Below are 65,690 nucleotides of genomic sequence, written 5' to 3'. Positions count from 1 at the left end.
TATCTTTCATTATTTATTTTTTTCGGTTACTATTTTCACCAACTCTCATCTCTTGCGGCGCGTAAATCCCACCACTACTGAATAAATCACAAAATTGACTTGGTATTGATTTTCACAGAATAAAATACTATAATGTAGATTTTGAGTTATTGCGATAGAGAATTTTGGGAGAAACTTATCATGGATTTTTAAATCTATTTTTCGATGATTATTAAGTTAATGAAATTGAAGTTTGAGTTACTTTTCAGTTTAACTTTTGCATTTATTAATTTACTTAAATCGAATCTCCCTTCAATTCAAAGATTTTAATACTATAATCTTAATGAACATTATACTAGTACACTTTCTCTTTCATGTTATGGAAGGGAAAAAAAATCAAGAGTATTAAAAAATTAATTAATTATATTAAATTTTATTAACCTCTTAATATTTTCATAACTATTCTCAGTTATAAATATTTAAAAGACTAGTGCTATAAAAAGTTATATATTATAAAAAAATTTAGAAAAAATATTATTAAATAAAGTTGAAAAGTTAAAATTTATTTATATTTAAAAAAATAGTGTTTTTTTTAATTTAAAAAGAGAATGAGGGTGTATTTTCTTTTCTCCAATGGAAATACTTTTATGAGTTATTTAAATAAATTTAGTGGAGTAATGATTTCATATACACTTATATATTTACAAGCTTTGTAAAATGGTTGTCAAGTTGATTCTCTTTTTCAACCAGACATGGTCTTTTGGCTGCTAAGGTATATTTTTTTCTTTTTTCTTTTTAAAGTTTTCACACTTTTTTTTCATATAGATTATATTAATAAGATTATAAAATTAATCACAATAACGATTGCATAAGTTAATATTTCTGTGAAACTTTCTACTTGGTATATTCTTCCTTATATTGCAATTAAACAAAACCTATTGTTAAAAAAGTTAGTTAATATACCAAACTAATTTATTTCCTATTTGTATCAATAGACTATTTCTTTATACAGTGAGATATACGTAAAATGTGTCTCATAAAAGGCAAGATATATGTGCACATCCATACACGTTATCTCAATGATTTACTTGTATGTATATGAACATATATCTCGTTATAATTGTCAATACAATTATACTATTAGTGATTTTAATTAATGAACTTTAGATATATAAAAGAAGATCAGAAAAATATAAAGAGTGGGAAAAATTATTGAAATAATGCAAATGTGATGGAGTGTTATAGTTATGGTATAGTTTGTTTGATTAAATTTCTTTTATTAAATTTCATATTTAAAAGGGATAACCATGATTTCATGGTGTTAATTTAATCAAGTTCAATACAACGGCTTTTTTTTTTCAAAACAAGCATTGAGAAGAAGAAAAAATATATATATGTTTTTGCATGTCTAAAATCCTAAACTAAGTTTAATATACATTTATTGTTATAAAAGATTTGTATATAATTGGAATAGAGGTGTTGAAATCAAATTTATGAAAGAGAATATAGAATCAGAAATTTCAAGGGTAGATATAATAATAGCGAAATTCACATCCTTATCACACAATATCCTAAAAAAATATATAAATAGGATTTCATTGAAACAATTGTGTCGCACAAATTCTATTCATGCACATAATGGATGGATAGTAAAATAAAAATTAATACATTTTAATTTTTTGATGATTGTAATGAAATATGAGAGTTAGATAATAGAAGAATGAAAAGTTGATCGAATATAATGCATAAAAAAGATGTAATATAAAAGATAAAGAGAAAATATAATAGAAGACAAAAATTAAAGAAAAAATAGTATATTATATTTTTGATAAAGATTATAGTGTGAAATAATAATTAAACAATAGAAAGTGAAAGGTGAAATTGATGGAGTATGAGAAGATGTAATATAGAGAGTGAAAGGAAGATGTAATAATAGATCCATAGAACTGCAAAGAAATTGATAATAGAAGAAAATAATATCTTTTAATTTTGTTGATGATTTTAATGAGATGAGAGTTGGATAATAATAGAGTGAGAGATGAATTAAATAAAATGATAAAAAATATGTAATATAAAGAATAGAAAAATATAATAGAAGATAGAAATATAAAAACAATAAAAAAGTGAGAGATGAATTGAATAAAATATATAGAAAAATATGTAATATAAAAAATAAATAAAAAAATATAATAAAACATAAAAATACAAATAAATTACAATAATATATGAATATAACTCGACGTATATATTATAAATTGAAATATGCATTATCCTCATGTTTATGATATAAACATCCAAATACAAGTGTGTTCGTTGCATTTTGTAACATGAATGGAGTTAATATAATGATCGGCAACTTTGTGTGGTGTTTAGTTAATTTCTATAAAACTTTGTGACTTTACTTTGTTAATTGAACTTAAGAAATTAAACTTGTGCAAAGAAGTTATAGGAGAAATTCAAAAGAGAAAACATGTATAATATTATATTGGGTGAAATTTTGAAACTTTTATTTTTATTCATTCCTATGGGTTCTCATGTACAATAATACAATGGTAGTTAAGTATTATGATAAATATAAAATAAAGAATTTTTTACTCAAATAATATTATTGTAAAAAAAATTTACCCAAATAGTAATCATACAAATTTATTTTCCCAACTAGCACTATTTACTGTTCACGTTCAGAACGGGTCATTCTGATTTCAGAACGGGCTGTTCCAGATTAAAAAATAATACATGGCGAATGAATCAGAACGGGCCGTTCCAAATTCAAAATTAGCACATGAAAAGTGGAATAAGAACGAGCCATTCTGAATCTGGAACGGGCCGTTCTGGCCTACAGATTCAAACCATTTTTTTTATTTTCATTTATCAAATACCAAAACTCATATACTATTATCAAGTGATTAAATTTATTGAATGTTAACATTATAAATATAAAATAAATTTATTAAAATTCATTACAATAATAATGATCAATGGTGGCGAAAACTGAATTCATCACCAATATTTAGATATGTCTTTCTAGTGTGACCAGGGGTGTGACAATAGGAACAATTTTTTACACGATTATATTGTTCTCTAATGTCCATATCTGTTCTAATCCTGCTGGACTTTGGCCGACCCTTGAAAGTTCTCTTGAGTTCTGAATTTATGTAAGGCTAAATGAAATATGGTATGATTGCGGCAAGTTCCAAAAAGATCATATCTCTTGCTCGCATGACCCGCTGGGAGATTTACAGTAAGGCTAAATGAAATGTGGTATTATTGGCCTACTTACATTGGTCTAACTTTGTGGCCAAATTTAGAACTCAAAAGAACTTTCAAGGGCCGATCAAAGTCCAGCAGGATTAAAACAAAGATGGACATTAGAGAACAACATAATCAGTTTTCACCACCATTGATCTTTATTGTTGTATTGAATTTTAATAAATTTATTTAGTTATATTTATAATGTTAATATTCAATAAATTTAATTATTTGATGTTAGTTTCTGAATTTTGGTATTTGATAAGTGAAAATCAAACCAATTTTTTTTTTTATTTATAGGTCAGAATGGCCCGTTCCGGATTCAGAAAAGCCTGTTTTGGTTCCACTTTTTATGTGCTAATTTTGAATCCGGAACGGCCCGTTCTGATTCATTCGTCATGTGTTATTTTTTAATCTGGAACGATCCGTTCTGAAATCAGAACGGCCTGTTCTGAACGTAAACAGTAAATGGTGCTAGTTGGAGAAATGAATTTGCACAGTTGCTATTTAGGTAAAAAAAAATTAAAATAGTATTATTTGAGTAAAAAACTCACCTCTTGTCATATAATTTTAAATTTCACAATAAAAAGAAGAATTTGATGAAGTTCTTCAAGTTAACTTTTTCTTCTTTTTTTTTTCTTTTGTTCTTTCTCGTAATTTTTTCTTACTATCTCATTCTATTTCTTCTCTCTATTAAAAAAAAATCATGTCAATACCTAAAGGTTTGAACACTAATTATGACATTTTCTATCTCGTATATACATATAAATGATAATTTGGAACAAAAGATATAAAAAATATCAAATATGTGCATAAATAATAAAAATATAGTCTTCAATATGAGATGAAAAGTCTTACATAATAGTCTCCCAAAATAAAACTCCATAATAAAGTCAAAATATGTATTTAAACATAAGTTTCATCATAAGAATAAGAAGAACAATCATGGTCCAAACTCCAATGTTACGTATTCTATTAGAGCACTCCTACAAGGTTTAAGCTTCGTCACTAGCATCATTAATATCCTGATGAGTTTCATGTGCAACAATAACATAAAAACAAGGGGAGTGAGAAATATTTCATTCTAGCCATAGTATGAAACCAAATATGGATAGTCACACACACTCAACATATCCTTTGTAACAATAACATCAATATTGAACACATAATTAACATTATCAAATTACAATAACTCATTCACGATATATCATATCATTAATATCAAGAGACAAATATTATCACATGCAAATATAAGATGTAATAAACAACAACTTCAATTTGCAAACATGTGGTATCAATCACAAATATGTGTAGTGCATATATAACAATTTATCGATTTACGTGCATATGATACATGTTACACAAACTTAATTTCATATTATAATTCAATGTACATACCCAATAGTTTGTCTTACATACAATTTTTCAATCACATTTCATTTGCATCATTCATGTCTTGTCAACACCAATATCGATTCACAAACTTTGTATCAATCATGTCTCACATTAACATAAAATACATGCTCAACGTATCATACTCAGTTATTCACGTTAATTAGTACAAGAGTCACATTTTTCAAGTTCAAGCACAATAATTACTTAACATCATCTGATACACTTTAAGATAGGATGTTTCAGTCTAAATTTGACAACTTGACTTTTGTTTACTAGTTTGATCATAACATGAGTTCTAAATCTTTTTTTTAAGTGATTCTAACGACATTTAAAAGCTAATATCTATGACTACAACTTTCATGAATATTACAAAACTTAATTTTGTCATTTAAGTCTAATTGAAAAGCTTACAGCATACGCATGTTATGTTTCATACATAAAATACGAGGTTTATCTTTTAACTCATAACTCGGTCATTCCTTAACATTTTTATGTGATTATTTAATATAAATTGTAATCCCAAATGTTCACTTTTTAACCCAACAATTAGAATTTCATTTCATTAATCACACATGGATAAATCACTTAAATATCAAAGTATATTCATATCATTATTTTTTAAAACCAACTACAACTCATACCTAAACTCTTCTCTCAATCCAAACAGTAAAAATATATATTAATGTCTAATATTACTCAAATTCAACATCAAATTCACATATTCATGTAATTAACATCAATATTCACTTCATTCTATAAACAAGTGTTTTCTATAGGTACTTATATATTCTCAAACAATTTAAATTATACAAAATTAATTAATTATATATATAATTCAAACATCACACATAACACACATAATTATATACTCATATTAACTTCTCATACAATCACCAAAAATTCATTCCCTTAAGGTTACCATATATAAGAACCCACAAATAATTCAAGATCCACAAGATTAATTCAATACATAAAATTAAGCATATATGGCACTCAATATCATCAATTAGAGTAATGAAAAATCATGTAGAATACAAAAAAGTTAAGAAATAGATACAAATTGTGTTTTTCCTTCATACAATACATACAACAAAAAGGAGGTTGATGGCAATCTCACTGCCCACAATTATTCCATGTCTAAAGCGAGACTATTCACCCCCTTTACCTCGATAAGTACTAAAAGATGGACGTAGATATTTAAGATATTCTCTTACGATCTATGGTTCTCCCAAACCTTCAAAGCTTGTAAAGGAAAATAAAAGAATGTAAAATAAAAAATTGATTGAATAACTCACTTTTGTAAAAACTTAACCACATCTCAACCTAACGATTAAAAACAATTAATTTTAAATACAAAACTTTTCCCTCATCTAATGAAATAATTAAATCATTTAATTATAAAACTTTATAATATATTCATATACATATAATAAAATTAAAATAATTATTAAAACCAACTCAAATAGTTATAACAAAATATAATAATAATAATTAATAATATATATTAAAATATCATAAAACACATATTTTTCAAAATATAATTAATTACATGAATAATTAAATTATTTACTTTCTCTAAATACTTTATATGACAAAATATTATAAAAATACATGTTTGTATAATAAATATTATACAAAATAATTTTGTAAATACTTATTAAAAACACTCACAATTATTAAAAGTCTTTAAAATAATTTATAAAATCAATTTAATTAATCAAAATATTTTTTTAATAATTTTAAAAAACTTGACATATTATACCTATCTATTACATGGTTAGAACACCGAGAAACATACATGCATTTTGAATCCTTATCGGTAATTTGAAACCGAAATGAACTTCCATCATAGTTTATACATATGACGTGCTATAACTAAATTTCAGACATTCAAAAATGAACTTATGAATTTTCGAAAGATGTATAGTACAGAAAAATTCCAAGAATTTAGTCAAAGATTAGTATAAGAAGGTCACACTCTAATCCCTCGATACCACTTGACACTAGTACTGTCCCATATAATTCAACCTCCAGGTTCCTTATTTATCATGAGATGTCTAATCCTAAATATCTGATAGGAAATGCAACCGTTGAGATTTGTATCAATTTAATCTTTTTTTTTAATTATATTATTTTTATAAATGTTCACTAATTTATTTTTCTTTTTTTATTAATTTTTAACAAGAAACTTATTAATCACTTTGGTGAAGTCTTTACAAGAATTAGACATAAAACCTTTTTTTTTGTTTTTTTTATAAAGAAATTGAATTTAATTTCACTTAAACTAATTACATGTTATTATTCTATATTTAAAATAACTTATTAATAATCCATTATAATGTATTTGACCCAACTATTTTTAAATTTTTTTATAAGTAAAATTTAGGCCAAACATTTTTTTTATATATATTTTAGTGAAAGCAACAAAGTTCAAACTTAGAGTAATATTATCTTAATCTCCATCATTAAGCAAATCCTAATAATTTAAACATCCTTTGTATAAAAATACTTAAATAAATAAGTAGCTTAATTTTAAGAACAAATTTAAACTGTATGCATCATGCATCCACTGCATTATTGATAAGCACACAAATATAAACCTAGCTAAAGCCATCAGTCATGGAGGTATATTCTTATCCTAACAATGTTAAGTGAGCATCATGAAATTCACTTCAAACAATTTCAACCAACTCCCACCATGACAACAGAGATTAACAAAAAACATAAATCTAAATTAGAAAGGCAAAAAGCACTTTTCATGTCCACGTGCATGTGGGTGGAAGAGCAAGAGAAAGTGATAGATTAGGTTTTCGAAAAAACATTTACTTCATATTGAAGAAGTCGCTGATCATATCAATGTGATGGTCAACCACACTGGTGGAGATCTCGAGGTCATTGAGCCTCTCCTTGAGAGCCTCCAAGTGACGCTCAAGAAGGCCCTTCTGTGACTTGAAGGTGGAAGGAAAATCCATTAACATGAGAATAAGAGTCTAAGGAAGAGACACAGAAACATGTGGTAGAAGGCCTGAACTGGAGTGACAAACAAACCCAGAGTCTGCATCTACGTCTGGGTGGTATTTTGACACAACATCCAATGTCAGAGGAATCTTTGTTATGACACAAACACAAACGCAAACGCGCACACTTACACACCCACACGATGATTCCAATCCAATGCCCGAGAGAAAATTTGAAAATAACTATGGATTGTTATTGGGAATGAGAAAAAGAAAGATTAGGCATTGGTTGGGTGTTGACCTTATAAGGATAAATTTCATCACTCTTGCAAGCAGAGTATCGTAGTTATGAAGGAAACAAGATGAAGACAGGTGGGAGCATCGCTTATGCTATAGTACTTTACACCATATTTTTATGAGAAATTTTATGTACCCACGTTGTTTGAAAGGGTACCGGTACAATTGTAATTATAATTTTATTTTATATTTTATATTAATAATTTATTTAAATAATATTTATGATATTTTATTTTTTTAATTTTTAAATTATTTAGTCATTTTATTTTTATTTTATATATTCTAATTTTATTTGTAATAATATTATTATATATTTAAATAGTTTAATTTTAATAATTTTTTAAGTATATTTTTGTCTTTTTACTTAAAATATTTGAATTTCTATATTTTAATTTGAATTATTTTTTAAGTATATTTTTGTCTTTTTGTTTTAAATTTTTGAATTTCTATATTGTAATTTTAATAATTTTTTATTTCTACTATTTATTAATTTTTTTTAATGTTTTATAACATTGTTGAAATTTTATAATTTTAGTCTCTATAATTTTATCTTACTTTTTATTTTATAAATAAATAATTTAGATTATTTATTTTATAATTAAATTAATTTTTTTTAGGTCTTTTTATGAATTTACATAAGAAAATGTATTAAAATTCCTCAATCTTTGAGGGTACCGTAACTATTCCCTATTTTTATATAATCATTTCTATAAAGTAATAAAATCAAATTAATAAATTGTTTTTAATTATTTTTGTCTCAAAGGTATTACACTGTTTTCTAATATAAATTACATTCCATAAATAATAAAATTATAAAATCAGCCAAAAAAACTACTGCATAAGTTAATATTCGTCTTTGTAAGCTATTATAAGCATAAAAAAAATATTTTTGTGCATAAGTTAATATTATTGTATAGTTATATATTTTACTTCTTTTTTAATGAATAAATTTTGGGTTGTATTACTTTTTTATTTATAATAAAGATAATTTTAAAAATATATTATAAAATTAATAAAATTTAATACTTTTCTAATATATGTAAAATTATTTTTAATTCTTATAATAGAAAATAAATTGTTGAAGAAATTAGTCAATAATCAAACTAATCTATTTATTTTTATTGATAGACTAATTTTTTTTATACATTAAAATATACATAATATATGTCTCATAAAATGAGAGATATTGGATACAATTTACTCTTATGTCTATACACACAATTTACTTGTATGCCTATGCACATATATCTCTTCTCATTGTCATTGTAAATCCAATTATATCATTAGAAAATTTAATTAATTAATGAGGATATGATGTGAGATTGATTTTTTTATATTTGATTTTATGATTAAATTAAAAAAAAAATTTGATCTACAATTTTTATCATTCAATTTTAAAATAGAATTTTTTTAATCGTCCAACTTCTACAAATATAGAATTTTGATTATACTATCAGTTTAATGCTTATTAATCATTTAATATTGATATTTTTATTTATTTTAATGAGTGATTAGTATTTATTTTATTAAAATAAATTTTTTATATAATTTTTTATTTATTTTTATTTATTTTTAAATATCATATTATTAAATGTCACATCATTTAAATATATTTACATGTTAAAATTTAATAGTTAATAAAATAAAAAAGACTAAAATGTAATTTCCACCTAGGCTACCTAATTTTAATTAAATAGTTTGAAAAGGACAAGCATGAATCAATGTTTTTAATCTAATCAAGTTTTACAAAACAACATAGGAGAAAAACTATGTCTTCCAATGCTTAATAAACTAAGTGAAAGAGAAATTTGTCATTGAAAGATTTGTGATTGAATATATAAACTTATGACAATATGAATGGAGATGTAATCAAACTCATGAAATGAAAAGATAGGACAAGAAATCTTAAAAGGAAGGACACTAGTAACAGATATTATGAGTGTGACAAAGTTAGATATAATAATGGTGTAAGAGTGAATAGATATATTAAATTTACAAAATTTGAAAACTATACATACTTTATTATATAAAAATAAATCTATGTATATTCTTAAAAATATATTACATGTTAATGTGAATCTATATAATAAAATATTATATAATTTTTAAATTTTATTAAAATTTAAATTAATAAATATTTATAAAAATATTATACATTAATTTAAATTAATATAATAAAATATAGAATAATTTCTAAGTTTTGTAAAAAATTATAAGCTTAATTTATTTATTAAAACTTTTTAATTCAATGATTAGTTCATTGAATTTTATTTTTGTTTTATATAACTTTTGTATTTAAATTATTAAAATTTAATATAAAATATAAATTATTGAATAAAATAATTTTATTAAAATATAAGTTAATTATATATATATATATATATATATATTCCTTTCTTAATTAATTCAGAACTGTTTCAAAGATTAATTGGAATATGTCATTCTGGACAGGCGGATTTTATGTGGTTTGTCCTCACATTTGTGTCAGTCATGAAATGAAGCAGACACATAATTAAAGAAGACCAGAATGTCAATGTTATATGTTATGTTTTTATGATATAATAATAATAATTAACCATGAGTCGTGATTGACCCATGTCTGAGTATATGTCCTTACTCGTTACTTAATTTTTGGGTCACTATTTCTCAGTTCTTACTTATTAAGTTGCATAATTTTGTAGTGTATTTTTTTTTGTAAGCTTCTATGACGTGAGCCCATTTTGAAAACAAATATAATACTGTACACGAATATTTTGAACACACCTTTTTAATTGATTAAAAATTTTAAAAATTAGCAAGTTTTATATTCTATTTAAAAAAAATTCTAATTTTAATGTTTTTGATAAATTTGGTGTGAAAAATAAAATTTAATTAATAAAAAATATGTTAAGAAGAATACATGGATTACCTCCTTTTGTCTTTTAATAAATAGAAATAATGTTAAGTTTGAACAGATCAGAGGTGGTGTATTAAAAAATTGAAAGTCTCTGGAAACAAAAATAACTTGATGGGAGTCATTGTCTCTTGTGGTTGTGGAGGATTGTGATGGGTTGCTATGTCCTTTTCAACAAAGCAATGATGATTCTTTATGTGTTATTTTTTTTAATTGATTTTTTTTATAAATAATTAACTATTTTAAAAAAACAAATAAGTTCTAAAATGATTTGGATAAAATAAACATTAAAAAAAGTGCTTTGAACTCTGAAACCTTACATCATGATATTTTGAAATTATATGGGATTCTCATGAATTTGATTTGAGTTAAGTACTCAAATCTCATTTAAAATTTTGAATTTTATATTTGGTGATTAAATATGATTATCGTAGAGCTTTATGTGAAATCAATAATAATTACTTCCTGCCGTTCTCGATATAAGAAATATATATGTAGGTAGTATATCTTTTTTCTTCTTAATTATAAAAAATAAATATTTCCTTTAAGATGTATTAATTCTTATTTTTTTTAATATTTTTATATAAGTAAATATATTTATTAATATATTAATAATATATATTGCACTTATTTGTAGAAAAAGTTAACATTTAAATTAGGTGTAGTATAGTTTAATGGTATCACTATTTAAACTAATTAATTCAAATAATATTTTTAAAATAAAATTTAATTCTATAATAATATTAATAAAAACTAATCATTTTAATTACTTTTTTTTTATTGATTTTAATAAAAGATATGATTTCTTCTCTCTTGTTTCACTGCATAGAAAATGAGAAGAAAGAAAAATACATATTTAGAAGAAAAAATTATTAATATTCTTATATTTACAAATTTAAAATAATGAATTAAAAATATTATTTCCCAAATAAAATAAAACAAAATTAACAACATAAATTAAAAAGTAAATTATTTGAAAAAATAATTTATAAATAAAATAATAATAAAAATTTAACCTAATCTCAGTATTATGTATTTAATTGTACCAATATTCATATGAATAGTGCTTCTATTTGGCATTGAATGTTGCAATACTTGTACACTTGTGTGATCAGCCAACGAATAATAAGGTAAGTGGCATTTTCGTCTTTTTAAAAATAATTTACTGTCTCTTTTGTTTGTCTTCCTAAAACTAGCGGAAAGATAATATGGGCATGGACCACAGAAAAATTATTTCCTCTCATACTTTCACTGAAACCAAACAAAGTAAGCAAATTATAATCATCCCTTTCTTTCCATTATGTTTATTTTCGTTTTGTTTTCATTCCAACCAAACATAGTAAGTGACTAAGTGAGTGTTTGGAGGCGCCTACTCAAATCAACTTTTGAGAAAAAAAATTGGAAAATTTTGTTTTGTATTTTTTGCAAGAGAAAGTGTGATTTTTTTTTTAAAAAAAATTTATGTTGCTACAAACGGTCCCAAACATAGTGGAAGTGTGTTTCTTTTATATTTTGTTACATTCTCCAACACAGTTCAAGAACAAAAAGGTTGAATTGGGGTTGAATACAACTTTAAATTGAAAAAACAAATACAATTTATATTAGCAAGAATTTTAGTGAAGTGATGCTGACTTAACATTGATGATCGTCTATTTATAATTAAGAATATCTTGAGATGGAATGGAGTAGAGGGTGACGGCCCCAACGACGAGTAGGAAACTTTTACTTGTTTGAGAGTAATATTTTATGGGTTAATCATTCATATATTATTTGGCAACCAATTATATCTTTTAAATTATTTTATTTTATTTTTATTTTATTAAATGAGTAATTGATATGACATTATTAAAAATATGATTGGTTGTTAGTATAAAAAATATTTTACATTGATAATGTATAGGTAATTAACTCATATTTTATTGGATTAAATATTTTACTAAACATATTTAAATCTGTTTTAGTACTTTACTTCAGATTTAGGTAAGTTTTATTGTTCTGTTTCAGAACATATCAAACTCATGCAATGAACTTAGCTAGTTCATAAATAAATAAATAAGAAGAAGAAGCCTGTGAATCTAAAATCTTACATTAGTCCTCTGACACAGACATTTTATAAAATGCCACGTAAAGATGACATCGAACGAATGGAACCTTATTGTTGCTTGTTTCCTTTAGAATTTCTACTATAGGAACAAAATCATGATGACCATAGAGAAGTGGGATGAATATGGGGGCAGCCAAGGTGCAATGAATGCGAATCAAATTTATATATATGGATGCCAGATTCAAACAGTGTCGAGGTGGTATATAATATATACTCTGAAATTTTGAAAATCTATGCAATATTTTCAAAGCTACCACTAACTTTATGAACATGAGGATTTGACCTTGCTTTGAAAGCTTTAATTATGTTCGGTTCAGAGCATTATTTATATATTATAGAGAGAGAGAACCTTTTACTTTGTGCTGAATGTGGCTTGCACTAGTCGAATGTTGCATATTTTGACGTGGCTACTTTCATCTATTAAATTAATTAAATCATAAAGATATTGGGTAGTATATATTATTTGTTTCCAAATGTAAGAGTTAGAGTTCCCTAGTTAGAATACCAATTAAGAACAGGCTTAATTATGTAGAAGTTCAGGCTCTCGAGGTATAAACTAAAAAAACCAAAACAAATTTACAATTTTGCTTTTCACCATTCCAATACTCGTCCCATCCATATATATATATATATATATATATATATATATATATATATATATATATATATATATATATATATATGCCTAGATTATTTTGATAGGTTAAAGGAGATATGTAGTAGGAGACCATCAAATAGATGAAAATATAATTGGTTATTTTGATGTTACTTTTATAAAACTTTCATATAAGTATGATTTGACTGACAACTTAAGTTGTATATTTAACATTAATTTACTATTTATATTGTATTATATTATATAGTTATTTTACTCTTATATGTATGTTATATAACATGCATATATATTTAAGTATTTGTAGTAGTTTTATGGCTAGTTAGTAATTTCAAATACTGTAATAACTATTATGAGTTGTTACATTCTAAAATAGTAAAAATATATTGTAAAATAAACATAATATTAAAATTATAAAATAAAAAACTAAAATTTATATCTATACATGTATGTATGGGTGTTGCTTCTAGTTTTTAATATATATATTTTATGTTATTTAATTAAAATTTAAGAAATTATAATAATTTTTATAGATTTATATTTTGATAATATTTTTAAATTAAAAAATAGTTTTTTTAAAAAAATCAGTTGTGAAATTTTTTTATTTAATTGTTGCATGCATTCAATTTAAAAGAAGGAAAACTTTTGAATAACAAAAAAAAGTATAGATAAAAATTAAAAGAAATCATTAATAAGTTATAGAATTATTTCTAATGTAACAAAATGATTTTCACGACGAATTAAATTTTGTGTCAAGTGAATACATGCATCTACATACTATTAAACAATATTAGGATGGACACCAAAATATGTTATTACTTATAGTCAATTAAATTTGCCTATTTAATGTTAACATTTTCAAAATACCTCTTTATTTTATTAATATTGTATTTTCAAGGTTTAATTAATATATCATATAATGTTTAAATTTTTTTAAAATTTTCAATCAGATTCCTAAATTAAAAAAAAATATATAATTAGATCCTTCATCATTTAATACTTTTGTAATTTGTCTATAGTTAGAATTTTTGTCATAATTTTTTTTTTAAAATTTAAAAGATAACTTTATTTTCTATTTAATCCGTGTATTACACTAGTAATCCACCCTAGTTCATTTATAATCATGAAATTTTACTAAATATTTTTAATATTTACATATTTGGATAACCATATTAGATTATTATTCAATGTCATCATTCATATATAGAAATGTTCACAATGCAGTTTGATTTGATTTTTACTTTAAAAGCCACTCAAACCAAACAAAATAATTAAGTGTGATTGACTTAATTTAGTTTAATTTAAATGGATTATAAAATTTGAGCCAAACCAAATCAATCTTTTGTGATTTGATTTGGTTCAATTTTTACAATTTTTAAATTTTTTTATTTAAAAAAATAACTAAAAATATGTAATATTGTATTATTTGTTTAAGACTATACGTTAAAAAAATATAACTAAAAGTATACAAATTAATGCTAAAATACTTCATTCACTTAATATATTTAACACCAGTTTTTATATTATTATTTTAGTAAAAATATTTCTTTGATGCAATTTTAGTTATTATGCTAAACTTTTTTTTCATATACATAGTTTGTCAATTAAAAAAATTACTTTCGAACCTTATCAATAATTCATGATTTTTCATTATAAAATTTAGTTTAGTAACTTATAATTTTATAAAAATATTTTATTGGGAAAATTCAAGTCTCGTATCGATTAAAGATGAGACAATTAAAGAGTATATAAGTAGAAGATAAATCTTACCTTATAAGTCAATTTTGTAGACTTGAGTTATCTAGATATACTCTAAAAGGACCTACAACCATTAATACATGCACCAAATCCAATAATGTTGGATGTGAGGGGATGTATTATAAAAAAATCCAAATCTTACCTATCCTAGATTATTAAAAAAGTCACTTATCATTTATCCATGTGCCAACTCTAACAGTACTAAATGTATGTATTGAAAAAAATCTAAGTTTTATATTGATTAAAAATAAAATAATTAAAAAGTATATAAATGAAAAATAACCCTCATTTTATAATCTAAATTAATTTGTAGGAGTTAAGTTAGGTCTAAACTTATTTTATAATTTAAACATCTTTTATGTTATTATTAATTTTATATACATGTGTACTATGCATTTGAAAATAAATTTTACAATAAGTACGGTTTTATTTTTGAAATGGTTTCATATTTTAATCTAAAAATAGAACCAAATCGTAAGCTTTTGAAAATTTAAAAACTAAAATAAATCATTAATTTGTGATTTTCTATGAATTTTTATCGATTTTTTTGGCTTGGTTTGTGATTTTTAGTTTGGATTAGTTTGATTTTAAACACTCTATCCATATATATCAAGAATATCTTGTAAATTTCATGAATTATAGACAAATTTCTATCCGCAGAGATTATATTACAAAAAAATAAACTTATACAAGTCCTAAATGAAAATTCTTAAAAAAGTTCATTGAGCAACTGATATATTAAATCTATTTTTAATGATGATTTTTATTTTTAATATCCAGTTTTAAAGAAAGTATAATTTAAGAATTAAATTACTTTCTTAGATAAAATTAGTGTAATTAAATGATACCGTTATTATTAACTAACTTTGTGAATTAGTTTTTTTATTGCTTCCAACAGGAATAACCATAAGTTAATATCTATAGAGTATAACACCTTTGCTCCACTATCTCTCACTCTAGCATTAAATAAAATCAATTTCTTCTTTTCACGTGTAAAGTTGATCCAGCTTTGTGATCCTTTAAATACATATCAATCCAACACTAGTTGTGTGCCTCCACACACCCTAAACCCACAACAATTTGAAGTCACCAAGATGGTTAACAGAGGGTTGATCTCTATTAGTATTCTCTATGCTCTCATCTTTAGCTTTGGTTCCTCAAAGGCTCAGATGGTTCCAGCTGTTTACGTGTTTGGAGACTCACTTGTTGATGTTGGAAACAACAACTACTTGCCACTTTCCGTTGCAAAGGCAAATCATCGTCACTATGGCATTGATTTTCCTACCCACAAACCAACTGGAAGATTTAGCAACGGCAAGAATGCTGCAGATCTTGTTGGTAAGTATTGCCAATTCATATATATGTTCATACAATATTTTTTATATATTTCCTTTGAAAATATATATTGGTCTTACACTACTTTTATACAGTCTCATCTTTAGCCTCAGTATATTTCAACTGTGAAGACAATTAATTAATTAATTCGATAAAATTTTAATTAATGAATTCCTAGGTTGTATATATCTTGATTTGGTTTCTAGCTAGCTATATGTTTAATACACGAGTCTTCTTTTAACTAAGTCTCTAAGTTATAACTGGTCAGGATAAGTTGCTGACAAATATTTTTGGTATTAAACCAGATTTGTTTGCTGCAATTGATACTAACTTCTCCTGTAAGAAATTCATATATATAGTTGATAGACTGACACCTGGAAAACATGCATAAAGAAGAAAAACAACATGTGGACTCACACCTCAAAAAGCATAAAAGAGACACTAACATGAGATTCAGAGGTACATGGTTGGCTGAACAAACTTAAGAAAACTTTAAAGTTTCTGATTATAAAAATAGCTTTATTAAAGTTTCCTATATGGTTATTATGAAAAACAACAAAACGATATAGTGGTAGTACAGTTGTAGGAACAATATAGAGACATTTTTTTTTTAATAATAGAATGACTGTGTGGCTTGCAGCTGAAAAATTGGGTTTGGCAACTTCACCACCTTACCTCTCCCTAAAATCAAAGACCAACAAAAATAATGCATCCTTCATGGATGGTGTCAGTTTTGCCTCTTCAGGTGCTGGAATATTTGATGGTAGAGATGAACGTTATGTAAGTGACCAAATATAGTTCCTTTAATTTCCCTTTTTTTTTTCTTTTGTTTTTTAGTCCAGTTTTATTTACTTTAGTTTATTTAACCTGTATTTGGGTACACTTAAAAGTTCTATTTAGCTTAAAAGTCAAAATTAATAATTATTTATAAATATTCTCATCTCTAAATTTGTCTTTTCAAAAATAAAATTATAACGACTCAAAATATACTAAATAACAAAATCCTGTCCAAAATTAATGCGATTGACTTTACAATATAACTCATAATTTCTTAAACATAATTAGAAATTACAGTCTCTCAATTGAGCCATTCCTTATTATTGGTGTCAAATTCTACTTATACTACTACTACTATTATTATTATTATTTCAGGGACAATCAATACCGTTGACAAAACAAGTGGACTACTATTCAATTGTACACGAAGAAATGATACGAGAAGTAGGAGCTGCTGATCTTCAGAATCATCTTTCAAAATCAATTTTCGTTTTGGTGATTGGCAGCAATGATCTCTTTGGGTACTTTGAGTCATCGGATCTTCGCAAGAAAAACACCCCACAGCAGTATGTGGATTCCATGGCTTTCTCACTAAAAGTGCAACTACAGGTAGTATCACATAATAATTAATGCTAATATAATATAATCAATCAAGTTAATTAATACGCGCACAGACAAGTGCATGCATACAAATCTTCACTAATCAATAAATTTAAGAGAATTGTTTTACCTACCCATCACATCACTTTTAACATAAAATTTTGAACCATTGACTTAATAATTTTGCATGTTGCTTTCTCGTAAGTTACTACTTACCGTATATTTTACCCTGGTAAGTGGTAACTTTTTTTTCTTCTCTATTTTTTATTTTTGCAGCGATTATACGACCAGGGGGCCCGTAAATTTGAGATTGCAGGAGTTGGGACACTTGGATGCGTCCCTGTTTACAGGCTAAAGAACAAAACGGAATGCGTTGAAGAAGTGAATTACTGGTCGAAAAAATATAATGAAGGGCTTCGATCCATGTTGAAGGAATGGCAATCGGAGAATGGAAGCATAATCTACTCCTACTTTGACACTTATGCTGCAATCAACGACATCATTCAGAGTCCACCTTCCTATGGTATTATTGTCATTTATCTTACTCTTCTCTATCTTATCATTATCAATTATCATTATCATTATATTATAAAAAGTGTAGATATCATCGGAACTAATAACAGGGCATGTGGACAAATATGAGAAGTGATTACGTATGTCACTTGATTGGTATAATACTGTTTTTAGTCAATGTTCATTAGTCAATTATTCAAGATTTAAAAATAAAAGTGTTAAATAAAATATTTTAAAATTTAATTTATTCAATATTATATTTTTTCAAATAATTTTATTTTTTAAATTTCTTAATTTAGTGACTATAATGAATTTAAACGTGCATAAAAATTTTAATAAGAAGAATATAACTATTGAATTAATACATATGTCTTTTATAATTTTATAAATCAATTGCTTGGAGCGATTTTTTTAATATCAAGTTGATTTTGGAATATTATAAATAATTTGTGTAATTTAACAAATTAAACACGTGTTTAAATTATTTCCATTTAAAACATGAAATAAGATTATCAATAAATAATTATAAATCATAAATTATATATTTAATTTTTTTTACAAGGAAATTATCTATTGAATTAAAAATATGTAAATATTGTAATTTAATTTTCAATAAAATTGAATACTATTTTTTAAACTATATTTACTAAATAAAAATTTATACAAGAACAAAAACGCCCTTATATCAAAATATTGTTTTCTCTTTTCATTTCTTTATTAAGAAACTTTCTTCCTCTTTCATATTTTTTGTTTTCATTCTTTGAATTCTAACGACTTTAAAGTTTATTTATTTTCTCTTTTATTTCTTGTTTCTTCCCTCTAGCAAACAATGCTAAGTTTTGTTTTTATGAAATTGGATTATGAAATAAGTTTAAAATTTAAATCCCTTTCAGGATTTACTGAGGTGAAAGGTGCTTGTTGTGGAGTAGGCGAGCTGAATGCTAGGGCTACCTGCCTGCCATTGTCAAACCTTTGTCCTAATAGACAAGATCACCTCTTCTTTGACCAATTCCATCCTACGGAGGCAGCTTCTCGAATACTTGTTGATAGACTTTTCAATGGCTCTTCAAGTTACACATCTCCCATTAACATGAGACAGCTGATACATGCCTAAATTTTGAAAAATTATTAAGTAGTTTTCAACCATATGATTACCGATTAATCTTCATATCACATATAATCAAGTATTATTATTTTTTATATATATATTATTCTATGAACTTTCGATATATTAATTTTTGGATGTGTTTATTCTCTAATGAGGAAGTGCATTTTAAAAAATAAAATATATTTACAATCATTGATTAGAAAATCAATAATTAAAAACTTCAATATAATTCGCTAGGGACATGTTTGATAAAATTGATTTATAAGCTAGCTAAAAAATTAAACAAACATAACTTACTACTACATGTTCTAATCTATATTAGTGAAATGACAATATTTGATAAGATTAATTAATAAATTAATTAATTAGTATAAAATGATACATTTATTTGATGATGAGAGAATGACTTTTACATTAATTAGAGTTAATTCATCTTAAATGATTTATTTTACTCTTTTTTAATTTAGAAATCATTTTACTTGTATACTATTTTCTCACTCTCATTACTATAATAAATAAATAAATCATTTTATATTAATTAAGTTGCTTATTAATTAATCTTACTTAACACTTTCAATTTAGTCGATTAAATTATAAGCTTTCAAATTTTCAATTTCTAACTTATAACTTACAAACTTCTAACTAACTTATAAATTAGTTTTACTAAGACACCTTAAAATAACTTAATTTGAGTAAATTAACTTATAAATTAATCAAATGAACTTATTAATTTTTTAAATGATTTGCTAAACAAATTCTAAATAAATTTTTTTTTCATTTATTAAAATTACAATGATTATATTAGAGTTTAAATTTTAAATATAAATGTAATAAAATTTAAAGTTAATTATAAAATTAATCATTAATTTTTAACTGTTGTTATTATTATGCTTATCTGAAATACTTCTGAAGGAGCCAAATACATTAGACTTACTCGTTGATAACCAATATAAGAGTCAAAGCTATAGGAAATATATAATTCTACAAGAAGGATCGCTCAATACAGTAAAATATAATAAGTACGCAACTCATCTTGATAGAGTCATATGATATGATGACAAATGGCATCTCAATAAAGAATTCTTAACAAAAACGACAAACATAAGACTTCAGTCACGATGCATTAAAAATATATCCTCAAAGAAAAGTTTTAAGTCGCCTTTGTCAATATCGAAATCCAACAATTTCTCCATGGCATCCTGCATTCCATTCAGTAATATAAATGAACATGGCTGAGAGAGTAAACAATATCCAAAGCTGTAATTTGACTCTTGAAATTGAACTGACACCTTGTATTGACGATCTTGAGCAGAGATATTCTCATTGCATAACCGCTCAACATGATCATTGTTTGAAACGGCATCCAACACTGCTGCTGCTCTTTTTATGATTTCGTCTGGTACACCTGCATGAACAGCGCAGCTTGTTCTAATGAAAAAAAATAAGAGTGGAAAATAAAACATGCTTTATTGATCAGGAAATATCATTTTTAAACAGCGGTTTCGTAAATTACCAGCAAGCAGAGCGCAGTGCAGTCCTGCAGGATTCCAAAACCACGCACGTCATTTTCATTGGTAGTTCAATTGATATAATGAAAAATGTTGGTAACATTACTCTAACAATCTTTTAAACACACTTTCCTTTTACTGAAATTTATTAGAACTCATGAAATAATATATCAAAGAGAGTCTTGCTAACATTTATCTTAATCGTGTTAGAAAATGTATTACTAAAGCAAAAGCATACCATAGCTATGATGTGCATGCCCAGGGACAAGCCTGCGAGGAATATGATAATAACAAGATGAAATATCCTCAGATAGAAGTACACTTTAATTGTATTCTGATCGCAATAATATGAAAGTTTTCCATTTCCAGAGTCTTTCACTAAAAATGTTTTACTTTGGTTAAATTGTCTGATCAAGTACGTTAGCCTTCTTGATTCCTATCAAATTCTTTGACACCAAATGACCTTATGATGGTAAATATAATTCTTAGCATGCTGCGTGGCGGAATCAACAAAAAGCTACCTGTATAAAAAGACAATGTCTTCAACACGTGAGGAATTGTCGTCCGGCCTCAGTATACTCATTGTGTAAAACTTAATCTGCTCAGACTGAAATAGTCCAAAGGAATTATGTTTATGATCACTCAACTGAGGTGTTTAAAAACATCAACTTCACAATGATGCACAAGCAAAACTGCATAACCTTGGTCAAGGAATGCCCATGCAATAAATCCATGAGATGAGTGCACACAAAAACCTACAAAATTCGCAGAACAATGATTTGTTACAATCTCTCTGACAAGCTGCATATAGTCATTTCACAAGTTCTGTGATTATACATTTCAATTACAATTTGACTGAAGGGTCTGTATTAATAGTTAATACTTCCTCTTCCGCTTAATAAAATTCCCAGGGATACTGTCTTCAATAACAACATCCTTAGTAAAACTGATGGTTGATAAATTACAAAAACTACTTGAGTTACTTTTTAATTTTCAACAGAGATAAATTAATGAACTTTTAACTTCTATTCTGGTGATTAATGAACTTTGATTAGTGCATAAATATACAATCATATGAAACGAACCTTGACCATAATAGAAATAACAAAAACAGACTTGTAAAGGGGTCAGACAGAATTGAGTTTATGAGGGCAACTCGAAACACAGATATTCAATCACGGCAAAATGCTGTGAAGAAGTTAAAAGCATGCTGCGAAGAAAATGATAAGATAATTCCTGAAAAGTTGAATTAAAATATATATTACTCATATTTTCAGGAATATAAGTCTTACCTTTGGAGGTTCATCACACGTGACAAAGTGATTTACGGTCCCAGCAAGTAGACCAATGCCATCTGAAAGGAAAATCAAAACATTTATGCTAAAAACTAGCATCTGCAATACACACACATCTTCCATGTATTTATAATTTAAACACGATAAACATTGGATAAACTGACCTTCTGTAAGAGTGCCTTTACCAAATTCATCCACCAGACAGAGAGATCGCGAAGTAGCATGCCTGCAGGTTTTTTGAACATTAATATATATACTGTTCTTTTAGTAAACTAAAAATTTCCTGGAACCCTCCATCTATATTTAATTGTCCAGATACAAGCATTCAGAAGAAAATCTGCAATTATAAAATAAGCAAGTAATATAGAAGAGAGGATCATCCTGCACAATAGTCCAAAGACTAGGAGATTATACAGATTTCGCCTGGCATCGCTCTATGTTCAATGTATTGGATATATCCCCATTAGCCTTTCTCTTGGTATACCTGAGCATCATTCCAATTTGATGTAGATCAATCATAAATGTTGATTGTTCAGCTGTCATAAGCCTGCTCCCTGTTGCACAAAATATTCTGAAATATCCACCAACACCCCCCCCCCCCCCCCAAAAAAAATATATAAGGAAAATAAACTGAACATTAAGATTGTAATTACTAAGTTCAGCAGATAACAATGAAACTCCTTTTTCACAAAAGAAACAATTCATAAGAAAATGATACCTATCTGTCAGACCCACAGTTGCGGCATCAGCTGGCACAAAACTGCCAATGTGGGAGAGAAAAACAATTGTAGCAACCTGCAAAATCCTTCTCGTTACTTTATGATCATATAGCAACACGTGTAGTAACTACACGTTAGACTGTATGTCGAGGAATCAACTATCTGAAGAACTGTTCTGTGAAAGTCAATAATTTTAAGTCTTCAACACAGTCCCTCACAAAATCCTCTGTTCTGGGGAGGAGGATAAGCACAAGCCCATTTAAGATATGTAATCATACACAAACTAGATAATATAATAGACGTTGATATTTATCATTTTAATTTTAATATACTTGTAAAATAACTTTATCATTAAATTGTGATATCATGTAATAAATTTGATACATTATTGTATTTATTAAATAATAATATAATATAACATAAATTTTAAGAGAAAACTACACTTTCTTAGGTACGGTTGGTGCTTCTCTCTAATTAGGGATATTATATACTTGTATTTAATGCAGGTCTTATTATGCCCCTAAGTTTTGTCCAAACTTTTATCCCAAAAGTACATGCTAATTAAATTCTTTTTTCAATTGGATAACAGAAAAAATGTTAAAATGAAGTACATGAGCAGTGAACCAAATATCGAGAAAATAAAAATATACAAAATCCAGAAGTTCATACATGTAATACCAAAAATTTATTCTGCAACATTTTTTTTCATTGAGAGACTAGTTAAAAATATTATTTCATTTGGAGACTAGAAGTTAAGATCATATAGATAGAAAGACCTTTTCAATATTATTGCTATTTAAAAGAGTACGACCAAATATCCTAGAGAATACATATCCAGAAAAATAAACTAATAACTGACCTGCTTTATATAGATACTTTTCCCCGAAAAATTAGGACCAGTGATGATATTAATTCTTCCTAATGGAAAGAAAAATTGAAAAGGGATTAAGAACAGTATAATTTGATCAAAACAGATTGCAATGACATAAGTTGGATAATATCAGTTATGTAAGTCAATATCTGTTTACCATCATGAAGAATCTTAGTGTCATTAGGAATAAATGTGTCTACAGTCATTTCCTGCAAAACATGCCTGCAAACAGCCAATTTTTGATCATTAACCATATCAATGATTCTCCATTTCCAAGAGGTTCTTATAAACTAAATTGGTTTGAACCTTCCATTTTTTATATCGAGCAAATTTTCTTCAGTCAACAAAGGCCTGACATAATTGTTTTGCCGAGCAACCAATGCCATTGATAAAAAGCTGAAATAAAATTATCAATGATAAAAAATAAAATAAAAATGTCTGAGCAAGCACCAGTTATTATAACGACAGACTTTATCTTACCAGTCTAGTTCAGCTGCAAAAGTTGCCACCTTTATCAAATGGGTTGAGAACAACAATATGCGTGAAAACAAGTCTCTAGTGATTGCCCTCTCCATGTCTTGAATTATAGAATTCATAAATAAGTAAGATTTACACCATAGACCTAGTGTTACAACTTCGAAGGCAAACTCAAAATTATCTATTTCGTCTCTTAGTTCTTACCACATAAGCTGTGCCAAGGAATTTCATATTTTTTATTAAGCTTTAATTCTCATTTATTAACACTTAATATTGCATTTTTACAATATAGTTTTAAGGGAGAGAGATGTTCCATTTGATTTCATTCTTATGATCTAGTTTTTTTTGGTTCAGGAATAAGGTTTTTTCGTTTCAAGGTTAGAGCATGTTATGCAGAGAGGCTCAAGAACTTACTTCAAAGTAAATAAATAAATAAAAATCAGGGAACTGTCAAATGCTAGTATATACTTAAAATACCTAGAATTTTATGATGGATATCTCCCAGCAGATTGTCCAATTCTCGTGTCTTTGGCGTACGATAGAAGTATCTTTTTGTCTCTTCATCCGTATCACAAAACTGTATTTGAAATAACTACCATCAAAATTTAACATATTAACTACGTAAATTACTTGACCAAGTTCAAATGCCAACATACTGTGTATTCCCAATCTACAAGTTTCTCCAGGGTGGTTTCTTCAATTTTTTCTTCAACGATACACATTAAATATCCTGCAGTAGACAAAAAAAAATAAAGCATTATGCAATTATAAAATGTCCATCCGATAAAAAATATGCAATAAAAAAAAAGGTGAACTAGTATTCCCTTTCCCACTGTTCTCTATTCTCTATCATCTTATTCTCCGATTTTGTCTACTTTTCTGTTCCCTATGTTCCCTCCCTTAATATAGAAATTATTGCATGATCTGCCTCACGAACTTGGTCAATCTTCACTTCATAAGTTTTTTTTTTTTTGCAAATAAAAAATATATAATTACATGTTAAGTTAAAATTGTTGGCCGGTTCCCCATAGTGACCATAATAAATTTCTCCCCGCTTCTTTTTTTCATAAGATATATATAATGATATAAATATGACTTCATTTTAATTTTTTTGAAAACTTGATGTTAGTTTTGCTCTCCAATCAGATGTATATTGAAGATTTTTTTAAATATTTTTGTCACCAGTTAATAATAACCTAGCATTCATCGAGTTGTAACCTAACATTCAGATGTCACGTGAAAGTAAGGGTTGATATGACGTTATTAGATGTTTTTTTGGAATTTTTTTTAATATATGAAAATAGAAGACAAATATCAGAAACTACACCAGAAATCTAGTATTTACTCCTACTGCACGTAAAGCAAAATTTGGAAGACTCCTCTATCTAATATTACTAAAGTCAAGCAAAATTTGGAAGACTCCTCTATCTAATATTACTAAAGTCTCACCCTACCAAAACATGGGCTAGTTGGTTTATATCATGAGAAATGACAACAAAGAAAGCATGTCAATCACAAAACACATCCCTCAAAATTTTGGAAATTCAGAACCATAATGGACAAAAAATAAATAAAGTGAATAAAATTTGGTAAAAGAAATAGAGAGAATTTACAAGTATTTTGTTTAAAACAAATAAAGAAAAAAAGTAAATTAACCCAAACAATCTATTGTTAAAAACCACAGGACAATCGATTATTCTTTTTTCAAAATCAGTTATCTTTTTAAAATATACACCATCCAATTGTGGTTAAAAACAATGATTGTCATATGTAGTCAAGCCAGTTCATTTCCATGCCATTGAGCGAAGTAATAAACAAGTGAGACCCAATTTATTTATTTATTTTTATTTCATTCCTCTGTCACTTCTCCGACGCCTAACAATTTTTATTTCTCATCTATTTCTTTTCCCTCTTCCCCACTTCACCACTACTTCTCTGCAACCAAACTGAGCATAATAGTGTTACAGAGGTTCTGAATTTGAAATCTTAAGGATGCTATCAAAAAGACCTCTAACTTTGTATAGTAAGACAAGAAACACTAATAGTACATTCTTTAATGCACTCTTTTAAATACATTTATTTTTACTAAAAAACACAAATAAGTGTGAATCTCACTTCTTATTTAGTGAATTAATTTTGTAATTTTTAATAATTTTTAACTAATAATAAAATCTATATTAAAAAATTGTATTATGAATGCTAATCATAACATGAAAGAGTTGGGAGTCCACTAAAATATGTCGAAAGACCATAAGGAGCAAAACGACAAACATGACTAATCTATTTCGTCACATCCTTGATCAATTTCTAAATAAACTCTACCGTTACAATGATGTTTGTGAAGTCTGTTAATGGATCTCAATTTATGAAGAATGCTGAAATATTTGGAGTCACTTAATTCTCTTTTGGATGAGATTGGAGAGGAAAAAGGTGTTCAAACTATAACAAACAATGGAAGTAACTATGTTCTGGCCAATGAGGTGAACATTTTTTTGTGCTGCACATTGCATAAACTTAATTCTAGAAAACATCAGAAATTTCATGTTGTAAAGAATATTCGAAGAGGAACCATTTAAGCAACTTAAATTTGTCAAGGCATTTTATAAAACGAGGTAACTGAAAAGGAATGTTGTCACTCAATTTGCTAATACTCGAAAGGATTCATAAGAAAAAGAGTCACCAAATGAAACACTACAGGTAAAAATGAGTCAAAATCAATTGTACAATAAAAACTATTGGACTACTACACAAGTTTATATAATAGCCAAAAATCTATTTTATTTTTACTCTATAGATATTACAACCGGTGAACTAAAGAATCCAGATTCCAGACACTGACCAAGTTCATTGTTCTCCTAAACCATTAGATTTTATTCACTCTCGGATACATTATTCATTTCTTTTTTCTTCCCCTTAGTTATAGTATGAAGTCTACAACTTGAGACGGAGAATGGGCGTCTCTCCACAAGATAGAGAAAAACAAATGACCGGTTGTGTTGAGATTTAAACACGAGACTGAAAACTGAAAGCCTAATGATAATGACACAGGTGCTGAGCATTGGGCCAATGGCCAATCTCCAGCCTTATTAACCACCAGTTTGCACATGCTCTAGCGCAAGGTATGATAATCCAACAAAATACTAATGCAAGGAAAGCACGATGATATAGTGATGGCCTTCTATGAATTAGTTGATTCAAAAATAAAAGTAGCCTATAAGTAAATATACTCCTGAAAGGAAGAGCAATGCAATGACCCATCACCACATTTTATGGATACAAATGTAATTCAGAGTCAGAACTACCTATTTGCTGTATATAAACAATACAAGGAATGCGCTTGTTCTTGCATAGAGCGGGAAGTTGTGCTATTTCCAAAGATGAAACCTGCAAAATATGTATCATGATGAAAAAATATATAATTTCTTTACTCAAATAAAATTTGCACCAAAAGCTACCTCTTCCAGAAATTCAGGGAGTTCCTCGTATATCTGCCTCAGCTCATCCAACTACACAGCAACAAAATTATCCAAAGTCAAGAAATTAAACATTAGTCACTCTAAAGACAAATTTTACCTATTGAAGGGAGAAAATTTTATGTATTAAATTAAAATTTCAACATCTACGGATTAATTCATCTATTTAAAATCTCATCCAACTAGACACATGCATGAGGAAATAATTTGTATTACCTAAATTCATTATATTCACACACTAAGGTGAAGAAAACGAGGAGATTGGGTTTAACCTCTTCACAGAAACCTTCTTTCACCACTGTCGCATATCCCTTCTCTTTAGTTCTATTTACATCAATAACACCAATTACCTGCAGAAGACATTGTCGATAATAACAGGAGTCCAAATGAAGGAAAAACTACTATCACTGGTACCCAAACAAATTAAAAATAAATCTTTCAATTGCATGTAATCTTAGATGCTTCCCCCAACCCCACCAGTGAGGAAAATCAAATGCTTTTGAGAATCATTATGTGCAATTTTTATTTTTTATTTTTTTGCTTGTCTTTCTGGCAATTAATTGGAGAGAAACAAATAAAACTTACCAGCTCATAGACATAAGCAAGATCAGTTGTTATGCATGAACTTGCCTGCAATTATGTTACTCAAAAATAAAATCAATTATGCTAGAATGTATACAAGTGTTCTTGAATAGAACTGATACGTACCTTCTCAACAATATCCAAGTTCAAATACTTCAATTCTTCTCGGAGACCTTCGGAAATTCCAACTTCAAAAATCTTGTTTACATGCAACAGCGCACAAATACTCTAAAAAATTAAAAGAACATAAAAAAACAGTGCTAAAGCCCCAAAATGTGATATTCGCTGCAAAGGAAAATGTATTATACTGTCATTAACATTCTAATATTCTATGAATGAAGGTGTCCTCTTCATATTACGCAACTTATGAGTTAAATGGATTTATTAAATAAACAGTGCCCAACATGGAAAGGAAACCCTGACATTCTTCCTTGTTAAATGGATTTTTGTGCTCATGCACAACACCAATGCAGAATATACTCATGTTGTAACCAAAATAATGTATGTTCCATAAAATCTATGAAAAAAGTTTCCATCCATATCTTTTATACAATGACGTTTAAATAATTCAGATATTTATATAGTTGTTTATAAATCAACAATAATCTAGAATGGAGCCTCCTCAAGAAGTGGAAATAGAAGTTAGGTTATGTTTGGATAGAGAGAAAGGAATAGATTGGAGTGAAACGAAATGGAATACTAGGCTACATTGATGGATCGTCTAAAATAGAAATGGAACATGATTAAAAGCATTCCATTCCATCCCATTCCATTTAATGATTCAATACTCCTATTACTTCCAGGAGGTATGAGATGGGATCATTTTTCTTTTCTTTTCATCCCATTGTAAATATATCCAAACAATGAAATAGTAACTTTATTCCAATCCATTCCCCTCCCCTCCATTTCATTTCACTCACCACTAGATATTCAAACATAATGAAAGATACTGCTAAATTTTATGCATTGGCCTTTCATTTACCATTCTCGCCATTTAACCGGATCAACTTTTTTCCCACCTCTTCAAGGACATAACTGAGCATGGGCTTAGCATTAACTCCCTACATTCACAACAGTTTTGTACCCATTTTTCATGCAGCAAGGTTTCTTCGGTTTTAATTACTTACAAGCAAACACAAATAGGAAAATACCAATAGATCGAGAGAGGGAAAGTGGTAAGTGGGGAATATCTGTGAAACTTTAATTCCAAGTAACTTGTAATAATTTACAAAGAAAGTGTTTAGTTTTTTTTTCTTCAAGGCCATTGGGGCTCACGTAAAAATAAATTCAAGGAACAATATAGATTTCTATTAATATTTAGAAGCAAACATGAATTAAACAATACAAGGGAACGTGACTATATTAGAAAGCATTAAAGAAAAATTTACCTTCAGCAGGGCTGTCCAATCAGAGCTAGTGCATATAGAGCTTGGAGAGTCAAATTTCTTGATTGATTGATTAAATTTTTAGAAGTATTAGTATACAAAGAATACAAGCTTTTTGCTTAAAAAAAGAACTTCACATTCATAATTGTACTAAAACAGACTAGCCTATCTTCACATAATAACACTTATATGCTTATACAATAAAAACACATTATTTATGCGGTATGTAATAGTTAAAAATATCATGTTTCAACAATCAATAATGTTCAATATTTGTGATCAAGAGTTAAAATGTTGTAGTTGCCAAAAATGTAATGAGCATACATCATACTCTTTTTCAATCATTTATTGACCCAAACAAAACAGAATCTTTAAAGGAGTTTCAAGAATAGACAATGGAAATATAGTCAGATGACTAGAAGATCAAGAAGAAAACAAAATTTATTATACAAGATGGAGAGTAAAGGAAAAGTCGGTATTCATGCCTTCAGCAAGTGAGGTATGTCCTTAACAGATTTCAAGGTTTCCCGCAAAGAAGCAATAAGTTCTTCTGAGCATAGAAAGAAAGATATCTATTTCCCATCAAAGAAAAGCAGCATTTTGCATGATTATATGATGAATTTGTTGAAGATATGTGGTAAATAGATATTTCCCCTAAAAGGAGCAATATCTTAATAAAGTAAAAATTTATTCCAACCTGAAACTTAAGATACTACAGATTAGTAGCACGTAATTGGACCATATATAATATACTATACTATAAATGGATACAGAATTTAAACGATAGTTTAGAACTTCAAGATCAAGTATAGGCCTTAAGAACCAATTCCTGCAATGGGGAAAATGTATGAGAAAAACATCACTTAAGTTCTGAAGTTTGAGAAATGGGTGTGCTATAGATCGCACATTATCATTATTTTTAATACATGTTACCTCAAAAGACGTCTACCCATTGGAGTCACACACTGCATACAGGACAAAGCATTAGTCATTATATATGACAAGAAATTGGCACACACTATTCAAACAACTCCAACAAACCTTATTCATCATTCCAAATACTGAAAACCTGCAATTAAGACATTGTCTTAGATACTTACATGATTTCAAAGTAGAATATTTAAAGAGTAAGTCAGCAACTACCCTTCTTTTGCTCTACCAATTCCCATGTGGCTTGGGTGCTTGTCTATTTGGAATATTTGTAATGCTTCATGAGCTGCTGTGTCAAGTTTGAGAAAGTTATTTCTGCATCTCCATAGTAAAGGACATAATTTGATCTCAACATTATCTCCTTTCAAACAGCACATAAAGTTGAACGTTTCTGCCTTTAAGGACTGAGCAATATAAGTACAAGGATACAATGAAATTTCTACTACTGAATCTATTGTGATTGATGTGTTTCCAGACTCTTTTTGCTCAAGAGTATCTACAATCCTTTCATTCTCTAATATTGCAAGAAGGCCACCGCTAGCACGAACTTGTACTTCACTACCCATGTCCATCATGGAACTCAACTGCAGTTGTAACAGGGAGGTAGGAGGTGAGGTATGCGAATAAAATTATTAGAGTATAGCAATAGCAATAAGAATTGAAGGGACAAAGGATTTTTCCAAACAAGACTTATTATAAGCTACAATTAATCCAAGAACAAATAATATTTCAACTACTAATTTAAGCATGCACCTTTATAAATAAACAATCTTAAGATACTAGAACAATAGTGGGTAGTTTCAGACTCACATAGTAAATCCTCTCCTTGACATTTAATCCACCATCCATCCCCACCACCCGCAGGTAAATTAATCTGTAAAATCAGGAAGTAGAAGGAGCAATAGAATCCTGGTATAGAAGCACACTTTTTGTTTTTCCTTTTATTGATAAAAAGGAGTTGATATTCACCAAATAAAAGATGTCATAGAATAGCCTCATTTCAAACCAACACAAAAAATATGCAAGCTGAACAAAACAACAAAAATGAAGAGGTAAATTAGCGGAACAGTCAAAAAACAGAAACATTTCTAGGTTGAGAAAGAAAGGCAATGATGCCAACTGTATGAGGAAAAGACAACACTAATACCCCAATTTCAAACAGAAGGTTAATTCCTAAATCAACTGTTACTTTTGTGTGTGGATGTGTCTTTAGGCATGATAAGTTTTAAGTTTTAACCATTTACTTTTGAAATATTGCATAGATAAGACATATCAACATGAATACAGAAGTACAAAAATGTTTATATTGAATTATTAAGAATCTGAAAGCTCTATGCAAAACAATGTTTATCAACAATTTAATTTATCATCATCGAGTACACTGCAAACACTTTACTTGAAATTTCTCTTCAAGTTCTTAGCAGATTCAATACCTATGCCATGCTTGCTCATAGCTGAATATTGAACTTTTCACAAGCTTTACTGTAGGAGACTCGGCTACTCCATCTGCATAATTTCAATTGGTAAATGGCCTCATAACTAGTCTTTATAACTCAACCACATGATGGGCTCCCTACCACTTCGTTGCAGAGCAGACAAGAAGGATTCTTCACTTTTAGTGCTTGTGTAAATAACCAATGGGTTTGCTTGATATTTCACTGCACCAGTTATTGAAGCCAAAAGACATCCATATACTAGAGTTCATAACTAGTAAGAGAAGTATTCATCTTAAGTCAATAGGGGTATATGAAACACAATAATGAAACTAGTGTCCAAAGAAGACACACCTATGCTCTTAGTTTCGAGTTTCAACTGTGATGCAACATTGCATCAAGGAGGAACATGCAAACTACGATTGGATTTGGCCTAACTTCTCTAGACCTTAAAAGCTACTTTAATGTTAAAGTAAACAAATGTTTTTAAATTATTGTTAAAAAATATTTGGATGCATGTTCTTGTGCATTGGAATTTGGTACAGTGAAAGAGAAAGCAAAACTTAAAATTAACTAGTCTGAAAGCTCTTGTTCTATGTTATCTTAACTAAAAAGGGAGAAAAAAAATCTCATTTTACTTTTTAGAGCTTTTATGTTTAGCACGACATCTCCTTTTGGGAGGCATTTGGTATAAATATGCTTTTTACTTTCCCAGAAATTAAAAAAGTTAGTTTCCCACATTTAGTTTACTAATTAAAAAATAACATTCACAAAAAACATTGCTTCACTGGAATAGTTTTTAACTATGTTTTCCACAATATTATTCATATGGGAGGGGTGAGAATTTAACATTCCTAAGTTAAATGAAAAGTTTTACTCTAATAAAATGTCATATTACCCATGTTTTAGTAGTGTTTAATGCAGTAAAAACATTTTATTCCTATGTAACATTTATAAATATTCCTATGAAAACCTATAATCAACCAAATGGATTTTAATCATTCCTAGGAATCATAATTTCTGAGATTTATGATTCTCATGAATCATAATTTTCAAGCATGAAAAAATCTCCCATGTACCAAACGCCCCCTTAAGAAGGAGAGAAACTAAAAACAAGTTGGGTCAATCACTACCTAAAAATATACTCAAATTCAACAATGATAAATGAAAGAGAAGAAATCATACCCAAATCAATAACTGGAAAACCATTGTCACCATCATCCCAAACTTCAAGTACATAAAGTTGGCGAAGGGTGGAATCATAATAAGAAACTCCTACTCTGTAAGGAATGGTTTGAGAACTAGTTTTTGTTCATTAAAATAGAATTAAAGAAAAATCAGGTGAAAACCATAAACATGTAACAAGAGCAAGCAGATTCAGCTGCATATTCCTTTAAAATAACCATTTTTGCTTGTCAAAATTGGCACATTACACAGTATATATAATTTTCCATATTTTTTAAACAATTTGCCACTCAATTTCAAATATCCTTCCCGCCACATGCCAACATCATTCTTCACACAATTTCACTCTCAGTGGAAGGAAACTATCATTTTGTTTTTTGCACCAAACAAATGTTATGCAAGATTGGTCTGTAATATAGGGCAATAGAAATTTTAGCAATTAAAAGAAGCCTACCTATGACCATTTAGGATGCAAGCCATGTAAACCTGTATAAAGTCCAAAATTTCAATTAAGGACTGAGGTTGAAATGAAGCAAATCTATCAAATTAAGTAAAAAGATTACAAGAACCAACTATTGAGTCTAATGAGTCATATATTTATAATCCCTAAGAATTTTAAGAATTTATATATAAGCACATGGTTAAGATATCGCTCTAATATTAAATATTGAATATATGAAAAATTAATAATAAATATTCAATATCAATCTAATTTAATTATGTAGCCATATATTTAGTCTGCATTCAATTCAAGTTACCGGTGATATACCTCATCCTATGACTGTTACATTAGTATAAAATTTGCTGGAATATTTTCACAAGTTGACTTCTAATAAGAAACATGAAAAACTACTTTTATAAAACATTAAAACTGATGGATATTACGTAAACTCATTCTACACAAATCTGAGAAGATTTGTAAACCTATTACCCACCACCACCCCCTTGCTTACTTTATTTTTTCAAGATATTAATCTACTCCATATCTCAGTCAAGTAATCACCTCCATATTGGCTTGTAATGCATTACAAAACTAAAAAACTTGCGACCACTGTTGTAGCACAACACAAGCACAACCATACAAACTAATAGTAAAGAAATTTCTTGCTTAGATGAAATCATCTCATGAAATTGAAAGTCATTCTTCCTAAACTTGTCATTTCTAGTAACTGGCATGAAAGAAGCACCATCATAAGCCGGTCCAGGCAGGGCATGCATCCTCTCATTGATGATAAATGATAATTGAACCCTTGTTATTATACACTAAGCTTGAATTCTATTGCTATAACAAATCTAGCTAATAAACTAACAATAAAGTCAAAAGTCATTAGAGAATCAAATATCGAGGTGTTACTCGGAGCTATAAATATAACGATTAAGCATCATCAGACTGTATTGACACATTCAATTTGAGTTTCAACTTCAGATTAACAAATTAAGCGAGCGAATAATTTAAACTACAAATGAAAATTTTACTTATCCAGTTTCTATCCTACAAACTGCAATAATCTGGTTATCCGTAGAGAACAACTGCGCCATTTAAGTTTTAACCTCGTCGATCTAAAACGCGGCGCGTGTCATTCCATAGTCCGATTGCTAATAAAAAGTAATGAATCAGCATAAACAAGAAAATACGAAAGTGAAGTTTGTGGAATTTTCTTCTTCTTCTACATTTTACTATCGTAGTTTCCTCGGTAGGCAAAGAATAATACGAAACCAAAATTTTGAGGCAAATTGTGTGAAAGATGGACCTGAGGAACGGCATCGATCTCGTCCATGTCCTCCATTTTCAGCGATCTTGGTTCTGCACTACCATGTAAACGAGCGAGTGAACTTAATGGAAAATCAAATACCACCACAATTTTAGCGCGCGGAATTCAAATGGGACGGTCTCCCTTTATATAGAGGTGCAGAAAATATCCATCCCGTTTCCCTAACTTGGTAACTATTTATACGACATCGTTTGTCTTTATAATAGTAATTAAGAAGCATTATTATTGGATAAACCGGATAAGAAATGAGTTGAGAATAGTGTAAAAGACTTTTAAAAGGATCATGGAAATAACTTGAACGAAATGAAATAAAAAATCAAATTAAATATAATGAAATAAAACTTTATATTTCCTAGTTATATTTGAATTGACGAAAAGAAATAAATCAAAAGATGGTAATTGTTTAGTTTATTTATTGACTAAGGAAAGAGATGTGTGTTGTTGATATGTCAAAAAATAATTATTTAGTTTATTTCTCAATGTCTTATTTGAAGGTCATGCTGTTTTTTTCTTTCTAAAAGCATAAAGGCTATATGTAGAGTGATATTCTAGACATGCTTCTTTAATCTTTCATTGAGTTCTATAATGACAACTTCATATATGGATAGTGGATTTTAATTTGGTGGTAATGATGAAATAAACACAAATATTTTATAGAGAGTTTTAAAGGATTTTGTGTAGATATTTATCTCTACAATTTCATTGTTGTTAGTCAAACTTTTAATATTAAATAAACAAATTTAAAACAAGTCATCAATATAGATAATAAATAAATAAATAAATAAACAAGTATATATATATATATATATATATATATATATATATATACTCGTATTATTAAAATATACAAAAATACAACTAATGATAGATTCATCTACAAGTTATCTATGAAAGATACAATTTATTACATTTTAAATATATTTTTTTAAGTTTACTCATCTTATTAATTCTTGAAAAACAACTATCATTCTAAGATTAAAAAAAAAAAGATTGGGGTTTTATAGAATTTGAGAGTAGAAGTGAAAATAGATAAAGTTAGTCAAACTTTAAACATACAAGTTTCTATAAAATTATAGTTTAAGTTTAATCTATTATCTATCATATATATTTTTTAATTTTTTAAAAAATATACAATTTGGTCCATTAATCTATTTTACTTAAAAAATGTTAAATCGACCAAAAATTTTAACTTTAAATAAGTTAATAACTCTAATTTTAAATATGCATGTTACTTTCTTTTCATGATAAAAAATTATTAATTCTATTATTATTAAAAATTATGGTTTAAAATATAAATAAAAAAGTAATATAAGAGAAACAAGTCATGCATTACACTAACATAGACTCACGAACAAAGATAATTTTATTAAAAAAATTATAAATATTTTATATAACCCATTTGAATTAATCTAAATAAACAATCATGAAGATGTATGAACTCCCATCCTTTTGAAACCAACTTGACAACAAAAGGGTAGTTATTGAGCCGGATAGTAAGGAGTCACGTTCTCATACTTCTTGCTCATTTGGGGGATCCACCAGCATCCCCTATGGTTACCCAATGTAATAGTAATGTTAGGAAAGAAAGTGATTCCACATAGTTAAGAATTCAAGAGAATCGAGATCAAATTGATACTCTCAAGTTTCGTTACAAGCTTAAAAAGACAAAAAAAAAAAAAAAAAGAAGGCAATATAGGAGAAGATAAGACCTATACCATTCATTTCCTTTGGTCGAGAATGGTAGCCTTAAGAGCAGTATTTTGGTAGAGGTTCACACGATTCTCTTCCTTAGCGAGTGAAATTGAACTTCAAGATTTTACATAATATAATGAGATGGGATGGAAAAACTTAATTTTTTAGTAGAGGTCTTCTCAAATTTCTTTAAAAATTGTGGTTTTATAGAAAATAAAATAGATTTAAAAAAAACTTTATGACTCAATTAAAATGTAAAACGTTTAGTAAAAATGTCAAAAATATTAATAATATATATTATTAATAAGGTGATATGTATATTATATTTATTATAGATAAATAGATTAATTTATAAGTCTAACAAATATTTTTATAATTAAAGTTCAAACTTTTTAAATAAATAAATTTTAAAAATTAAAATTTGACATTTTTATTAAATAGATATTGAGATGAAAGCAAACTTTAAACAATTCAATTAATAGGTCCTATTTAACACATGTGCTATTTCTCATTTACATCTGGAAGAAGAAGAATGAGGGTTGAAAGACCATCTCATTTTGTTTGCAAAATAAAACTGAAATTATATAAAAAATAAAAAAAGTCAATGTGGGCCGTAGGATGAATTGAAGGGCCAAGATTTGTTGACTGTGTTTGACTGCGTGATTACTTAAACCCTATTGCTCTCCCAGTCTCTCTCGCGTCTCACTCTCTTGTCTCCCCTCAAAACCCTAGGCAGCCTCTTCTCTCCCTGCAATCAACAGCACACCCAAAAATGGTTCCGCCTCACTTCTCAGAACCTCTTTTCTTTCGTTTCTTTCTCTGAATGTTTAAATTTATCATTTCTTTATGCAATTGTTTTTTGTTTTATGCAGACAGGAGAGGCAGTGAACCCAAAAGCTTACCCTTTGGCAGATGCGCAACTCACAATAACAATTTTGGATCTTGTGCAACAAGCTGCCAACTACAAGCAACTCAAAAAGGGTGCTAATGAAGGTGTGTGTCTTCTTCTTCTTCTTCTTCTTCTTCTTCTTCTTCTTCTTATTCTTTCAAGTTCAAAGTAGAGTCTTGCTAAAAAAAATTGTTGAGTATGATTGGTGTTAATGTATTCGATCCGTTTCAGCGACCAAGACACTCAACAGAGGCATATCTGAATTCGTTGTGATGGCCGCAGACACTGAGCCTCTTGAGATTCTTCTTCATCTCCCTCTGCTTGCTGAGGATAAGGTAATTAATTAATATCCCTACGTTTGATAATTGTCTTTCTTTTTTCTTTGCTTTGCACTTCAATTTTTTTATTGTTTATCAAAATATCAAATTTAAATGTGCTTGAAGAGGGTTTGCTTGAGAAATTTAAGCATGCCAAATGGTTCCAAATTTAAAATTGAGCAATGATTTTCTTAATGATTTACCTCCTTTTCTTCATTTGATGTGATCCTTTGTATTTTTTTGGTTGACATTATCTTTAACTGCGATTTCACTTTTGTCTCCAAAGTGCTACTGTCCCCTTCCCTCGCCTTTTTGTGTTTAAATTCTTCTACCAAATTTTTTTAATACATAGTAAGGCTGTTGACGTAGAGTCCAGAGAGTCAAATTTTAAAATATTCATGGGTCCTGTCCGATTGGTGCAGGAAAAGGAGAATTTATGATTAGGTCATGCTTAGTAAATGGGTCTAAAGAAACACCAAAGTCATAATACCGTGTGTCAATTATCAGTTGTAATATTGTGTAATTTGCAGTTTCAGATTCTTGGGACTTTTGTATTTTGAGATTTTTTTCTTTTGCAATAAAATAACCAACTATCTGTCTGTACAGCATGTAAAATTTATTTAATACTTACCCTCTAAACTTTGGTAATAATATACTGATGGACATTTTGTATCTTTACAATGACCTGGTTTATACCTTTAAGTTATTTTCATGCCTCCCTATCATATCTAGTTGTCTATTAGTTTAATGCTTTTTGTACTTGAGTTTTGGTCTTATTTAATTACAAACAGGAAAAAAAAAACTAATGTCATTGTTACCTAGTGATGCCTAATGTCTGATTTGATTCTTATGCGTCAATGATCACACTTTACCATCGCCTTTACTAAATGAAAAGACTGTTTTGATGCAAGGTATCCCCCAATAAAGGGAATACGATTTTTCATATTTTGTGGTTGAGGTTACTGTGTGATCAATCACACCTTGTAAGTCGGGATGGCATTAGTAGACATAATGTTGGTAACATTTAGATAGCTGTAAATATTGATTTCAACATGAAATATTTTTCTTTGGCATTAACTACTCCAGCTGCTATCATTTCAATTCTATGATGTTTCTGGGATTTTTTATCTACATAGCAGCAAAGTAACCTTTCCCTATGTGGTTATTTGAATGTTTTAGAATGTTCCCTATGTATTCGTCCCATCAAAACAAGCACTTGGTCGAGCATGTGGAGTCACACGGCCAGTGATTGCATGTTCTGTAACAACTAATGAAGGAAGTCAACTAAAATCCCAAATTCAGCAACTAAAGGTATTCACAGCGCTTTACTTTATTAATGTTCATGAACTTGCCAACTATATTACTTATTATTACTTTTAAAATCTGGGCCAGGCATTTTGGAGGTGTTAATTTCGAGTTCATTGGTCTGATTGTAATTGAACTGTGGTAAAACTGGTGTTAAAAAAATAGTTTAAATATTGTGTAGTATATTAAAGTAATAAGCTAACCAAAAATCCAAACTGGGTATTAGTTTTGTCTAAATAGACCGACGCCTAAACGATTCACTGGCCTTATAATTATTGACTGGGCACTTAAGTAATGGTTATTATTGTGTTATATTGAGTAAACATGCATTCTGAGAGTATTTGGTGGGTGTGCAGGATGCTATTGAGAAGCTTTTGATCTGAAAATTGATATTCGGTATGATGGGCTTCTTGAGCTATGCTGATTGCTCCTTTAGAGGCTTTGACTGGACCAGTTGTGTTCAACAGGCAAATGTGTTTTATGTAAAAGTACATTTATATTTTTCTTTACTGCGAAGGATTTTTGGATGTAATTTTTAAGTTAGCACAGCTGATATTTTTGCACTGCTATTATAAATTGTTCAATGACATGTATGTGTGGGTGCGGTTGAGAAAATTTTAAATACCCGATTAATTTTTCTCGTTTTTTTGATTTGATAAATCATGATAGGTTTACTTATCGAGCTACCTTTTTTCGGATTTTTATTAAATCAGTGTGCAAGACTTTAAGTCCGTGAAGAAACCTAGAATCTAAAAAAAAAAAAAGGATTTTTGGTTACTTTAAAATCTGTTGAAATTATATATAGAATTTGTTTTGAGTAATTGCTTTAAAAAAGTTGCAATCATGATTATTATTCTCTTTATTTTTGGTTAGACTCGTGATTATTATTCAAAAATTTTTTTTATAATTATAATTAAAAATAAATAGCATTCGTATATTTTTTAAAAGATAAATAATCCTTTATAAGTTTTAATATTTCTTACATTTGCACAATTTAACAATCAAATAGCTGGTTGACGTTGTTCAGCTACAACCAACAACATTCAATGTAATTTCTCCCGTCTCGCGGATTTAATCTACATTTTTAAAAGGCTCTTTTTTTCTCATATTTTTTTTATTCTTTTTTCTGTAATTTTATGCAGATTTATTTTTTAGAATTTTTTAGATTTTAAGTAACTATTTAAAACTGCTCACACCTTCTAATTGTTAATCACTCACACATTTAACTTCAATTAATTTTATCATTTATTTTTATTTTATAAAATATAAAAGTATTTTTTTATGCTATTGTATATAAAATTAGTTATCGAATAAAAAAAATATATTTATCAAATAAAAATATCATGTAAAATTATTACAGTATTAATAAAAACAAATAAAAATTTAGAAGAAAAAATATTGAAAATTTAACTAGGATTTTCCAAAATTGATTAGTAATTTTTTTAATGATGATTAGCAAATTATATATAATAACAATTAAAATTTTATTAAACTATAAACGATAGAAAATTTAAGTCATTATATTATTTAATAATATTTTTAAAGAAATATAAATTTATTTAGGCAAAATTCAATAATATTACATTTCATTAAATATATTCAAAAAAATATTATATATGTCGAAATTCTAAATAAAATATAATAAAACACTTCATGCAATTATATTAATATATATTATCTTTTCTAAAAAAATTAACCATAAAAAAAATGAAGAAAGTAAAAATAAAATAAAATAAAAAATTGTAAGAGGAAAAGTAGATAATGAGAACTCGAGTTTCAACAAAATAAAATAAAGGTCTAGATTAACCCAACACAGTAAAAAAAATTAAAGAAATAAAATGTAAAGCAATAACAACCCACAACAAAATACAGAATTAAAAAAAATATATATAGCTAGAATAACCGTAACAAAATAAATAAAAATAAAATACATGCAAATAATAATCGGTGAGACTTAAAGTGAGACATTAACAATAAATCCCTACTTAAATTTTCTGAATAAGATTCTCCAAAAGCTCATTTACTTATTATTATTATTATTATTATTATTATTATCTATTCACAAATTATAAACCACTTACTTTTTTAAGGAATTTTATACGAATGTGTTTTACACGATTTTTACTTATCTGTAAAAAAATAAGCTACAAAAAGTTGGTTAAACACACTCAGGTAGACTTTAAATTGTATTTTTGTACTTGTTAAGGATCTATATACTAATGCTCGTACCTACACTTTTATTTATTTGACAGGTTAATAAATTAATTAATAAATATGAATTAAAATAGTTGTTACAACTAAATTAAAAAAAAATCTTTTAATCATCCACTGTCTTAATTCATTTAAACATAAGTTATAATTCAATATTCATAATTAAACTCTTTTAATCATCCACTGTCTTAATTCATTTAAACATAAGTTATAATTCAATATTCATAATTAAACGACATTAGAAACTACTGACAATGAAGATCCAATATAAGTTTTTATGTATTTATTTATCTCAATCTCTCTCACTAATAATCCATTTTGATAAATAACTTAATTAAGATTTTATTTAATAAAAAAATTTGTTTTACGAGAGCTTGTATTATAAATGTTTAAAATTTAATATGAAGTTGCATTTGGATATATACATTGACAAGTATTTATACAATTTTGAAGTGTTTGAAAATATTGTTATTTAAATATCTATAAGATGTTGTCTCATTATATTTTTTTAAAATTACAAATTAAATCTCAACTATAAATAAAAAAAAATAAAAAACTAAATATTTTTTTAAAAATGAATTTATATATTACAGTAATATTAAAAGTAATTAAAAAATTATTAGCCACTATTAACCTAACTTTAGTTTATAAAAATTAATAATAAAATATAAAAATCAATTTTATATAACCACGATAATATCATAAATTTTAAAATTAAAAAATAATTTCATATATTTTACAAAATAAGTTTTAAAATATAAAACTAAAAAAGGACTTGCCAATTTAAATTCTCATTTTTGTAATGAAATTTATTTGATGAGTAAAAAATTAAGCAGTAAAACAATAACCAAAATCCACGATAGAAAAAAAATGCTACATGCCTTTGAGAGGGAGATTTTCAATAAAGTGGACATGTTATTTACTTATTTTAGAAAAGAAAAATTACGAGACTTTTTTCTCTAATAGGCGAGTGTCGATATTTGGAGGGAAGTGATAGAAAAAATCTTGGAAGAGAAGAGAAAAATAATTATAAAGTAAAAAAAAAAAATTGGGAGCGGAACCAAAAATCTCTAAAGAGATTAATTAAAAATAATATAAAACTAATTTTTTTATGAAAGAATAAAAAAAATAATTATAAGCAATTTAAGTTGATAAAAAAATTAAATATAAATATTTCTCAATAAGTTATTACATAATATAAGTAATAAATTATACGGAATAACTTAATAAAATAAATTCAAAAATATCATACATATTATTAATAAAATATTTTATAAGTTTATATAAATACTTTCATAAATACTTATAAAATAAAATATAAATAAATAAAATATTCATATAAACTCTTAAAAATAAGATATAATTAATTTATAATTTCATATTATAAATTTAAAAGAACACACTATTATTTTACTTCGACATTAAAATCAAATTCTTTATATTTATGTAAATGTTTATTTCTTAAGTGTAAATACTGTTTTAGTTTAACGGTACACAAAAAAGTTAGAACATGATAAAGAAGTATAATGATTAAACTATCTAAAATAATAATTTAAAAATATTAATAGAAGATAGATCAATATTGAATAAAAATATAGTAGTATAATTTAAGATTTTAGATTAATGTTTAGATAATTCTATATACATAAAAGTGTGTGGGAGTATTATATTATCTGTTTATTACACTTTTTTATATTTAAATGCAGTTGCATTTAATTGTTTCCATATAAATAGATCTAAAAAAATAAGTTTTAAGTTTTTAATTAGTAAAAAAAAATATTCAAAATCGTATATAAAAGCACATAAATTTGATCAACTTGTTTGAAATTAAAAGAAAAAATATTTTTTTTTATGTATATAAAAAGTGATATTTTTTTAGAAGTGGATAGAGTTATAAAGTTGTCTCCTAAAAATTCGTTTAGAGAAACACAATAAAAATAAAACAGAGAATTACTTAAAAGAAATAGATTTATTAATCTAACTGATATTTTAATTTGTACAATATGTATTTAAATATTTTTTTATATATATAACTAAAATTTATAAATTATGTATATAAATAAGTATTATATTTAAATATATAAATATATTTAAAATTTAAATAAATAATTATTTTAAATATGATTTATAATATGTTCTATATACAAAGGAAACATCTTTCTTTAATTTTCACATTTTTTCGATATTTATACCTTCTTTTTTTCTATCATCAAAGATAAAAATAAGCTAAATCATAAACCTTAAATAAGAGTATAATTTGTTTAAAGTTTAATCCATTTAATAAAAATATCATATTTAAGTTTTTAAAAAAGTTCAACTTAAACTTATAAAAAATTTGTTAGATTTAGTAACTATATAATATAATAAAAATTATATATATAAATTGAATTATTAACAATATATATATATATATATATATATTGATTAAAAATTAAATTATTTATATTTTTGACATTTTCACTAAAACATTTTACATTTTTTATTCATACGAAATCAAGGAATAGAAAATAAAAATTCCAACAATCGCATATTTGTATAATTTTTTTTTCATTTTCAAGATTAGTTAGTTAGAAATTTTTAAATGAAATATTTAATTATTTTATAAAATTATTGTTTTTTTGTCATAAGAATGTATGAATTATCTATTTTATGTTAAGTTTTTTAGAATCTAAATTTTTATAATAATAGAATATATTTTTTTATCATGCATATTTTTAAAAAAAACTCACACATATTTAAAAATAATTTTTTTAACTTATTTAAAATTAAATTTGGTAATTTTTGTAATTGAAAAATATACTTTTAAACATATTAATAATCCATGCAAGACTTTTAAAAAAATATGTGAGACTTATAAAAAAAATTATGCTAAATAAAAAGTGATCCAAATTCTCTCTATGGTAGAGGAGGAGTGAAAGTTATTGTAACTTTCCGGTCATTTCTATCCTTCAATATTTATTTCATTTCGGATGTTAACACTTGTAATTAAAAAATTCATTTTAACATTTACGCAACTAACTGTTTTTCTTCGCATAGTTTTACATTTTTCATTTGTTTTCATCTTTTTGGTGCTTAATAAATTAACTCATATTTTAATATAATGTAAATAAAAAAATAATAAAACTGCATGCATACATTATAATAAAATAATTTTTTTTATCAAAATAATAAATTAAAGATTTCATGTCCAATATTGATTTCCGATCAACATTTAAATATTTCATAATATACTTTATATAAGAAGAATAAAAAATAAGAACAAGAAAAAATTATATCCTTGATTTTATTTTTGTACATTTTAAGTATCTCAATTTCATTATCAAACATAAATAAAATAAATTTAGTTTAAGAACTTTAAATATAAGTTATTAGAATGTTACATAGCATCTTTTGGTATTTTGTACCAACTACTTATACAAGGTGTTCTGTAGTAATCATAGAGGGTGTTTCATAGCAACTATGCTCAACTATAGAAGAAGCTCTGCAACAACAATGATGAGTAACGTTTTAAGATTCATGAAAGTATTCATACAAGAAAATGAATCGTTAAAGAAAATAAAATTTTACAACTTCTTTATTTTTGAGAAGCTTTCTCATTAGTAAATGTGACACCCTCTACCCCAATATCATTAATAAACATAACCTATATTTATAAAAGATTTTCATAGAATGATATAAAACAATAAGTATCATAAGGTAGAAGATGCACATTCATAATACATACACATAAATATTACACTCAAGAAGTTATTATAAAACAAAGATTATAAATTAATCCCAGTAAAGGTGGCAGGGCCTCCTAGTTAGGAATTAACTTATAATCTTTTAGTAAAATTATAATATGACAAAAATACACACTTTCAACATAAATAACATAAAAATTACAAAAGAAAAATAATAATAATTTAACAATAAGTCTAGCTAATCCCGATGTCACATCTTATCAGAGCGAAACCCAAACAGAAGCCTAAGCTTCACCACCAACATCCTTAGCCTCATGCTAATTATCTGCATCATAATTTAAATATACACAAAAATGACAAGGGAGTGAGAAACTTCTCACTCAGTTGCAGATATAGAAATAAAAGTTAAATAGCACACACACACGCAATATAATTCACATATATAATCAATCTCACATATATGCTTATGTATAATGATTTCCTTGACTTGACTCACTAATGTATGCATGTGGCGCCATACAGAAGTTGCAGAATTTATCACTGGTGACCCAAAGGTACACCTATCACTGGTGTTCATACACCTCGTTAGCATGTTACATCACTGGTGTCCCGAAGGCACACCTATCACTGGTGTTCATACACCTCGTTAGCATATCGTGGGTGACTCAAAGGTACACCTTGTTAGTCGTGGGTATGCGGCCTCAGCGGCACACCTGAAGTAATATGTGCATATGATGCATGTCATACATTCACAGACTCAACCTTTAGCATGTTACACATATCATATTCATATTTCATAATTAAGAATTATTTCAATAATCCAATTTAATAGTCCAATAGTCCAACAGTCCAAACAGTCCAACAGTCCAAACAGTCCAACAGTCCAACAGTCCAACAATCCAACAGTCCAGAGGTTGCTTAGGTATCATATTTTTCAATAATAATATATTAAGATCTTTTAAGTAAAGTAGGAAGCTTAAAAGGTAATATAAGATAATAAGGAGGCTCAGCCTTCCATTTAAATAATAGATTACAAATTTATAAATACTTAGGAGGCTTAGCCTTCCATTCAAATAACAGATTCTAATATGTAAATAAATAAGATATAAAACAAAACACATCAATAATACATATTCAAAGAAATAAACAACAGGTAAGGGATCGGGAGCCAATCCAACAAACAAACTATTTAACAATTATTCCCACACCCCCAAGCGAGGTTTCCCACTCCCCCCCTTACCTGGGTTTACAGAAATTTGGGCAGAATCTCCTCTCTTCTTTCTTTAAAAGGAATCGGAATTAGGGCAGAATCTCTTCCTCTTTCTCCTTAAACAAGGCACTAGAGCAGAACCTCCTTTTCTTTCTCCTTCTCTCTCTCTTACTTTCTCTCTCTATTTCTCCAGAATTTCCTTCTCTCTAGAATTCTAAATTTTCAAAACCTTAGGCCCCTATTTATAGAAATTTTGAAAATACTATGCACTATGCACTATTCATTAAAATAATATTATAAATTACTATGCACTATGCACTATTCATTAAAATAATATTATAAATTACTATGCACTATGCACTATTCATTAAAATAATAAAATTTATTAAAATTTATAAACTTCAGATCCGCAGCCCCTCTGTAGCCGCCAGTTACTGTGCACATGCACAGTAAAATACTATTTACAAATACGTAAATACGTATTTATGAATAGTGAAAAACGTATACGTGAATAGTAAAATACATGAATAGTAAAATACGTAAATAGTAAAATACTTAAATAAAAATATGACAAACCTTCTAATAATCTCAATAAATATTTAAAATCAAAATAACTTGTTTTATTTATTAAAATTTGGGATATTACATTTTTAAACCCTTTAATAATTTCATAAATATTTAAAATACATAAAAATAACCCTTTTTCATTGAATAAAATTTGGGATGTTACATTTACTCCCCTCCTTTTAGAAATTTCGTCCCCGAAATTTGCTTGAAAATATGAATGAATAAACTTCACGTATCTTGCTTTTTAAATCCTATGCAACCTTACTACCTTATTGATGTACAACTCAAAAGATATCTAAGGATACTCTTATGACCTCCTTCTAGGATTGCTTTAAGCTCTGACATACTAGAAATGCACAACTTATCCTTAAATCTCAAAACTTCATCCACTCCAAATTTAAACTCACTCTCCATACCTTGATTCAATTTCTCTACTTCTCTTTCATCTTAGACCATCACGCTTCTGCTGCGCCACTCTGATACATTTTAGCAACTCCTAAATAAATATTGAGAGTACTCTTATGTCCTTTCAAGTTTACTAAGCATCCAAATGTGTCCTTTCTAATATCTTGCTTACTTGGGTCACTAATAAAGGATCTAACTCCTGGTTCCTCTAATCTCACCCATTAATAAGTCAATGCTACTAGAGATAATCTTACACATCAAGCATAAGTTTCTAAATTCTGCAATCAAATTCACTCCTTAAATCATCAAAATAATAAATTAGTGATCATCGTAATCAAAATATCTGCCAGAATATTGTTTTTACTTCTACGATTATCTATAAAGATCAAGCTCCTAAGCATATGTTACATATATCATATTACTAATTTTACTACTCCATCTACAACCAATTCAAATTTTTATCCATCACCTTATCTTATAGCCTCGTATCTTGTCACCAAAATGAATCAACTAATTATATTTTCTCAAATTTCTTTCAATGATCCACTTGTTACTCGAGTCATACCTAGTTTTACATTACTAGGAGTAATCTCACAAGGCAGACTTAAATTTCTAATTTGAGTCCAAAGATCCATAAGGGAAAATATAAAGGTTTCCTACACAAAACATCGGTTACCACAATAACTTTGGCTCAATAACTTTCAAAATTAAAATCTTATTCCTTAAAGATTTTCAACTATCTCTTTCGGTCAAAAGATATTTAAGGCTCTTATGATCGCTAAATACCTCAAGCTTAGTATTATACCAGTAATGTCTCCAAAATCTCAAGTGTAAACATTACAACCCCTAACTCAAGGTCATGGAAATAATCCATCAAACTTGTCTTCAAAACATCACTCTATACCACATAAAACTCACTAAAGTCCGGTAACGTTATCACTAGTCAATGTTTCCATAAGAGTTGAAACTACTCTCAAACCTACTATTCCACATAAAGATAATACTTCCTCCTAGTGAATGTAGTTAAGGGCAATACTATCCTAGAAATTCCTTTAATAATTCTTTAATAATAATAGGCTAACCTAATAAAACTCTTATCCTTCCTAACTGGCTTAGATATTTCCTCATTTTAAACACAACTTCTACCTAAACAGATCCATATTTACCTCAAATGGAATTTACAGGAACTAGAAAACTTACCTCATATAATAAAATAAAATAAATATAATAGTAATACTTAGACAATTTAACATATACCCATCTTAGATATATCTTCATCTTCAACTATAATATGATCATATCACACCCTAAAATCACTTTCACTAACTACACGACATTCACCAATTGATCCCTAAGGTCATCTATCCACAAATCAACATGCATGCATACTAAATCATATTAGAATACCTACTTTAAACCTGTTTATATACCATTCATAAGTATGTACATGAACAACCTTTACCACATAGCATCATACAACCTTAAACAACCTCTTAATCCACATGATAACATCCCAAATATCTTAACAAAGTCAATTCTTATCATTGCATTGCCTACTAACCCAAAAATATTATTATACAGCCTAATTTCTTTTTTTTAAATAACTATCAAAGAAAACAACACATAGAGAGTTCAATTCTTCCATTTGATCTTATCCTATCATCAAAGAAAACTAATTGATTAAACTACAACTCTTAGAAAGACATAAGATTCCAAAAAGATCATCTCCTTAGCTAAAGATTCAAAAATCACTTCAAGTATATTCAGCGCTTACAACTAAACTTCTGATCATCGAAGCAGTCATAACTAAAGTTTCAAACCTCTGTTTTATCTTTTTCCAATTCCATTGGGAAAATAATATCCAAAGCCATAATCTTCATAAAGACCGCAAAAAAAAAAAAAAAAAAAAAAAATCTAATTCTGTCAATATGATACTCAAACTGTCAAAACTGTAGCGAAAATATTTTCTACACCAAACAACATTAGTGTATCAATATATCTAATGTCACAAAGTACCTCAACTCTTTCCAAATTCACTCTTCAATTTCTCGTTCAAGCTTCTCAATACTATCCTCAACCGCAATAACTCACATGCTACCTAAACCATAAATAATTAACTTGTCAATAATAACACTTAAGGGAATTATCATCATTTCGATCTCTCACCAAGGAGACAACCACCCTTAGATTGAACCTGCTACAACTATAGATGTCAAAAACTCCACCAATCATAAACTCTTAGTACACTCAATGTATCACTCACATCCAAGGTTCTAATAGCTCTAGTTGGCTAACACTATCATGACTATCTTTCCTCTAATTACATAGCAATATCAAAATCAACAATATCAACACAAAACAAACATCATCATCATAATACACAACAAATAAAACATAGTCAGAGTACACAACAGAGTCATGATAAGCACATAACACACACGTTCGATTAAATCGACCTGCTCTGATACCACTAAATGTGACACCCTCTACCCCAATATCATTAATAAACATAACCTATATTTATAAAAGATTTTCATAGAATGATATAAAACAATAAGTATCATAAGGTAGAAGATGCACATTCATAATACATACACATAAATATTACACTCAAGAAGTTATTATAAAACAAAGATTATAAATTAATCCCAGTAAAGGTGGCAGGGCCTCCTAGTTAGGAATTAACTTATAATCTTTTAGTAAAATTATAATATGACAAAAATACACACTTTCAACATAAATAACATAAAAATTACAAAAGAAAAATAATAATAATTTAACAATAAGTCTAGCTAATCCCGATGTCACATCTTATCAGAGCGAAACCCAAACAGAAGCCTAAGCTTCACCACCAACATCCTTAGCCTCATGCTAATTATCTGCATCATAATTTAAATATACACAAAAATGACAAGGGAGTGAGAAACTTCTCACTCAGTTGCAGATATAGAAATAAAAGTTAAATAGCACACACACACGCAATATAATTCACATATATAATCAATCTCACATATATGCTTATGTATAATGATTTCCTTGACTTGACTCACTAATGTATGCATGTGGCGCCATACAGAAGTTGCAGAATTTATCACTGGTGACCCAAAGGTACACCTATCACTGGTGTTCATACACCTCGTTAGCATGTTACATCACTGGTGTCCCGAAGGCACACCTATCACTGGTGTTCATACACCTCGTTAGCATATCGTGGGTGACTCAAAGGTACACCTTGTTAGTCGTGGGTATGCGGCCTCAGCGGCACACCTGGAGTAATATGTGCATATGATGCATGTCATACATTCACAGACTCAACCTTTAGCATGTTACACATATCATATTCATATTTCATAATTAAGAATTATTTCAATAATCCAATTTAATAGTCCAATAGTCCAACAGTCCAAACAGTCCAACAGTCCAAACAGTCCAACAGTCCAACAGTCCAACAATCCAACAGTCCAGAGGTTGCTTAGGTATCATATTTTTCAATAATAATATATTAAGATCTTTTAAGTAAAGTAGGAAGCTTAAAAGGTAATATAAGATAATAAGGAGGCTCAGCCTTCCATTTAAATAATAGATTACAAATTTATAAATACTTAGGAGGCTTAGCCTTCCATTCAAATAACAGATTCTAATATGTAAATAAATAAGATATAAAACAAAACACATCAATAATACATATTCAAAGAAATAAACAACAGGTAAGGGATCGGGAGCCAATCCAACAAACAAACTATTTAACAATTATTCCCACACCCCCAAGCGAGGTTTCCCACTCCCCCCCTTACCTGGGTTTACAGAAATTTGGGCAGAATCTCCTCTCTTCTTTCTTTAAAAGGAATCGGAATTAGGGCAGAATCTCTTCCTCTTTCTCCTTAAACAAGGCACTAGAGCAGAACCTCCTTTTCTTTCTCCTTCTCTCTCTCTTACTTTCTCTCTCTATTTCTCCAGAATTTCCTTCTCTCTAGAATTCTAAATTTTCAAAACCTTAGGCCCCTATTTATAGAAATTTTGAAAATACTATGCACTATGCACTATTCATTAAAATAATATTATAAATTACTATGCACTATGCACTATTCATTAAAATAATATTATAAATTACTATGCACTATGCACTATTCATTAAAATAATAAAATTTATTAAAATTTATAAACTTCAGATCCGCAGCCCCTCTGTAGCCGCCAGTTACTGTGCACATACACAGTAAAATACTATTTACAAATACGTAAATACGTATTTATGAATAGTGAAAAACGTATACGTGAATAGTAAAATACATGAATAGTAAAATACGTAAATAGTAAAATACTTAAATAAAAATATGACAAACCTTCTAATAATCTCAATAAATATTTAAAATCAAAATAACTTGTTTTATTTATTAAAATTTGGGATATTACATTTTTAAACCCTTTAATAATTTCATAAATATTTAAAATACATAAAAATAACCCTTTTTCATTGAATAAAATTTGGGATGTTACAGTAAACGTTAGTATATGTTAAAAATACTTTTTGTTCATATATATAATAAAAAAAACTTATTTAATTTTATAATTTGACTGTTTAAAACAGTGAAAAATTAGAATAACTTTCACGTTTAAAAAATATAAAATTTATAATATGTAAAATTTAAATTTAAATTTTACATATATAACTTATATGTTTAAAGTCTAGTCTAACTCATTCTTATCATTATTTATGATCATATTTCTAATTAATATGATTCAATACGAAACTATTTTATTGATTCTTAATATTTTAATATAGTTAGTTTGTAACAAATTAATTTTTTTTTACTATAAAAATAAAAAACCAAATAGTGGAATATTTTAAATTATATTATTAATTAAAATTATATATTATTTAAATGAAATAGAAATAACATTAATATATAAGAAAAATTAAATGTATTAAATTTTATAATTTAAATGTTACTGTAAACCAATAATTTTGTTACTGGCCATTTTACTTAACGGGATCTGACCTGAATTACTTAAACCCTAACCCTTTTGTTCTCTCTTACGTTTCACTCTCTGTTTCCCCTCAAAACCCTAGGCAGCCTCTTCTCTCTCTGCAATCAACGGCACACTCTAAAATGGTTCTGCTTCACTTCTCAGAACCTCTTTTCTTTCGTTTTCTTCATTTGAATGTTCAAATTTCTCATTTTTGTATGTAATTGTTTTTGCAGACAGGAGAGGCAGTGAACCCAAAAGCTTACCCTTTGGCCGATGCGCAGCTTACAATAACAATCATGGATCTTGTGCAACAAGCTGCCAATTACAAGCAACTCAAAAAGGGTGCCAATGAAGGTGTGTCTCTGTCTCTGTCTCTATTTTTTTCCCTCTTCAAGTTAGAAGAAGAATCTTAGAAGAAACTTGTTAAGTTGTATTGGTGTTAATATGTTTTATTTGTTTCAGCCACCAAGACACTCAACAGAGGCATATCTGAATTCGTTGTGATGGCCGCAGACACCGAGCCTCTTGAGATTCTTCTGCATCTTCCTCTGCTTGCTGAGGATAAGGTAATTAATTAATTTCCCTACAAATGTTATTTTCCTTTCTTTTGCTTAGTTTTGTATTCCAATTTTTAACTGTTTATAAAATTTAAGCTAAACATTTTAACACCGAGCTCTATATGCACTAGTATTAGGGTTTTGCCTTAGAAATTTAAGTAAGGCAACCTGTTCAAAATGCAAAATTGGGCAATGCTTTTCTCAGAGATCCATCTCCTTTTCTTCATTTGATGTAATCGTTTGTATTATTTTGGTTGTCGTTAAATCATTAACGGTGATTTCACTTTGTCTCCAAAGTACCCTAGTCCAAGCCTCATCCCTTTTTAAATGAAAGAAATCTGGATATCAAACTGTTGTGCTCCTTGAGCTCCCCCTTTTCCCTCCTTGTGTGTGAATTCTTCTACCAACTTTTTTTATACAGAGTAAAGCTCTTAGCGTAGAGTCCATAGAGTCAAATTTTTAGAATATTCACGGGTCCTTTCAGACTGGTTCAGGAAAATGGGAATTTATGAATTAGTCACGCGCTAGTGGTTAGTAAATGGATCTGAAGACACACCAAAGTCATTTACTGTGTGTCAATTATCAGTTGTAATATTGTGTGATTTTCAGGTTCAGATGCTTGGGACTTATGTATTTGAGATTTTTTCTTTTGCAATAAAGTAATATGCTATCTGGCTGTACATGTAAAATTCATGTAATGCTTACCCTCTTAACTGTGGTAAGAATACACTGATGGAAATTTTGTATCTTTAAATTAACCTGTATCATAGCTTTTTACAAGTTCTATTCATGCCTCCTTATCCTATCTAGTTTGTCTATTAATTTATTGGTATTGTTTTGTACCTCGAGTTTTGGTCTCATTTTATTTCAAACAGAAAAGAATATAGTAACTAATGGCGTTGTTGCCAAGGGATGCCTAATTGCTGATCTGATCCTTAAACCGTTATTAAATTAAAAGACTTCTCTGCGATAAGTCATCTCCTCCAGAAAATGAATATAATTTTTCGTATTTGTGGTTGAGGTTATTGTGTGCTCGATAACACCTTGTAAGTTGGGTTAACATCAGCACAGACATAATTTTGATACAATTTAGATAGTTCTAAATATTAGTTTCAACATGAAATATTTTTTCTTTGGCTCTGACTACTCCAGCTGCTGTCATTTCAATTATATGATGTTTCTGGCATTTTTATCTATATAGCAGCAAAGTAACTTTTGCCTGTGTGATTATTTGAATCTTTTAGAATGTTCCGTATGTATTCGTCCCATCAAAACAAGCACTTGGTCGAGCATGTGGAGTCACAAGGCCGGTGATTGCATGTTCTGTTACAACTAATGAAGGAAGTCAACTGAAATCCCAAATTCAGCAACTAAAGGTTTTCACAGCGATTTACTTTGTTAATGTTTACGCACTTGCCAACTATGCTACACATTATTAATTTTAAAATCTGGGCCAGACATTAAATTGGTGGTGTTAATTGTTTTGATTGTTATTGAATTGTAGTAAAACTGGCGATAATAAAATATATTTTAAATATTATATAATTTATTTATTAATAAACTAACCAAAAATCCAAACTGGGTATCAGTTTTGTCTAAATTGACCGACACTTAAACGATTCAATGGCCTTATAATTATTAACTGGGCACATAAGTAATGTTTATTATCGTGTTATATTGAATAAACTTGCATTCTGAGTATTTGGTGGGTGTGCAGGATGCTATTGAGAAGCTGTTAATCTGAAATTTTGATATTCGGTATGACGGGCTTCTTGAGCTGTGCTGATTGCTCATTTAGAGGCTTTGACTGGACCAGTTGTTGTGTTCAACAGGCAAAGGTGTTTTATGTAAAAGTACATTTATATTTTTCCTTATTGCGAATGATTGTTTGGAAGTAATTTTTAAGTTAGCGCAGCTGTTTACATTATAAATTGTTCAGTGCTATGTATGTGGGGGTTCTGTTTAGAAAATTTAAACTTACCTGAGATTTTTTTTTTTTGGATAAATCAGAATAGATCTACTTATTGAGCCCCTTTTCTCGGATTTTTTACCCCATGTTTTTTATTTTTTAAATTAGTGTTTTAGTTAGGGAGAAACCTAGAATCTGGAAAAAAAAAATGTTTTTAAAAAAAATTAAAAAAACTGTTGAGTAACTTCTCAAAAGTTGTAGTTATATATAGAATCTGTTGAGTGACTTTTCAAAGAAAGTTGCAATTGTTATAATCTTTCCTAATAAATGTATTTTTCTAATTATAATCAAACTATAAAAAACCCTTTTTGTATATGATTTTTAAAGTTAATCACCCTTTTGAAGTTAACGGTCCTTGCATTTCGCCAAACAATCAAATAGCTTATTGACTTTGTTTTGCTACAAATTCACTGTTAATTTCTTCCATATCATATATTCCCTATTGCTTGTAAATTCAGAATGTGACAAAATCTATTCAGAATTATCAACCAAAAACAACGTATATAGAATAGAATCTGTTCAGCAACAACTAAATAAATCATTTCTTCCACACGGTTTGCGCGTAGTATTATAAAAAAACGTGCAAGCTGATATCGAATTAAATTTTCGATGTTTCCAAATCCTGGAAGTCTTGAAGGGGTGTCAATTTGGGCTTTTCAATTTTTGTTCGTTCAGCCGAATGTGTGGTTCGTCCTGTTTTAGTGGAGTAGTGTTTATGTTGGCCAGATTCGTTGTAGCGTGCGTCATTTTCAGCGATGTTGGGCATACATCTTTATTTTATGTTAATAAAATTCACACTCGTCGATTTCTTTTGTCATGATTAATTTCAATTTACAAACACTACCTGAGCTAAATATTTGTGTCGTGGTCGAGAACAAGCCCCTTGATTATCTGATGGCACCCTAGAAGCTTCATTATTTTGATTCATCTATAAAACTATTTCTTAATCCATCACTTGTCACATTTAAACTCATTACTCATTCTCAAAGATGAATCGAATCCGGGTCTCTCTCTCTCTCTTAATGTATTTTAAAATGCATATTAATATAATTTTACGTTATTTAAAATTTTGTTATATGTTAAAAATTAATTTAATTAAATCTTTTTTCACTCATTGCACTTTATATGCATAAAATGTAGTAAGCTGAATTTTATTTACTATAAATGATTAAACGAACAATTAAAACTTACAGGTGATATTCAATTTATAAGTTATTTATACACTGGATAAATTAAGTTGCATTGTTTTATGGAATGAACAAAGTAACGATTATGAAAATTTTAATTTTGTTGTAAAAAAAAATTTAATTTACCAACGTTTTATGTATTATAGAAACTATAACAAATATAAAATTCAAATGCAATTTTATTATAAAAAAAAATCATGTGAGGGGAAAAAATGTTAAATTAAGTTTTTTTTTTAAATGTGACACGTATTTTACAATTCAATTAGGATAATATATGCTTTTACTCTGTCCATTATATTTTATTTACAGCTATGTGCGTTGCATGGTTACTGCTTCAAAAAGTAGAATCCATAAAACTAATTCTAGATATTATTAAACACATCTTTAGAGAAAAGTGCGCGCTTGAATAAATATATGCATACCTTACTTGGCCTTTTTCTTATATGATAGAAAAAGTAGGAGAAATGAAGATGTGAACTCCTCCAAGCTTCTTCTAGGCACGGATCTTCTTCAAAGGAGATGTAGACCGAATGAATGGAAGCTCAAAATGGAAGAGGAATGGCGGATTAGATGACCTAATCCTTAGAAGGAAGTATCCAAGCTCAAGCTACAAGGGATTGCACACTTCAAAGGGAAGGAAACTAGGTTTTCCTAAGGAATTTGAAGGCACTCTCTAAAGCTCTCTCTCTTGGAATTTCGGTGACTCTTGAATGGCTGAATTCAATTCAGATATCTCATATATTCAAAAGTGTTTACAAAAGGTGGGAAAAGATACACTTATAGGAAGCAATTAGGTTAACTTTGGGCGGCAATTTCAAATCAACCAAATTGGCGCCTAGTTTGAATTTCAAGTTTGAATTTGAAATTCAAACTTTGGCTTCCAACGTGACTAATTCAGATGCTACCCTCATTTAGGAGTCATTTAGAAGTGATTTGAGGTGAATTTGGAGCTCACATGGCCGGATCCATCCCATGCAATCCATGTGACTCAAATTCAACTTAAATTACTTCTAAATGATGTCTAAATGAAACCTAATTCTCCTATTAATGTTTTCTTCATATAATCCTATTCTAATGACCAAAATACAATGGTCTAATGAATACAATCAATAGGAAATATTACAAGGAAAATAATGAGCCCAATATTGGGTACCAAAAGCCCAAAGGCCCATGAAACCCAAAACTAGGCCCAACTAGCCTAAACCCTAATCTATGGTCAAAATACAAGACCAACATGAAAATAGATTCCTAACTAAGAAAGTACAATTAAACATGGTGTATAATCAATTAAGCCCAAGTAAGAAGCACCCTAGGCCCACCAAGCCCATTGGGCCCACTAAGCTCTGAAGCAGTCAAATCTTCAAGTAACCTCCTGGCCATAGCTCTAGTGGTTGGGCCTTTAGCCCATGCTCTTCCATCATTCCCTCCCTCTTGAGAAGGATTCGTCCTCGAATCTGAAGACTCTTCCTCATCATCACTAGCACCTACAAAAGGTTTAAGATCACTGACATTAAAAGTGGTGCTGACTCCATAGTCAGAGGGTAAATCAAGTCTATAGGCGTTATCATTGATACGCTGTAAGACCTGAAAGGGACCATCTCCTCTAGGACTGAGTTTAGACTTCCTTTGATTTGGAAAACGTTCTTTTCTTAAATGAAGCCAAACCCAATCACCTTCCTCGAAGATCATAGACTTCTTGCCTTTACTTCCTTGTTTTGCATATTTCTCATTTTGATTTTGAATATGAATTTTAATCCTTTCATGTAGTTTCTTAACAAAATCAGCCCTTGAAGCCCCTTCCTTATGAATGAAATGTTCAACATTAGGAAGAGGTATCAAGTCCAAAGGAGTTAAAGGATTAAACCCATAAACAGCCTCAAAAGGAGAAATATTGGTAGTTTTATGAACTACCCTATTGTAGGCAAATTCAATATGAGGTAAAAACTCATCCCAAGATTTGTGATTACCCTTTAGGACTGCCCTAAGCATAGTAGACAGAGATCTATTCACTACCTCAGTTTGGCCATCTGTTTGAGGATGACAAGTAGTTGAAAAGAGGAGTTTAGTTCCTAGTCTTGACCATAAGACACGCCAAAAATGGCTTAGAAACTTTGTATCTCTATCTGAAACTATAGTTTTAGGAAGCCCATGAAGTTTAACCACATCTCTAAAGAAGAGTTTTGCAATGTTGCTTGCATCATCTACTTTGTGGCATGGAATAAAATGAGCCATTTTACTAAAACGGTCCACTACCACAAAAATAGAATCCATTTCCCTTTGGGTTCTAGGTAAACCTAGCACAAAATCCATGCTAATATCCACCCAAGGAGAAGAAGCAACAGGCAAAGGTGTGTATGTTCCATGAGGCATTACTTTAGACTTAGCTTGTAAACAAGCTAAACATCTAAAACAATGCCTTTGGACATCTTTTCGCATATGGGGCCAATAAAATTTTTCTTTTAGCAAACTAAGGGTTTTATCAACACCAAAGTGCCCCATAAGCCCACCTTCATGACTCTCTTTAATTAATAGTTTCCTAATGGATCCTTGGGGTATACACAATCTTCCTTCTTTGTATAAATACCCCTCAGCCATATAGAAACCATCAAAAGCTTTTTGTTGACATTTTTTATAATTAACACCAAATTCAAGATCTTCTTCATACAATTCCCTAATATTATCAAATCCAAGAATTTGAGTTCCTAGAGACACAAGCAAGGTATGTCTCCTAGATAAAGCATCAGCTACAACATTGGATTTTCCTTTCTTGAATTTAATAATATATGGAAATTGCTCAAGAAACTCTAACCATTTGGCATGTCTCTTATTTAATTTACCTTGACCTCTTAAATATTTAAGTGACTCATGGTCACTATGGATGACAAACTCTTTGGACACAAGATAGTGCTCCCAAGTTTGTAAAGCTCTAACCAAGGCATACAACTCCTTATCATAGGTAGGGTAATTGAGGGAGGCACCTTTTAGTTTTTCACTAAAATATGCAATGGGGTGTCCTCCTTGCAATAACACAGCTCCTATGCCAACTCCTGATGCATCACATTCTAGCTCAAAAGTCTTTTCAAAATTAGGTAGAGCTAAAATGGGTGCATTAGTAAGTTGATCTTTAAGTAATTGAAATGCTTGGTCATGCTTGGCAGTCCATTCAAATAAAATATTTTTTTTGACAAGCTCATTCAAGGGTGAAGCAATGCTAGAGAAGTTAGGTACAAATCTTCTATAAAAACTTGCTAAACCATGAAAACTCCTAACTTCACTAACATTTTTAGGCTTGGGCCACTCTTGAATGGCTTTAATTTTCTCGGGATCCACTTGAACCCCATTTTTGCTTATAATGAACCCTAGGAAAACCACATGATCCACACAAAAAGTACATTTTTCAAGATTTGCAAATAATTGGTTTTCCCTAAGGATCATCATAACTTCTCTAAGATGTCCTAAATGATCATCTTGAGACCTACTATAGATTAATATATCATCAAAATAAACAACCACAAATTTTCCTATACATTCTCTCAAGACATGATTCATAAGCCTCATGAATGTACTTGGTGCATTAGTTAGACCAAAAGGCATAACTAACCACTCATATAATCCAAATTTGGTTTTAAAAGCAGTTTTCCACTCATCACCCTTTTTAATTCTTATTTGGTGATAACCACTTTTAAGATCAATTTTAGAAAATATGGAAGCACCATGTAACTCATCAAGCATATCATCAAGTATAGGGATTGGGTGCCTGTACTTGATTGTGATATTGTTAATGGCCCTACAATCACAACACATTCTCCATTTTCCATCTTTCTTGGGCACTAACAATACAGGCACAGCACAGGGACTCAAACTCTTTTGTATCCAACCCTTATTCAATAATTCATAGACTTGATTCTCGATCTCCTTAGTTTCTTGAGGATTTGTCCTATAGGCTGGTCTATTGGGTAGACTAACCCCAGGCACAAAATCAATTTGATGTTCTATACCCCTAAAAGGAGGAAGGCCTTGTGGACCTTCACTAGGGAATATATCATCAAATTCTTTTAATAAATGAGAAACTTGAGGAGATAAAGAATTAAGTTCAATACTTAAATTATGACACTGAAGCATACCTTTACAAAGAAGAATGTAAGAAGGTTTTTCAACAATCAAAGTTTTGTTTTTTTTAAAAGGTTCTTGTTGAATTCCTTCCTTTGGAAAAGGTTTCTCTTCATCTTTCTTTGAAAATTTATGCTTCTTTTCCTTCTTTTCTTTTTTTTTATTCAAGTTTTTTTTTTCTTCTTCTCTTTTCTTTTTCATTTGTACTTGATCCTCTATCACTTGTGAAGGAGACAAAGGATGAAGTACAAATTTCTTTTCTTTATGGGTGAAAGTAATTTCATTGGTAAGGCCATTGTGCATGGTTTTTTTGTCAAATTGCCATGGCCTTCCCAACAAAATATGACAAGCTTCCATTGGAACTATGTCACAAACCACTTGGTCTTCATAGTTACCAATAGAGAACTTGACTTTCACTTGTTGATTAACATTAATATCCCCATCTTCATTAATCCAATGAAGTTGATATGGTTTCGGATGAGGAATAATAGTAAGACCAAGCTTCTCCACCAACCTTGTGCTACAACAGTTGCAACAAGACCCACTATCTACAATGAGAGAACAAGCATTGTCTAAAACTTTACACCTTGTGTGAAAAATGTTCTCCCTTTGTGAAAGATGAGACTCATTAGGTTGGCTTCCTAGAAGCCTTCTAATCATGAGAAGTTGACCATCACAAGGATATGCACTTTCAATGGAATGGTCTTCCTCACTTGATTCACTATCACTTGAAGTAGTGGAACTAGATTCATCAACACTACTATAAATGTCTTGCCCCTTCAAAATCATCACCTTTTTAGTTGGGCATTGAGAGGCTATGTGTCCTCTCCCAAGACACTTAAAGCATTTGATATCACTAGTTTTGCTACTAGAAGTGACAATATTTTTATTTTTATCATTTTCTTTTTCTTTCTCTTTTTCTTTGCTAAATTTCTTAGAGGAATCAAAGTGACCCTCCCTCTTGTAATCTTTCTTAACATAAGAGCTAGATTGAGTTTTACCTTTAAAAGAGGATTTTCTCAAATTTTGTTGTTCCACCCTTATACAAAGTTGAACCAAATCATCAAGGTCCCTATAAGGGAGTAACTCAACTCTATCTCTTATGTCAAAATTAAGACCACTTAGAAATCTAGCAATGGTCAATCTTTCTTCTTCCCTTATCCCAGCCCTCATGAGATATAACTCCATCTTTTGCCTATACTCCTCAACACTCATACCCTTTTGTTGGAGTCTTTGGAGCTTATCCATAAGCTCCCTACTATAATAAGAAGGAATGTGCCTTCTTCTCATAGCACTCCTCAATTCATTCCAATAAGTGATGGGAGGATCATTGTGAAGTCTTCTCTCTCTTTCCAAGGATGTCCACCAATACATGGCTTGTCCTTGAAAAGCTAGGGTGGCCAAAGGAACTTTTCTTTCCTCACCTACTTGATGACAAGTGAAGATTTGCTCCACTTTCATCTCCCAATCCAAGTAGGTGTCCACATTATCTTTTCCATGAAAGTAAGGGAGATCAACCCTTGATTCCCTCACTTTGTGTTCTTTAATGACTCTCCTAGGTGTTGGTTGATAGTAAGCATCCATATGCATACTACCATCATTATTTTGGTTTTGAGAATCATTGGAGCTCTTGGTTGAGCTCCTAGAAGAACCTTTTGGACTTTTATTTTTATTTAAACTTTTTAAAAGTTTTTCTTCTCTTTGCTTAATCTTTTGGATTTCTTGTTCCAAAGCCATGATTTGTACTTCTTTTTCAAGTTTCTCTTTTTGTTTTTGAAGCATCTCATCATTTTTCCAAAGTTTTAGTGCTTCAACATCCTTGACAATTCTTTCAAAGCTTTTAGGAGTATCAAAGTCACTACTACCTTGAGAATGATGACTCATGGTTAAGCAAAAGAATTTGTATGCTATGCAAAAAGTTATAAAATGTTTTTGGTATTTTCTAGGAATGAAAATAGCACTTGGAAGTCTAAGTGTACAAGTTGCACTATCAAGGGAGGTGAGCTACAAAGAGCCACTTAATAACCAAGCCTTTTCAAGTGGAAATCACTAAACTCCTTTGTGGTACTTCCAATTCCTCAAAACTTTTCACAAAAATTTTTGTATGCTTTTTCACAATTGGTTTGTTTTTAACACTTAACTAAACGTGAACAAATAAAACTACACAATTCTAGACGTTTATAGGCAACAAAGTAAAGCAATTAAGTACAAGAAAACTTGAAAGAAACAAGTTAAGTAACTAGTCGGATATCCTAAGTGGAAGCTTGAAACATATGAAATTTCCAAGCCACTTCCACTAGTACTACACGTGAGAGTCTATCAAGGATGTAGATATACCTGACCAGCTTCTTAATACTCCCTCCAAGCTTTACAAATTGGTTTAAAAATACAAGAGAATTGACAAAAATTAAACTAGCCTAAAAAGCAATAAAGTGGTGGCTTTGGTGACCAATTAGTGGCGGTTTTGTGTTCAACTTTTCTAACACTTAACCAAGTGTTTAATCCACCACTTATCCTTCAATATGCTGCTCCTGGACCTGCAAAAGAAACACAACAAAGAGGTTAAGGTGGCTGCCTCACAAGGTGAAGGAATTGTTCACTCAAGTGAAGGAGATTTAGGATGATTTTGGTCACTAAATTAGGTCAAATTTGGTGATTATAGTGTCCAAAATTTTTCCTACTCTTTGTTGAGCAATGCTTGATCCTTGAGCAAGGATTTAAGGCCACTTCCAGCACAGGAAATTATTGAAAGAAAACTAGACAAGCAACAAAGCACAATTTGGAAAGCTTATACCAAAATTAAGAGTAATATGTGTATATGACAAGACTCAAAGAAGTTCAACAAGTAAAACTGAAAATTAAGACTCCAAATAAAAGCTAGCACTCAGAGAGAAGAGTTCCTAGATAGGTACTAGAATAGATGAACAAAACAAAAAAAATTTGAAGACAATTGGACAAGTATAGCAAAAGTAGTAGCCAAAATAATAACAAAGGAATCAAGTAGGTTTTTCAATTTGTATACCTCTCGGCTTTTTCCTTTTAATTTTCTTTCTCTATTTTTTTTTTAATTCTTTCTTTTTCCAGTATCAAATTAAGAGTCCAGAGAGTATATTTGCCTTTTGTTTCAAAATTTTTAAAGATTCCAAGCTATAGAAACCGAGAATACAAATCAGCCAAAAATTAGGTCAAATTTCAAGTAAGAATGATAAACTAGTGCACTAGTTTTAGGTTTTGGTTTGGATTCTTTTGAACTCTTTTCTTTTTGATCTTTTGAACACTTTAGGCTCTGTTTTATCTCTGTTTTCAGCCTCTAATTTTTTTTTAAAATTTGAATCCACAAGAAGAGTGCACTAGAAGTAGGTTTACACTTGAAATTTTTTTGAGTCACAAAATTTTTATAAGTTTTTCAATGGAATGTGATTTGAAAACTTAAGAACATAATAGAAACCTAACTCTAAAGAAACTTACTAGAACTAATAGCAAGTTATGAACACAATAAGGCAAAAGAAAAAGCACATATAGGAGGCAAGAACAATAGGTAAACCGAAAGCAATATATGGACACAAAACTCAAAATAAAACTAGGTTAAACATGCTATTCAAGGAATTTGCAACAAGTAAGGACTAAACACAAACTTCTAAGACAAAACAAAGATTTAAAAACAAAATCTAAATGCAATGCATGAGGTCCAATCACGGACACATACAAGGAATGGAGAGACTCAAAATAAACTCAAAATTAGCACAAAGCAAAAAGTTCCTACAAGTTGATTATGGAAGAAAATTCAAGACAATCAACAATGGATCTATGAACTCAATAGCATCAAAATATAGATCCGAATTGAAACTCAATTAAGACAAACATAAGAACACAAAGAACACAAAAAATTCGGACCAAAAACTCAAGAACACTTATCTCCTTGAAGACCTTGCTCTTGATACCAAAAATGATAGAAAAAGTAGGAGAAATGAAGATGTGAACTCCTCCAAGCTTCTTCTAGGCACGGATCTTCTTCAAAGGAGATGTAGACCGAATGAATGGAAGCTCAAAATGGAAGAGGAATGGCGGATTAGATGACCTAATCCTTAGAAGGAAGTATCCAAGCTCAAGCTACAAGGGATTGCACACTTCAAAGGGAAGGAAACTAGGTTTTCCTAAGGAATTTGAAGGCACTCTCTAAAGCTCTCTCTCTTGGAATTTCGGTGACTCTTGAATGGCTGAATTCAATTCAGATATCTCATATATTCAAAAGTGTTTACAAAAGGTGGGAAAAGATACACTTATAGGAAGCAATTAGGTTAACTTTGGGCGGCAATTTCAAATCAACCAAATTGGCGCCTAGTTTGAATTTCAAGTTTGAATTTGAAATTCAAACTTTGGCTTCCAACGTGACTAATTCAGATGCTACCCTCATTTAGGAGTCATTTAGAAGTGATTTGAGGTGAATTTGGAGCTCACATGGCCGGATCCATCCCATGCAATCCATGTGACTCAAATTCAACTTAAATTACTTCTAAATGATGTCTAAATGAAACCTAATTCTCCTATTAATGTTTTCTTCATATAATCCTATTCTAATGACCAAAATACAATGGTCTAATGAATACAATCAATAGGAAATATTACAAGGAAAATAATGAGCCCAATATTGGGTACCAAAAGCCCAAAGGCCCATGAAACCCAAAACTAGGCCCAACTAGCCTAAACCCTAATCTATGGTCAAAATACAAGACCAACATGAAAATAGATTCCTAACTAAGAAAGTACAATTAAACATGGTGTATAATCAATTAAGCCCAAGTAAGAAGCACCCTAGGCCCACCAAGCCCATTGGGCCCACTAAGCTCTGAAGCAGTCAAATCTTCAAGTAACCTCCTGGCCATAGCTCTAGTGGTTGGGCCTTTAGCCCATGCTCTTCCATCATTATAACTCCTTTTTTTTTTCTTTCATAAATTATTATTTTCGAAATTTAAGATAAAATATACATGAGTCAAACTTGATTATTAATTGATCACCAAGGTTGGTCTAGTGGTAAGGGGGTGAGATTGATTGTACTAGGAACAATTTCAAGACACCAAACGTGACATAGATTAGAGACTCTCTGTCTCACTGATATCGAATGAGAGATTGGTAACTTTGGACATAGGTTAGAAGATATCTCTTTGACTTGGCCACATTAAACTTGAGTTAAATGATGTTGAGCATAAAAAGCCTAATAGCTCTATGACCTGCTGATGTTGGGCCTAGTTGAGTGGCATCAAACGTGATTAAGATAGAAATTCTTTACCTAGAAGATGTTGAGCACTAATTTAGTGATGTCGAATGTAAGTCAAGCAAATGCTCTCTGCTTGAACTAGGATTGAGCATGGGTTTAGACATGTTAGACATGATTGCCACATGGGCTATTTGCCT

The 65,690-nt window shown here is 28.7% G+C and overlaps 4 protein-coding genes and 1 long non-coding RNA gene across 11 annotated transcripts; 3 read left to right on the top strand and 2 right to left on the bottom strand.

Moving 5' to 3' along the window:
- Nucleotides 1–16,270: 16,270 nt before the first annotated feature.
- Nucleotides 16,271–19,676, top strand: LOC109795168 (GDSL esterase/lipase At5g55050). Its single transcript, XM_020354595.3, has 5 exons — nucleotides 16,271–16,583; nucleotides 17,221–17,360; nucleotides 17,733–17,966; nucleotides 18,234–18,480; nucleotides 19,364–19,676. Exons 1-5 carry the CDS (start codon nucleotides 16,340–16,342, stop codon nucleotides 19,582–19,584), a joined length of 1,086 nt encoding a protein of 361 aa, XP_020210184.1. The 5' UTR covers nucleotides 16,271–16,339; the 3' UTR covers nucleotides 19,585–19,676.
- Nucleotides 19,677–20,479: 803 nt separating this feature from the next.
- Nucleotides 20,480–35,378, bottom strand: MSH5 (MUTS-homolog 5). Of its 6 annotated transcripts, none has more exons than XM_083063310.1 (34): nucleotides 35,188–35,372; nucleotides 33,891–33,922; nucleotides 33,437–33,531; nucleotides 32,396–32,476; nucleotides 32,252–32,324; nucleotides 31,629–31,692; nucleotides 31,248–31,402; nucleotides 31,032–31,133; nucleotides 30,930–30,957; nucleotides 30,822–30,853; nucleotides 30,660–30,717; nucleotides 30,374–30,460; nucleotides 29,892–29,948; nucleotides 28,630–28,731; nucleotides 28,507–28,551; nucleotides 28,194–28,271; nucleotides 27,904–27,954; nucleotides 27,751–27,832; nucleotides 25,105–25,178; nucleotides 24,926–25,025; nucleotides 24,452–24,548; nucleotides 24,278–24,322; nucleotides 24,129–24,193; nucleotides 23,960–24,018; nucleotides 23,100–23,176; nucleotides 22,866–22,952; nucleotides 22,546–22,607; nucleotides 22,379–22,440; nucleotides 21,788–21,841; nucleotides 21,608–21,693; nucleotides 21,325–21,356; nucleotides 21,092–21,115; nucleotides 20,868–20,983; nucleotides 20,480–20,777 (listed from the first exon to the last, which is right to left on the bottom strand). In XM_083063310.1, exons 1-34 carry the CDS (start codon nucleotides 35,221–35,223, stop codon nucleotides 20,688–20,690), a joined length of 2,388 nt encoding a protein of 795 aa, XP_082919436.1. In that variant the 5' UTR covers nucleotides 35,224–35,372; the 3' UTR covers nucleotides 20,480–20,687. The 6 variants fall into 6 exon arrangements, 4 of the variants coding, with proteins under 4 accessions (XP_082919436.1, XP_020225630.1, XP_082919435.1 ...); XM_020370041.3 differs by having other exon boundaries at nucleotides 24,278–24,367; nucleotides 35,188–35,371; XM_083063309.1 differs by having other exon boundaries at nucleotides 24,278–24,367; nucleotides 28,630–28,701; nucleotides 35,188–35,371.
- Nucleotides 35,379–37,517: 2,139 nt separating this feature from the next.
- LOC109790111 (uncharacterized) lies at nucleotides 37,518–40,055 on the top strand. 2 transcript variants are annotated; one of them, XM_020349225.3, is made up of 5 exons: nucleotides 37,518–37,675; nucleotides 37,773–37,893; nucleotides 38,021–38,124; nucleotides 39,286–39,417; nucleotides 39,768–40,055. In XM_020349225.3, the coding sequence occupies exons 1-5, from the start codon at nucleotides 37,673–37,675 to the stop codon at nucleotides 39,792–39,794; spliced, it is 387 nt and encodes a 128-aa protein (XP_020204814.1). In that variant the 5' UTR covers nucleotides 37,518–37,672; the 3' UTR covers nucleotides 39,795–40,055. The 2 variants fall into 2 exon arrangements, with proteins under 2 accessions (XP_020204814.1, XP_020204806.1); XM_020349217.3 differs by lacking the exon at nucleotides 37,518–37,675 and having other exon boundaries at nucleotides 37,767–37,893.
- A 5,113-nt stretch (nucleotides 40,056–45,168) lies between these two features.
- Nucleotides 45,169–51,934, bottom strand: LOC145951757 (uncharacterized). The gene is made up of 2 exons (XR_014429671.1): nucleotides 46,546–51,934; nucleotides 45,169–45,630 (listed from the first exon to the last, which is right to left on the bottom strand). It is a non-coding gene; the product is annotated as an uncharacterized LOC145951757 (long non-coding RNA).
- A 510-nt stretch (nucleotides 51,935–52,444) lies between these two features.
- On the top strand, nucleotides 52,445–55,055 carry LOC109791563 (uncharacterized). The gene is made up of 5 exons (XM_020350875.3): nucleotides 52,445–52,598; nucleotides 52,689–52,809; nucleotides 52,918–53,021; nucleotides 54,257–54,388; nucleotides 54,730–55,055. Exons 1-5 carry the CDS (start codon nucleotides 52,596–52,598, stop codon nucleotides 54,754–54,756), a joined length of 387 nt encoding a protein of 128 aa, XP_020206464.1. The 5' UTR covers nucleotides 52,445–52,595; the 3' UTR covers nucleotides 54,757–55,055.
- The last annotated feature ends 10,635 nt before the right edge of the window (nucleotides 55,056–65,690 follow it).

Source organism: Cajanus cajan, chromosome 9 (genome assembly GCF_000230855.2).
Source record: "Cajanus cajan strain Asha chromosome 9, NIPB_CcT2T_4, whole genome shotgun sequence".
Taxonomy (NCBI): Eukaryota; Viridiplantae; Streptophyta; class Magnoliopsida; order Fabales; family Fabaceae; genus Cajanus; species Cajanus cajan.
Note: the sequence above shows the minus strand (reverse complement) of the source record. Positions and strands in the feature narration are given on the sequence as shown.

Excerpts from the sequence above, each read along its gene's own strand:
- MSH5 (XM_020370041.3), bottom strand. The coding sequence starts at position 35,223 with ATGGAGGACATGGACGAGATCGATGCCGTTCCTCAG. Across the intron at positions 33,532-33,890 it reads TGCATCCTAAATGGTCATAG|AGTAGGAGTTTCTTATTATG; the intron begins GTAGGCTTCTTT and ends CATTCCTTACAG. Across the intron at positions 25,026-25,104 it reads TTGTAGATTGGGAATACACA|TTTTGTGATACGGATGAAGA; the intron begins GTATGTTGGCAT and ends TTTCAAATACAG.
- LOC109791563 (XM_020350875.3), top strand. Across the intron at positions 53,022-54,256 it reads CTCTGCTTGCTGAGGATAAG|AATGTTCCGTATGTATTCGT; the intron begins GTAATTAATTAA and ends TGAATCTTTTAG. Across the intron at positions 54,389-54,729 it reads CCCAAATTCAGCAACTAAAG|GATGCTATTGAGAAGCTGTT; the intron begins GTTTTCACAGCG and ends GTGGGTGTGCAG.
- LOC109795168 (XM_020354595.3), top strand. The coding sequence starts at position 16,340 with ATGGTTAACAGAGGGTTGATCTCTATTAGTATTCTCTATGCTCTCATC. Across the intron at positions 16,584-17,220 it reads GAATGCTGCAGATCTTGTTG|CTGAAAAATTGGGTTTGGCA; the intron begins GTAAGTATTGCC and ends TGTGGCTTGCAG. Across the intron at positions 18,481-19,363 it reads TCAGAGTCCACCTTCCTATG|GATTTACTGAGGTGAAAGGT; the intron begins GTATTATTGTCA and ends AATCCCTTTCAG.
- LOC109790111 (XM_020349217.3), top strand. The coding sequence starts at position 37,767 with ATGCAGACAGGAGAGGCAGTGAACCCAAAAGCTTACCCTTTGGCAGAT. Across the intron at positions 37,894-38,020 it reads CAAAAAGGGTGCTAATGAAG|CGACCAAGACACTCAACAGA; the intron begins GTGTGTGTCTTC and ends GATCCGTTTCAG. Across the intron at positions 38,125-39,285 it reads CTCTGCTTGCTGAGGATAAG|AATGTTCCCTATGTATTCGT; the intron begins GTAATTAATTAA and ends TGAATGTTTTAG.